Here is a 72,089-nt window from a genome sequence, read left to right on the forward strand (position 1 = left end):
AACCTTCAATCATTTAAACACCTGTCTCAAGCAAGCCACCGACTGGATGTCCGCAAGGAGTTTTAAAGTTAACAGTGATCAAACACAAGTCATGGTAGCAGGAAAGAACTCTTCACAATGGTTGGACCTCAACTAGCCAGAGGAACTTGGTCTGCTTCCTTCACCCTCCTCAGATTATCATTTCCCTCACAGCAAACTCTTTCAGAACCTCCAGTCAATTAAACACCTGTCTCAAGCAAGTGGCCCACTGGATGTCCGCCAGAACTTTAAAACTTATCAGTGACAAAACGGAGGTCCTGGTGGTAGGATACAACCCTTCATGTGGGTTGGACCTCAACTGGCCAGATGGACTTGGTCTGCTTCCTTCACCCTCTTCAACAGTCAAACATCTGGAAGTCTGGATAGATAACAGGCTCACCATGGAAGTCAGGCCAAGAAATTGGCCAATTATTGCTTTGGACTCCTCCGGACTTTGAGGAAACTGCTAAGTTGGCTCTAAATTACACTCCGGAGAGTACTGGTACCCGGATTCATCAACTCACACCTAGGTTATGGGAACTCCCATTATTTAGGAAACCCAAAATATGTCACTAATCGACCACGGATGATGAAGAATGCAGCTGTGTGTATTCTTTACAAAATCCCCAGCCATAAAGCAGCAGGACCAGCATTGGCAGCTTTGTATTGGTTGCCAAAAGAAAAGAGAACCCAATTTAGGACTCTCTGCCTAGTCCATCGTGCCATTAACCAAAAAGGCTCCCCGCTTATACAATGCCTGTTGACTATGTAGAGGCCCATAAGACTTTTTAGGTTAGAAGGACTGAATCTGCTGCAGGTTTCCAGATCAAAAGGGAGAGATATGGATGGATCTCCTTTGCTTACCTAGCCCACAAGCTGTGGAGTGCCCTCCCAATACATCTGAGATTGGATAGACCAAAAGCAATTTCAGGAAGAACTTGAAAAGTCCTTTATTTTAGTCTTAGCTTAATTCTTTTCGGTGCTGGGGCTAAGGTTGTTACCAGCACTGGGGGGCCCATTGTGTAGCCATGAGCCATATAAATCTCAGTTAACAGAATAGAATAGAATTGCTAATTTACAAGTATGTAAGAATTATGACAGATTTATTGCTAGAAGATAATCACAGAGACACCAAAACATCTTGTAAAGGGTGTCATTTATATACTTGGTTAGTTGCAGCCTTCTGGTTTGCCTTTCAACAGCTGGACTACTCATTGATTTTTTTCTCCTCTCTGTCTGTTTTTAGATCCATCAAGAGTGCCCAGGTAGTAAGTGGAAGTCCTAGGGTTAAACTGGAACCCCTGGCACCATTGCCTGGATATAAATTGTGGCTACAATGTTTTAAGACTTTGTTTCATAAAATAAGCTGTATGAGACAATAAAAAGGCATATGCTGAAAACAATTTATAAAAGATGTAAATGACTAAGATAGCTGGATCCAATTCACAAAACAGCCCATTGCTATAAAACACTTAGGTGTAAGATCTATGTATTTGCAATTTTCAGTTGCCAAGAAACTCTACCGCTATACCACATACATTCTCCACAGATAGATAAGATGCTTAGTCAGTTTTCAGTTATAGAGATTTTTGTATTTTTTATTTTTCATCTAGTTTTTCTACAGAAAGGCAATTAGGTTCCCCCTGTGGAGACGTCTGTTCCTCTTCATGAAATGTGGGGATAAACCTTGTCCAACTCTGACACTATTTTACTAACTTCTGCTGGAATAATTTTCCCTGTCTTTGCAGGAAGAGAAAACTCCGGAAAATATTTTTGAGTAATGACAAAATTCTATTTTTATTGTTGTTTGTTTGAGTTTGCATGGCCTTCATCAATAAGCTCCTCATTTTTAAATCCTTGCACATCCTCCTCAAGGTTCTGGTGCTGATTTTCTCCCACATGCTCCAGATGGCTCCTTCAGATCATCTTCTCTTTCCCTCCTGGGAGTCCCCAAAATCCACTTTGTTGAGTTGCTAGTGGATTTTTTTCTTATATGGTGCCGTATTCTGGCTTTTGCCCATCCATGCTGCCTCTCTTAAAGATTTAAGACCTTCATATTTTTTGCAAAACTTTGCCACCAGATAAAGTTGTGAGCTGTGCTTTTCTAGCAACTGGAGACCTGTAGAAATGCTACAGTCACAATAAGTATACAAAACAGTGATGGATGAAATGTGTGAAATTAATATCAGCTACTGGTAATCACTGGGGCCGCATCCCAGTCCATGGTTATTTTGCACACAATGACACCTCAATTTGAACCCAGCTATATGCAAACCAGTCTTGATCCTGCTCCAATAAGGCAAGTTCTCACTGAACCAGAACATAAGCAACTCAGGACCAGTTTTGCCCTAGTTATGGGCTAATCAGTAAGGTACAACTTGATTCCAGTGTCAGTGTGTGCTAGGGCAATGCTAGAGTGACTCATTCATTTTATTTGTGTGATGTATCAAATCCATAAACAACATGCAACAAAAGCATATGGCAGGATTCTGTGGACTCCTACAGGCTAATAAGTAACAGTAACTGTGCATGAACAAAAAACAGCACTTTCAGGTTCATTTTTTATAATTTTTTTAATAAATATTTTCATCAGATTCCAAATAAACAGCCCACAATTACATTTTAGATGAAGACTGTGGCAGCAACCTCATGCATGTAAAAATAATAATCACATAGTTATGTTCAAAGGTTGAAAAATGTCAAAGAAATATAGATTGGTGCATTGTGTTGCATGAGACGCAAGAGAATATATTTTGCATGTGATATTTACCAAGTTAAACAACTGAAATAATTAATTGAACAATTAGTTTAAAGTGATTCATTCGTTAGGCTGCCATAACAAAGACTTTTGTATTTACATGTCTTCTTTCTGTTACAAAATGGTAGTTATATTTTCCTAATAGTAACACTGTTTTTGTTCTGAGAGCTGGTGCCGTATGAGTTATTTAAGGATATGCATACATGTATTATGTAAAAGGGCTCCAAAGAATGCTGGTATCAAAAATATTATTGTAATAAACACATTTCATTCCATACAGAATTGACAGTAAATTTAATCTATCTTAAACAATGTAAATAAAGTGACCAGGGCCATCACTGTGGACAGACGATCGGTGGCAAATAAAATATATTTGTATAGTTTTCAAAAAGAGCATACAAAATTATTATTCTGTGTCCTGTATTTCAATATAAGAAGTTCCTTGAAATACAAAGTTTCATAGAGATTTTTAATGGGAATATTTAGATTTGTCCAAAAACATTACTACCCTTTTAAAGGATATTAAACATTCACACACACATTGAAATATTTATGAAAAATAAAATATATACTATGGAAATGTACACATTTCATTATCACTTTCTCTCAAGTTAAGGGAAAAATAATTTGTTTACATCACAATCCAAATATTGATCTGGACCTAGGTATGCCACATATATGCACTGGAAAAGAAGGGCTTTAAACTTACAATTTTTTCTCAACAAATACATAAACAATAAAGAAGCATTCAAAAGAGCATAATTGTCAAAGTATAAAAGATCTTTACAAGCACAGAAAATGTTTTGAATGTAGACTTTGTATGCCATTGGCAAAATATATATATATATATCTATTTTACGTCAAGCACAAACTGAACTTTGGCACTGGCTTCTTGAAGCCCTTTCAAGCAAGAAACAAGCTATAATGAAAATAACTCTAACATTTTTAAATGACATAATCTAAAGGGATAGAATAACTTTTTGTGACATCATTATATTCAAGGGAATCACAAACAAATTCCTGAAGTATAAGTAGGTAATCCAGAGGTTAAACCACCACTCATTTTGCTTTCATTGATATAACAAAGAATTGCCATTTATCCTGAAAAGCACACACCGTTTGGGGGTTGGTCTCTATGTATGTCCCAGCAAACTTAGAATAAAAATATTAAAATTTTCACAGCCTTTAGGCTCTGGTGAAATATAAAGCTATCTAAGTCTAAAAGTCTGAAAAACACCCCAAAACACATACATGGCTATTATTTTTAAGACAATTTGTTATCATTGTGTTTAAGTTCTTACAAAGTCTGTTGTGCTGAAAACAAAATGAGGTGCTGTGATCAGAGAAGTATAGCATGTTCTTGTTACTATGCAATCTTGTGGTTTTCTTATATATGACCAGGCATCAGGACAGTTTGAATTTGTCAGACTCTAACAGTAAGTTTATTGTTTATAGATAGAAGGTCATTTATAATAAGCTTAATTTACACAACTGTTTTGAACTGTCCCTCTGCAAAGGCAAATAATGGGAAAAATGTATATAATCAGACCTGGTAAATTTGGACCCCACAGACTATTGAATTTATGGAATGCTCTGATTAAAACTAATTTCTAGTTTCTACACATTTTGCACCCACAACAAAAGATGTACTTTCCAATAGGAAAATAGCAGTCGTGATTTACTATACCATAACTTTATAAATATGGGGGATTTGGCACATACACTTTGAAGACGGAGTGCAGCGAACTGCAAGCCTGTCATAAGTTTAGTGTGTGTTGTATTTTATGTATAAATGTCAATTTTTCCCATTATTTGTGAAAATATAAATATCTGGATTTAAACATTTTAATTTGTATAGAATTGAAAGCAAACATTTTTACTTGTAAATCAGCACAAACCTTTTTGTGTCCTGCAACCTCGTTAACTCAAATTTTCAAAGCAATGTAAAACTATTTTCACTTGTAAGATATGTAGTGCTGGCCTTGTCCCTGATAAATGGATTAAAGGGATGCTTCAAAGTTCAGTGCCTGATGCCACCAGTTACCCACAGACTTGCATGCTACGCTGATGACACCTTAGCCGCTTACTCCCAAGAGATGCTGAACCACAGGGATTTAAAAAACCCACATCACAAGGTGCCACCCACAAGTAGCAACCAGCCAGTCACTTTCACTGTCATTGTAGCCAGTATTGAAGTTAACTGCCACTCATTTGACAGGTCATCGAGCTGTCATGTTGTGTGTTTGGTTTACTCACCTCCCTCCAAACAACTACTATGGACTACACACAGTTGCCAACAACTTTACAGATCTATACTTTATGTAAATCAAACAATTACTCAACAAAAAAGCAGCCATTTCAGCACTATGGAATTGAATTCGGCAAGGGTTTGTCAATGCATTTATGGATTAATTTTGCCTATTTTTTGAGACCCTTATCCAACATCTGCATAAGCCCAATCAATTTTCTCATGTGTTGGAAGTCCTGCACAGCACACACTTTGTGTACTACAATGCAGTTAAGTGCAGGGATGCAAAACAGTGCTTAGGGGTTTCTTGCAACCCTTTTAACAATCTATGTAAGAGGGCATAGTAGAATTTCTGCTTTAAAAATCAGTTATATGAAGTAGGAGACAAGGACCAAAGCGACCTCCTAAAAGTAATGCAGGTGTCTCATGTTCTCATGAGTAAGCAACAAAACACGCAATGGTCTCAATAATCTTTCTCAAGTTAAAAAAATATTCTAGGGAAATAATGGCATCATGGATTTATGTCTCACAAGAGATTGTCTTAACAGAAATGGGCACTTCAGTGGAAGTCAACCAGAGTTATAAATTGAGCAAACGTTGTTCACATGACTCCCAAGGCCACTTTGTTGCTCCTCCAAACACATCAACATTGTTATCAACCCAGGGAATGATGTTGCCTGGCATGTTAGTAGAGCAGTTGGCAATGTTCATGATCTCCTCCGCCTTCAAAATTCTGTCCCATATGTTAAATTGACTCATTTCTCCAACAAAAGCTTGTGTTGCATCAAATCTTCCACCAACGGTGTCCTTTTAAATAAAGAATAAGTTACTGTGATTATCTTTCAGAAATGATTACAAATATTTACAACGCAATACTGGACACACACAAAGGCTTGTTTCATGTTTGAAAGATCACTATACCTAATTATAAAGTTATAACTTCATGCAGGTAAATATACCTGTTTTCTGCAATATGTTAACATTTCTTAAGGAGGCTAGTGCATTTGAACCATAAGGGATATAAACTCAAATATGTGAATCATATCTATTCCTAGATCGATAATGTAGAGTAGATAAAAAATAACTACTCACTGCTGGTGATGGTGTGCCTTTCTTAGGAACATTGTTCAATATATTGATAAAGTGGCTGAAGATATTGGAATTTTGGAAAGTGGGTTTGGTAGGCCATGAAGCTAATTATTGGAACTGAGGTCTGATGGGGCCCATGGATTGTGATGTAGGAAATAAGTGACTTAGATGGAATGTTCAAGGGCCCAGTCAAATGACAATTGCAGTTAAACGAATGACAGTAACTAAAGTAAAATGATCATCCACTGACTGGGGGGGATCCAACAGCTATCAAACTGTGGTATTCTGGCACTCGAGATTTCAAGCTTCTGGTCTACACTGTCAGTCATACTCAGACTCTTAGGTCATTGTGAAAGAGAACAGATGTGTTCCATTAGTATTAAGACCCTGAACATATTCTTTGATCAGGTCACTTGTTCAGATAAAAGCCATGGATATAGCTATAAAGTAAGAATTTAATGTAACAGAACTGCAATATTCTTATATGTTATAAATCAATGAAAACAACTTCACTTGGGACCAGAGGTACAAAGCAATTATTTGGTGACAAATGCTCTGATTCAGAGCTTGCAATAAGATAACTTTTACTGGCAATGTACTAAGTACATTTTTGGAATGGGTAACATTTTAATGACCCCTAATATAGGTTTAGAAATGGATATGGAATTGCTGTTTGGAAGCAGTGTGTTGTAGGTGTCCCTTACAATTAACAATTTCCAACCTGATGAATCATTAGTTAGGATAGAAAATAGCAGTTTTAAACCGGTAGAACACCTACCAACATCCACATTGGTGTGGTATCTCAGTCACAAAAGGGAAGATGTTCCTAGTGAACCCCCCCTTTCCTTTGTGAATGTTAAAAAAGTGTATTTGAAAGTAAGCAGTGGTCCATGGCACAACTACAAACTCTCAAACAAACCAAAAAAAAAGAATAAACTTTTCCTTTCAAAAGTAGCCTGGTTTCTTTTAAGGAAGACAGACTGCATTTAAAAAAACACTTTATTTAATGACAATAACAAATGTTGTGGTCTCCCAGCCTCAGCAGGCCACCATCAATGGGCTTTTCAGGATTAGCATCACAATTGTTGACGCTAATCCTGCAAAGCTTCGAACTAGTGTCACAAATTTTGACGCTAACTCCCCTAACTACTGCCATGGTGCACTGTATCTTAGATACGGCATACACATGGTGGCGTTCGGGGAGCGCTAAAGGATGCAAGAAAATGGCACTTCATTGGGTACAGCACTATTTTTCTTAAATCAGGCCATGGTTTGCTCAATTCTGTAACTCTTAGTTGCCCAGAAACAGACATAAGGTATAGTTGTAGGAGTTGAGTGGTTGGCAGAGGTGATTTAGTGAAGGGGGTGTTTTTTTAAACATGCCATTTGAAATCCTTCAGTACAATACTTTGTAGACATAGAAATAATACATGAATATTTGTATTAGTGTCATTAAGAATCTTAGCCACCACTTAATGCACTGTTTGCTCACAGAAAGCAGCTTCATATTTGCCTTCTCCTTCACCCTTCATTTCATCCCTAATTTAGCTATGTTGCCGATCTATTCCCCAATTTTTTAGAACATAGTAACACCATCGCTCTGTCAACAGTGTGGTTATCACTGAATGGTTACACTGTCAGTTGATTACTATTGTGAGTGATATTAGTGAATAACATCAACAAAATATAATATTTTATGTAAAGCAACTTTTTGATAGATAACAAAGTTGTTCTGTTGCATTACTATTTATTTATCAGTAAGCTAAATAAACTGTTAAAGTCCCTTCAAATCATGTCCACCCTAAGTCAGAAATCTGGGCAGATAACATCTCACTAGAAGCAACCTGCTCTGGCTTTTATCCATAACAATTAAGATCGCATAATTGATCATTCCCCTTTTAAAAAGCTCTGAAGTTCATGTGTTTATTATGTGCAGGGTCACTTTATGAAGGTGCTTTGCAACACTCATTATACCGGCAGAGATGTTGCAATCTTTAGTTTTTTACTGAGTAGGACACTGGATTAATGGCTCATGGGAAAACCACCATCTCCCGAAACAGACAAATGGTTTGACATGTTTTTACACTTCTGCCTAGTCTCCCTATACTAATCTGAACAAAGGCTGGCGGCAAGTAACGGTGATCTATATTGTAATGTGGGTTCAAGTAAAAAACTCATGACTACAATCGTGTAGGTACAGTTCTGAAATGAAGACTCCGTCTTTCTTTTGCCAAGTTCTTAATTGTGCCTCACTTTTCTCCATACTCTACTCGGTGAAGTAGATGACTATAACAATTGCTGGAAATTACTATTTCCATTTGCGCCCATCCTTGCAGTTTAATGGTAACACATATGTAAAAAAAAATTTTTTAAAGTAAAATGGAAGCTACCAGACATACAACTAGTCTCAGGTGGTGGGAAATCGAATTCTTATATTGAATTACTAAAATCTACAAGAAAGTGCATATTAAAGACTATGGCCCATATTTGAAAGGAAATGACGGAGCGTGATGCTGTGCCAAAATTGGCAGCGTTGCGTTCCCTCATTTTCACAATCCACTGATGCGCCATATTTAATTGAATACGGTGTTGTCTCCTGCGCTGGCGCTAACTTAAGCTTCCTGCACCATCACAGGCATCCTTGCACCATTTTGCAAGGATATCTGCATTGAAGTGTTTGATTATTTATGTGTAGGAAGAGACACCTTCCCATACATAAACAATGATGTCTGGCATTCTGCTCTTTCTATGCGTGCTGCAGAGTGCAGCATTCATAGAAAAAGCAAAAAATGAGGAGGAATATAAGAATTCCTCCTCGTTACACCTTGCTAATGGCACCCTTGGGGTGGCGTTAGATTTTGGTGCTGCCTCAGTTTTACAAAATCTCGTAAATCTGAGGCAGAGTCAAAATGCAATGGGTGTTGTTGTGGCACATCCACAGCAACACCCATTGCATGCCCTCTGACGCAAAGTGCTGCATGTGAAGGGGCTTAACACCACCTTGTAAATACGGCACAGGGCATAGTGCCACCTGAGCATCACTAAATGTGACGCTCCAGTGGCATTAGGGGCTCTTAAATATGCCCCTCAAACTGAGTAATATCATGGTTTTGTGGAAACAAATGTGAAAAGCAATATTTGAGATGAAGGTTGAGCGTAAGGACCTTTGGGAAGTTTACACTACAGCACAACTCCAAAGTAAGTCAGAGGACCTGTAAAGTACTCTGTATGAAAGCTTAATGAATGGGAATAGCTGAGACCTCAATAAACCTCCACACTAAAATGATCCTGTTCTTACTACAGTCAACATTTTGACATAAATCACCTTCAGACAAAAAACAAAGCCACGTCTTTTACCTATAAATGAACTGTGGTCTAGAGGCCCTGGACCTGGTTACACTGGGTTCTTAGTAGGAAGGACAGTAAACTAAAACACATTTGTACGAAGATATCAAGATTTATCAGATATATGCGATACATCAATCTGGAAGGGTATACTTCCAGTACAACATCTGTACTAGAACATTGTGCAAAGATGTGTGTGTGGCACTACGCAGCCTGTTTACGTGACAGCACAGAGGAAGAGAGCAGCAGCAATCCGTTTTTGCAAATGTGGCTATAGACTGCTCTCTTCTCCTTGGGCAACCCAACTTAAACATTATTTTAAATGTATTTAGATTTGAACTATTTTAAACAATTTAATTTTACATTACCTACCATGGGAGTTCATTTTGAGTCCCTACCTCCATTTTTTTCTATGGAAGGGTGTTGCAGTATCAGTATTAGCCATGCATAGTGCTGTATTTTTGACTATGTTGTTTAGTAGTAACTTACATACAATGACTGTGAACACTAAAATGCAGTAAAGGTACTAAAACATGTAAACTTACTCAAACGTGCAAATCACCTTTGTGAATCAGGCACTTGGTGTATTTATTTTTATTTTTTAACTTTTTGGGATTTCCAAGATCAGATGAAATTTGCTTCTGATATTCTTTTTCCTTCTTCTGATGAGAAGTTAGCCTTTTTTTAAAGCATGGTAGGCCTATGTGTAAGGCTTTGTGCACAGTACATGCCATTTTGAAAAGGAATTGTGTCAAGATAGAATCTGTGGAGATCTTTGACAAAATACATGAAACTATCTGTGTTAGCACCATTAATAAGTCAAGCAGCGGCATCTACGATGGGTCACAGAGAGTACAGCCGGAGATCGGAAAGGCCAATTAATAAAAGATCTACAATTGATGCTACATTTTCCAAAAGCTGTAGGTATATCATGGATTGTTCTACAACAAATGTTAAAGTGCGACCCCTGGGAGTTGCAAAATGGAAAATGGGTCATTTAAATAAGTACCAACTTTCTGATGCAAATTCTAATAGAAAATGTTCATATTATGGCATTGGACTGCATAAGTGATGAAAGAGAATGATGAATGTTCTACTGGTTACATAAAAATAGAAATCATAACTAATATATCTATTTGGACTCAAAATTCAGTTTCAAGTTGCAGGTTGAATCAACTGAAATGTTCACAGCTGCTTAATGGAAGCCCAAAATGCAATATGCTGCCATTAGAAGTCAGTAAATTCTGTTTGTAAATGGACAAGTGGGAGGTTCACCCGGAATATTACTATAAGCTTACCACCACTGTGATCAATATTATATATTGAGGGTGGGCAGTTGAACACCAATCAAATGGTCCAAGATACATTCTTGTTAGTAGTATTTTTAACGGAAATGATGTGTCTATTGCATATGATTTGCATTTACTTATAATGCATGCACATTATTTTGCTCTGCTGTATACAAAAGGCAACCTGGTGTTCTGGTGTAAGGAAAATGTAACTGTGTTTGACCTCAGGTCTAGCATGTCAAGATACCACAGTATGTGGATAGTAAGCCTGTCTTCCATTTCAATCCTTTTGGCTCCCCCGCTATGTGGTTTGAACTTTTAATAATCTCCTCTGTAAGTAAGATGTGTAATTGTTCAGGCAATAGCTCTGTCACAAAATAAAATTCTGCCTCTTATTTATCAGGTGTTTGTCTTATCTTTTCTTTATATAATAAATTGCCTTACAAGCTGTTCCTGACTTGACGCTGGCTTCTTTGTCCTTTATATATCAGTCGAGATACTGTTATAATGTGATTTTGGGTGGTGTTGACATCTTAACTCATCACATTGTGTACTTGCTGATGAAAATATTTTCACGGAGTTGAAGTATATATTGACAGAGAATCCAGCTTTATATCTTTAGATGACTAAAAAGGTCCCAGTAAAAATAATGTCTACAATATGTGTATGTAAATGAATTTCGAATTGCACTTATTTGCACTGAGACGTTTCATGAAGCAACAGTTTAGCTGCGTGACAATTTAGCCTCCCACTGCAACTACGAACGAGGTTTTGTGTTTTTCCAAACAGGAAGGCCATACTGTATCATAAAAACTTTGCATAAATTGAGCTCGAACTTGTGCGAGTCGATGGTACATAGTCTCCTATACACAGTGATTTGTCAATAATGTTAAGCCTTCACATGCTGCTCACAATTTTTGGATAACATTTTATCGCCCACAACATCAGTCAAATCTAGAAATGTGTAAACAAATCTAAAATACAATAAAATATGTTTTGAATGAAACACAATGAGTGTACACCCACCTGTTCCTGCCCCAGAATTATAATTCCACCTGATTTAATTGGGTGCCAAGGAGCGAGGTTGTCACCACTGCCGAGCTTCTCACCATCTTGAAACGCCTCCCACATTCCGTCCCTTGTAGTCCAAGTGATACAGATATGATGCCATTTTCCATCACCAATAAACAGAGGAAGCTGGGCAACCTGCAGAGACATGAGACAAATGCGACATTTTCAATATCCTGCATAGAATGGCTGCCAATAAACCTTAAATTGTAAAATTTGTAAGTCTATAATAAATCCCCTCAAACAAAAGTTGTGGTAGCAGATTGCAGTTTCAAATGTTGAGTATAAGCAATATAGACCAACTAACATAAATTGTCAATAATCAATATTTACGTCTGTCCCTGATTTCAGCTTATATGGTGTTGGTTATATCCAACAGTGACAAATCCTTTCTCTTCTATGTTGTACCATGTGGATATGCTCAGGTTGTTTACCTCTAATTAGCATATGCATTATTAACAATTTCTAATTAGCTAGGAATGACTGTGTGCACCTTTAAGAAACTGGAACTTTAAACCACATGAATGTACGACCAGTCACCTAGCAACATGATTACAAAAGTCCCTGGAGAACTGCGTTTACAAGGTTACTCAACATAGAAGAAATACAACAATCAGCAGCAGCTCTATGCTAAGTAAAAAAATATTTTCAATTTCTATTCATGCTTTCATGGGCAGAAATAAAACCTCAAAGATAAAATTCAACTGAGTCGTTTGAATACCTGCAGAGAAAACATGGAAAGTTGAAGGGCTCAATTAATTTATAGAAACGGTCATTGGGCTGAGATACAGAGTATGGAATAAGTAGATGGATAGAATGTTAAACTTGAGTTGAGTTGTCTGCCCTCCTGTAAAGTGTGATTGTTGCGTGGTGGCCGTTTTGAAATGACAAAGAGAGTGGACACAAAGTTATCAGAGAATGTCAAATTACATTTTTAATAGAACTAAGGCCCAGATTTACAAGAATCTGGAGTATCAGTACTGATGCACCTAATTTCTTGAGCACCCCCCAACACCACCTATCAACACCATGGCTGCACTATATTTACAATACGGCACTCCATGGTGCATTTTAGGCCAATATAATTAATGTTTAACGCTATTGTTCCGCTTTAAGGCACTAGAGTCAAAAATGTTGATGCTAGTGCAGCAAAGTATAAGGAAGCCCATTGATTTCAATGAATGTGTCCTGTAAATGCCTGCTTTGAGCAGGTGTTAAAAATGACGCCAAAAATGGCTCAATTAAATTTTGTAGATTTGATTGCGCCATTTTTGCAGGCCTCATAATGCCAGAAAGCCCCCCCTTGCATACATTATGCCTGGCGCAGGCATAATGTGATGCAAGGGGTCACAAAGTGGTGCTATTCATGCATTGCGCTACTTTATAAATATGGCACAGTGATTTTTGCCTCATTGAGCCACATTAACGTAAAAACAATGATGTTAACTTGGCTCAAGGAGGCACTAGGGCCTTGTAAATCTGACCCTAAGGGCCTTATTTATATTTTGGTGATTGCCTGTCGTAAGACTTTTGCCATCTTGAAAATGCCTAAAGTGAGTAGAGTTTGGCCCAAGCAACATTTACCTCATTGGTTAAGGCATGCCAAGTAGATAGTCTGGCCCTCTCATGTCAGGCATAAATGTAGCACCTACAGGCACTGACATCAGAACACCACTGGACCTAAGGAACATCAAGAGAGGACTGAATCTGCTGTCTACCGTCTAAGAAAAACCCTGATGGACTGAACCGGCTCTCTCTTGTACTCAGGACAGAGAAGTAGGCTACAAGAGTAAAAAGGCTCACTTCTTGTTCAAGCTACAGAGCTGCAACCGGCTGTAAAAGGCCTTTGCAGCAACTGCTCAGCTGAGCAGTGGCAAATGCATGTGGACTGGGCCCTGCTGCTGGCCTCTGCCTGACGCCCAGTGAGTTTTTAAGTGCCTCCCCTCAAGTCCTGGGTTTGAAAGTGTACTCCTGTGGGGGATGGGAATTTAAAAACTAAAGTCTGAAGGTAAACTCTTTGACCAGGACAAACCTAGTTTGTGTTTCTGAACCATGTTCTATTGCAGTCAGCATCAAAGTGCGCCTAGGTCCTGGTCTTCAATGAACATTGACTGTCATATGCCGCTTGCCACCATCCTGTGTAAAACTTAAAAAATCCCTGCCCCTGTTCCCCTTATTGGATTATCATTTTGCTGGCATTTTGTTTATTACATGTTACTCCGTTTTTCTATTTAAATTTGGGATTTTTATAGAGTTTCATTTCAACTTTATCATTGTTTTGGTACTGCATAAATAATTTACACATGGACGTAAATTAAGCCTGACCCCAGTTTAATTTAGTGGCTTTGAAGGTTTACCCTGACAAGAGTAACAAACAACTAGCTTTAGTTTTTTTTTTACAATATTGTTTTATAGATAATGAATATTAAGTGATGAATTTTTACACAGTTTAATTATTGAAATTGCGATGATATGTTCCTTTCTTTATTTTTTACGGAAATGTTCAAAAATAGACAATATATATGAGAGTCTTATATCTGTGACTGCACAAAGTACTAAGCTTGAAAATAATGAAGACTATGCAAGACTTTTCAAAACAAGTAGGCATTGATAACCTTTATGCATATTCTGAGCACACCATTGCATACTTGCCTTATCGTTGATCAATAACTCTATTGGATTATTTCCCCATTCGATCAGCACAATCTCATTGGGCTGCCCAGACACAGCATAGGAAAACGGTGTTCCAATTCCAGGGGAAGCACTTGACTTCAACCACAAGCAGATGGTGAATGCGTACAGCTCAGGGAGAGTCTTCTTAATTCGCCCATACAAGTAGTTTGTACGCAGCGGCAGGGAAACCTTAAAGTCATCTGGTGACTTGAATGCACTGTGGCCTGAAACAATATAAAGAACCAGATGATCAGTGAACACTTCTTAAAGTTGTTTTTTGTTGTATTATATAGCGCTAGATAGGCAGCCTAAAAGACACTGCAAAGCATGTAGGCATATTTGAGAGATGATACTGTCAGTGAGATAAGAAATAAACTAAGTAAGTTTGTGGTTGTTAACAGGAGAGCAAACATTATATTGAAGAGTGCCATGTTTAACATTTTACAGAGTACCCAACTCAAACTGAGTTGCCACTTGGAACTTTATTTATAGATATTATAATTGCCCATGTAATTTAGACATTTCTATTGACTTTGAAAAAATGAATGGGCTTTCTCAAATTCCAGCCTACAATAAGTAGATTACAAGAAAACCTCTGAAACAGGCATATTATTCCATGGAGATTCGAACCTGTAATCTGCAGATTTTGGATGCATTTTTTCAACAGGTTTCATCAACGTAATAAGCTCTTTTGCTGTCATTGAGGCCTGATAGTTATAAATTAGACGATTATCTCTACAATTGGTACATTCAACAAAAGAACGACACTAGTCATAGGGTGCGTTTTGAGATGCCAATTACATGTGAATTAGCTATCATCGCAAACAAAAATAAAGTGGAAGAGGTAGGCTGGCATATAAGAATTTCCTAGTGAGAGTCAGGCAGTTTCATTAGTTCAGAAAGATCTGAGTACCACCGTGAAGCTCCGCTAGCATTTCAGAGACAACTTTGCACCACTAAATAATAGATTCAACTATCCGAACTATTGAACGTATCAATTCACCAATCTATATGGAAAATCCCACATTACATACTATAAATCTAAACTAAAAATACATATCCTCAATATCTGGGTATTTCTATTCATGATGGGCCAGAATCGCATGAAATGAAATTTTTTTATGTCTTGCATAACAATGCAGCAGTCACCAGACATTATGGTATTAACAGAAAAAGAGCTTTAAGGAGCTCTACTAAGAGAAGACTTTGGCTTTTCCTAAATGTTGTTTCCTTGAATCCACATTTTAAGTTGTGCGCTTCCTCTGAAAAAGAGTGCTTGTACTGCTCTTGTTGCAAAGGCGTATGTTCAACACAGTAGGACTGAGTTGGTTATGGTGACAAGCCATTGATTAGGGCTACAAGATTGATTTGTTTAATATGAAATGCTAGGACACAGAGAGTAGGTCTCACTTATTTGTTGTGAAAGGCAAGTTAAAACTAACAGGCCTCCAAGTGTGGATTGTCATTACAATGCAATAAAGTTTATATATGGGTATTTTGTTATATTGAATCTCCAAGATTACTTTAATAAGCAATGACTCTGATGTAGGTTACTTCGTATGGCAACTCCTGCTGGTAGATGATTCACTTTATGATACTCCTTTCCAGACCCTCTAAGTAGGCCATGGAAGACATAGGGCCTTCTAATAAAAAAAAGAAATGTATAAGCTATATTTACATACACAGAGGGCCTTTGGGTCAGCTATCTTCTGTCTGTTCGAGTAGCATTCACATTCTGCTTCCCCATGACAGAATACTGCATGATGTAATGGGTTAACCAATTTCTACCATGTGCTCTTTTGCTCTGTATTTAATTGCAGTTCTCCTGATCAAGTAAATCTTCTTGAAAATGAGTGTGCTTCACTGTCTCGGATGTTGGCTAATACTTAACATTTCTTGTTTTCCTTGTTATGGTTTGCCTTTTATTGCTTTCATTCTTTTTCTAGAGTGACCTGCAGCTCCCCAGAGTGCCTTTGTGTGACACTGGCTCGCTACATATTTCATTTGCAGTGTGTTACATTCTCTTTGGCCACTATTTCTGAACTGGGTGTTCACTTTTTTAATAGTATCATCTGTAATGTGCTATTGTTTCACAGTACAAAGATATCTTCCATTTATAGAGGCATTGTTGGCTACCTTGAATCAATACAGCAGTGCTATATTTTGAACATTAGGATTCAGAATTGGCTGCAAAATTGAATATTTACTGTCAAGATATTGTGCATAGATTATCATTGTTTTTTTCTCTCCAAGGGTGCATACAGGTTGCTTTTAAATGTGGCAGCTATTTTGGACTTTGAACCAAGTATAAACTATGTACAATTTTGTCGGGAGAAGGCCACCTGCTATCATGTTTGATTTATTTTTTTGAACCGCGGGCATATGCTCTTTAACTCAGTCTTCATTTTTTCCTAATTTAATTCTATTAATTTATTAACTTAGACTTCATTTTTTCCTAATTTAATTATAGTATTTATCTTCCATACGGGTGTACAGTTTATTTATTTATTGTTGCTGAAGGGTAAGTGGTGAATGCAAGAGTGATACAGTACTTGAATGAATGGGTGTATGAGTGCAAGGACGAATGACAGAGTGTATGTATGTTGACAAGAGTGCCTAAGCTCATCGTGACTAAAAAGGCACTTGCAATTATAAGCCAGACCAACTGACATTGCAGAATTGAGAACATCTTGTGTTTAATCATGCTAAAAAGATAAAATAATTGTGACGTGCTTTCTTCTTACAACTGTGTAATCGGCAATGCACAGACTTGATTCTAACAGGATTCAATCTACTTTCAACCTCACTCCATTGATAAACTGAGCACAGTGACTTGTGTGATAGAACATCTGTGAATGACAGTGGTCAGAAACAGCAAAACTATGGCAACAAGTGCTAAATAAAGACAAGTTAATACCAATATTAAAGCACAATAGAAAACAATTGCTTGGCCTCACTGAAAGGATTTTGGCCCTTGACTCTCTCTCAACTCATCCTTTTCCCAAGACTACCTTTTTCTAGCTCGTTGACTCTTTCTAGAAGTGCGTTCAGGGCAGTTTCTGTCTGGTGTCGGTGAGCTGCTGTCTCATTATGCAGCAGAGATTTCTCATCTTCAAGCTCAGCCACTTTACTTAGGAGTTGGCGCTCCAGATCACCCAGCCTTTTCTGCAGCATCTCTCGCAGGTCATGAGGTAGTGCGGCAAAAGACACATTGGATCTCAACTGGAGCTGTAAGACAAGCCACAAGCAAGACATAACATTGTGTAGTTCTGAGCAATGGCATAATGCATAGGCATGTTCAGTCGGAGCAGTAACTCAGGGAAACAGTGCAATCTTTACAAGTCAAACAGAAAACACACAGGTAATATAGGGATGGTAGAGGTACTAAGAGGAGATTAGGTATAGATTTGCCACTAACGGCCATGTTTACAAGGCCTGTGGCGCAGGGCCACCCATGCAACACCCATGGAAACTCATCCTTGATACAAAGTCAGGGAATGCAGTTACGTTTGCTGTGTTGCCTTACTCCATATCAAAAAGACCATAAAAAGCCATGCAAAGTGACTCTGCGTGGCCTTGTAGATATGGGTGAACAGCCTCCACCGCAGGTGCATCACAAAAAGTGATGCACCAGCCGCACAGGACTCTAGTAAATATTGGCCTAAATGTTTTAGCAACCAGTTTGCTGACAAGACTCAGTTTCACCTGAACATTCATGAGAAACCCAACAATGTTAAGCTCTAGAATGAAATTCTGGGCCTCTCAACATTCTGTAAGTGAATAGGTTCAAGGATGCCAAACAATGTACTTGTTTCACAAAATCACCATGAAGATGAGTTTAGGGGTGATTTTATAGTTCATGTCTTTGAATTCTCTCACTTCAGGTGTTAGGTCGATAGACCACATAGTTGAATCACTTATTTACGAAGTCATATCCTGAGAACCCAGGCAGTACAAGCAAACTGTTAGACTTCCAGTGATTCAAGAACATGCTTTGTGTCCAAAGGATGTACACCCATTATTAGCATTTGGAGGAGTTTACAAGGCTCCTGGGAACATTTGTTATCCTATGTTGTGTTACTTTGTACTTGCAACACCTTCTGTCATTAGAGTGAAAGATCCTAGTGTGGTTAGCCGGGAAGAGCGTATTTCATCCAAAAGTGACCAGAACCATAGAAATAAGATCTTTCAAACACACCATTGAAGAGATATGGCCTAGAGGCAAGGTTGTTCACTTTCGTAGACAGAGACGTAAGACTTCATGCTTGCTTTGGCACCTGACCAGATCTTGTGTGTTTCTGATCAAATAAATTAATGTTCTTGACCCCGCCTTTGTAAATATATGTATAAATGGTTAACATTAAAAGTTAATCTATACAATCTGCTGCCCTTTAGAGTTGCAGGTACATGACCCAAAGATTCAATACCTGTCAAGTCCTGCTTTCTGTAATCTGATCTCCATAGGTTCACTATACAGTTCTATGTACAACCACTCATGGTATTGATGTTCCTGCAGCAATCATGCTATTATGCTGTTTAAAAGATGTCTCCTTGTAGCTAGACACTGTCTTACTAAAGCTAAAGCAGGCCTTCCAGTTTGGAAAAGGGCTAATATGCATTACAGTCTTCTCCTATGTTTTTCAAAGGATATTATTTTAGCCTGAAATGTCATATTTGAAAAAGGACAGAATCAAGTCATAAAGGTCCGCAAAGGTGAGTAAGTTGCCCATATATTTGTTGTTGCTTCAGCTTTCACCACCTTTAACCACGAGATCCTACAAAACACGGAAATAGTAGTTTAGGAAATTCTACAATGGAATAAATCGAATGTGTTAATTTCTCCTACGTCAAATACCCCAGATATGCATGGATTGTTTAAAAGCATCCTCCCACAGCCTTCAGTGTGGTGTACCCCCAGGAAATGCCTTCTTCTTCCTACCCATTAATTGCATAAGCCATTGCTCTCACTTGTTAGTTCAGCACAAGATCTAGTTCTAGATATGGGTGGTCAGACATAAATGTACATCCATTTAGAAGACCAGTCCCAATGCCTTTGTAAAATTGCCCTTTTTCTATAAAAAAGAGAACACTGGATGAGAGAAATGTTCCTCTGACAAAATACAGAAAATTGAGTAATCCTACTTCAGCTGGTACGTCATAGGGACTGTTTTCTTTTAAATTGCCTGTCTCTCTTCTCTATCTGAAAGCTGAACATTTGGGAATCATCTTTGACTCAGACCACGTGACCTTCCCTCAAATCAACACTGTGGTTAAGGTGTAGAACATGCATTGGGGTTTAGATTACTGAAATAGGATTACACGCGGATACCTACAAATTGCTAGGCAAATTTCTGCCTGACCCTATGAAAGTCTGACTACGGTAAGCTTTCCTTGAAAAGCCTACATTGACCCCAAGTTGAGGCTGGTACCGAATTCAAATCGCTTTGCATTAGCCACATAGCCAAGTAGAAAAAAGGACAGCCTGTCTGCAAAAATAGTCTGCACATTATATCCCCACTTGGAACCTCCAATCTGCAGCACTCCATATGATGGCACAATAGCAAATGGCAGTGACCATTCCAAAGGTGTTCTGGGTCCTACACTCTATACTTTCATTGGTCCACTACCCAGAGTTGGACCAGAGTACATCTATGTCAGAAACAACCTTAACACTAAAAATGTAAACCAGTTTAAGCTTCTCCCTGTAGTTAAATTAGAAACATGTTGGATGGTGGTGTGTACCTCACTTTAGTGGCCTCTAAAGATTCTTTGATTTCCATGGTTTACAGTTTTTGCTTTTCTCATACAGGACTTGGCATCTCGAGGTCATCACAAAAGGGTATTCGTTTCTTCTCACAACATTCAAATAAACTATCAAACACTAAAGAAGTGTACCTTCTAGCCACCACAGGTTCCTTCACAGTGGCTTGGCATATCTAAGGGCTACTTTATATCATCTCCACCTAGGTAAAAACAACACAACTACAGTTGTCGTAGTGAAGACGCTTGCCACCAGCATGAGTCCTAGTGAGTTTACGTATGCCTATGTGGGAACTGCTTGTGATGGCAACTATGCATCTGGGGATGAAGAATGAGGTGGGGTCTGTACAGCATGAGCAGCAGGAAAATGGGGTAATTGAGTAGGAGTATGTGGGTAGCAGTGCATGGTTAGTTGGTGGTTTGTGGGTGCTGGTTGTGAAGACTAATCACAAGGGTTATGGTGAGCGCAATGTTAGTGGGCGCTGACACAAGATGTAGAATGTATGTGAGACCTAAATAAGTAAAAATAAATTTAAAAATATTTTGATGGTAGGAAATACAAATCTAACAGAAGACTTTGAAAGGGAGTGAAATAAGATGATTTTCGAAGAAAGTGGTGGAAGGGATAGAATTTGAAGAGTTATAACTTATTGACATGTGAACTGTACTAAGTCAATGGAATTAAACTTGCAGATGGAAAAATAAAGTTAAGAGAAAGTGGTGTATGTCTCAGAAATACTAAAGCTTTGAACGCAACAGACATGAATTGCAACCTTTACTGGCGTTGAACTACATGTTTCCTGTAATTAAGGGCCTGATTTAGAGTTTGCTGGAGTGGTACTTACTCCCTTACAAACATAAGGACTATCCCTTCCACCTTATTGCAAGTGTACTCTATGCTTATGCACTTGAAATAATGGAAACAGGATGTCCATCACATTTAAGAGAGAGTACATGCCCGACAAACTCTAAATCAGGCTATAAATGTGTTGGTCACTTTTTGAGTAGATGTGGGATCTTGAGGACTATAGTTCTCACTTCTCCTATGAGGCGGGCCAATAAAATGAGATGGGACTATCTCTTTTCCTGTAATTGATTTTTTACTAGTTTAGTGAGAGTCCTATGCAAATATGATGCTTTACAAAGCTTAGCTCTTTGATCATGCTAATACTGATTTGAATGTTTCTTTTATACATTCCAGGAATAAAATTAAGGGACACATTTATCAATGGCTTTGGGTCACTCTTGTACTACTCAAGGGGTTGCGAGGGAGATGCAAAACCTAAGTCAGATGTTTCAAGCCACACAAGGCCACCTTGCGTGGCCGTGAGAGGCCTGATAAATCTAGAGTAACACAAGGCAACGCAAATTGCTGCCTTTAATTACTCTGCACTAGGAAGGTATCCCATGGAAGGAGTATGGGTGTTTCCAAGCATCCACCCATGTTAAATCTGTCCCATAATCCTTACAGCATTTCAGTTTTTTGTAAGAGTAAGAGGTTCAGCAAATCTCTTATCTTTTGTACAACATATCACAATTTATTGCGTGACAGATTTTTCATGCCTGCATGTCGGTGTAAATACTGGGTATGGAAAAGTTTAAGATGATCAAAGGAAATGAAAAGAAATACAACTTATTACATAAGACACACTTTTTTGTTAAGAATATGGCCCCACAGAAAGCAAAGACCACATTAAGGTAGCAAATGAAAAGTAATATTTTTGACATCAGCATCATAAAGAGAAAATGTATAGTTGTTTTTTTTTTTTTTTTTTTTTCTGTCTACAGGCATAGCTAATAAGCGGCCGGTGTCCTGTATAGCACCTTCAACCACTTCTAGCTTTTTAGCTATCTGAACTTTGCATCGTTGGACCTGCAGTGTTGCTTTTACCAGACGATATTTATAATATGCAAGAACTGGCAGCTATGAAAGGGTGCATATGTTCCTGTGTGAAAGGTATGCATATCCATGTGTGTTATCAGAGTATGTGCATCTGTACTAAACAAGCATTATCCATATGATATATATTGACACATACATTCCTGCTCCTCTTAACTCATCACTCTAATGCATTAGTAAGATAAACAGAAAATACAATTTTTTATTTTTGAAAATATCAGGTGTGTGAAATGTATTTGGTCCTAATACTTTTTTGTGTTATGGTACATGTAGTCTTAAGAATATATGTCTCGAGTAAGCCATTTTCACGTTACATTTCATGCACAAAGCATCAAGTATTCTAGGAAATGCATCACTCTCCACTCAAGGTTTCTAACAAATTTGAACAACAAATAAGCAGGTTTCTTCCAGTTTTAGAGCACTGCATGTGCATGTATGGCCAGATCCGCTGCTGGTTTTCCTCTGTTCTTAACAATCAACATCAAATACTGAGGATTGGAGAATAGCTCTCTGGAAGGGTATTGATGTCTTGTATTGTTCTTCCTAAATGATCTGTGCTGCTGGACCCATACCTTAAATTAACAATTTCGCTAGTTGAGGGTCTGGGAGGCCACATACGTCAAAATATAGCTGATACATAGCTACATCCAAAAACCTCGTACTTTCATGACATCATTGCCCTTTGCTCTTGCTTCTCAATACTGCAACAGTGGACATCATAAAATCTAGTAATGCTGCCCCTTAGATTGTTGAATTCCTCATCAATACCCGCCTAACACAAAAATAGGTTAAATCATCTTCTCCTCGATGACCTCTAGGTGGATGGGTTCTACCTCTTCAAACCAACTTCAGACTCAGTTCCAACCTTTTCCTAATACCCCACACAAACGGATTATTCAATTTTTCAAATGAAGAAAATGAAATATCCACTAAAATCTAGTTAACTGAAAACAACAAAACAAACTTTAGAGGTCCCCCATTTGGACCTTGGGAGTTGCATTCTTGTGGGTTTCCTGGAGCCTGCTTGTACTGTATTCCATTTAGTGACTCTACAATACTGAATCATTTGCACAGACTTCCTGTTAGTACAAGAATCAAGTACAAAATATGCTTTATTGCCCACGGATGTGCTCATCTAAACAATCAGAACATCTTGAGTGAATTAGAGAGGCTCAGAATTAAAAACTTTAATTGGAAACCACTAAACTCAAATCTTGCAAGTGCTGGATCAGTAATTCACTTGTGCTACAACAAACCTCTTGAACCAGTTACCTAGAGAAACACAAACTCAATCAGTCAGCTTTCAGTAAGTACCTATGAACCTAACTTTTATGACTCTATTTGAATTTACTTTCATCTCTGATATTTCTGAATACTTTACTGTGACCACCTGTAAATTATTCTACTGCATTTGCCTTCTGTTTTGTGGTGATTCATTATTAACTCCACTAGGAAGATATTTTTGTACCTGATGGGATATATTTGTGTGATAATATTCTGACTACAATATACTGATACCACACTTTCACTGAACTTTGATATTGTTGAGCAGTGCACTACTAAAATGATTTTTTGGAACAATATGGCCCTCGTTATGACCGCCAGGGCTAATGTGGCGGTAGTACCGCCAACAGGCTGGCGGTACATATCGCCACATTATGAGATTGGCGGATTGGCTGCAGCCAACCCACCAATTTACAACTCATCCCGCCATGGCGGTATGAGCAGCCGGGCCGGAGATGTCAATCTCCAGCCCGGCGGCCGACATAGTATGGGCCCTGGCATTATGAGCCAGTCTACCGCCATGGTTGTCATGGCATTAGCAACGCCACAAAAACCATGGTGGTAGGACCTACCGGCGACAGGGAATTCCTTACTTTTCACAGGTAGGCAGCTCCCCCACCCGCCTAACGCTCACCTGACACCCCCCACCCCCTCCATCCAAACTCACCCCCTCACCCACTCCCCCAAACACACACTAACTCCCCCACCCCTGACATTCAAATACACCCCCAACACCCGCGATCCAAACACACACACACCCACACCCTGACATTCAAACCCACCCCCTCACCCACCCCATACACACAATAACCCCCCACCCCTCCGATACATTCACACACACTCCCACCCCGATACACAAACGAACACCCCTCCCGTCCACTCACTCACCCCCACCCCATCCGATACATTCACACACACCCCCACCCCATACATGCACACACCGGCAGACACGCACACACCGCACAACTGCCCCATCCCCCACAGCCACACACGCACACATCACCACTCCCTCCACTCGCACTACAGTCACAGCGGCCCTTACCCCACCCTCCTTCCTGCATACACACACACAAACACCCACACGCACCACACATACACCCATTCGCTAACACTGCCATACACACATTCATACACACACTGGCATACACGCATTCATTCACACACTGCCATACATATATTTAAACATGCATACTTCTAGACATACTCACACACATTCTTTCACACATTCACACTTACATGCAGACACACACTCACTTCACCATTCATACATGCATTCACTCACACGCATACAACTGTGTAAACAACACAACACACACAGACGCATTCACACAAGCACCCACACACTCAGACACACACACACAACACCCCCCACCCTCCTACCCCACTCCCCTGTCAGACACCCGACTTACCTTGTCCGGCGAGGAGGTCTTCAGGCAGGGAACAGGAAGGGGCACTGCTACCGCCTGCAGCGTCCAAATAGCAGAACACCGCCAGGCTGTGTTTCTGGCCATAATACGGCTGGCGGAGTTCTACTGGCGGGACAGTGCATGTGATAGCAGGGCCAGCTTACCACCGTCCGCCAGCATGAGCACTGCCGTATTTCTGCCCTTACTGAGGCGGAAGTCATACAGTGCTCATAATCTGGCGGATGGATGGTAGCTGCCACGGTGGTATCTTGGCAGCAGTCACAGCTGCGGTAGGCGGTTTTTACTACCAAAGTCCTAATGACCACCTATATGTCCTTTGTTGCAATTCATCTTGTGTGCTGCTGATACACATCACCTTGTGCCTCCTATTGCGCAGAGTTAAGCGTGACAGTATTCATTGATACTGGCAGGTTTGTTAGACTGTGCGCATATTTGTCATTTTGTCTGCTGGACTTTGTGAAAATGACACCTGCATGTGTGTTGATCTTTCATTTGTGCATTTTTGTGAGGGCATGTATGGGATTTTGTTATCGACATACATTGAAAAGCTAAACGTATAGGTTTATGAATAATTTTTCATAATGTGTTCTGCCCCAGTGATTGAAGGTGCATCATACAGATTCAATACTATAATTTCAAGGCAAGATAGAAATAGAGGGAACCATACTGGGGACCCAGATATGTTCTCCTCAACATACATTGGGCAATGAGAGTGGGCTGTTTCCTTTTGCTACACCATCATGACTCTGTGTGTGTTGTTGATGGATAACGAAGGATACTGATAACCTTTGGCACTGTAGAAGACATATTACAAAGTCTAATTAGCACCGGCTTCTATGGGTTCTGTGACCTTGTCCTAGGCAATAAAATATGTTTGTGGCCCAAGGGTCCAGCCAGCATCTTTCACAATGTTTATCCTACCCTACACAACGATCGGGAAAGTTGCAATACCCCGGTGTACAGTGAACTAAGGAGGAAGGGATGTGATAGATTAGGAAGACACGACAAAACACTTTCATCTCCAGTTTAAAGAACCGTTAGGCACCTACTTTCTGAAAGATCATCTTGGCTAAAGACAACTGCTGTTGGAATCAGAGACATGTTTGTATCTGCAAAGGCAAGCCATCTGAATTTGCAAGGCACCTCTCTTGTCCGAGACTTAGCACAAAACAATATCACTTAAACTCAGATTATGAGCTTTACTCGTTGAAAATGGACCTTGTTACTTTGAGACACTTTTTATTGATATGTACTGCTTAGACTGTAAGAGGAAAATGCAAGTAATAGTAATAGATAAATGAGCCAAGTGGCACCAAAAAATACCTATTTTAGCACAAAGGTCTGGTTGGTATCAAAAACCGTACTCATGTCCCTTCACACACTGTGTTCAGTAATGTACCATTTCTCAACACTTGTAATAACTTGATCAGTGGTACATATAAAGGTCATTGGTAGTGTGAAGTTTCCTAAGGAAACCTTACTAAACTTTAGCTTTTACATGACAGATGTGATTGAAGGTTAATAGATACATGCATTATTCTTCTGTGAAGGCTCATGGGTAGCCTCATTCACTTTGCTACAGTGGCAGGGAGACATATATTTGTTCAAAACACATTTATGTGCACATATAACAAACATATCAAAGTTGGTACTTCAGCTATGACTGCAACATATGGTATGACAAGTGTGTGGAGTCTCTATCTATGATGAAGAAACATCATTACCTAAGTCAATATCCCCCACCTTTTTTTCAAGGGCTTGAGCCCTGATTTCCAGGATCATGGAAGGGCAGTATGTTTGTGTCAGCACTCATTGGTTGATCCTATACAAAATCAATAAATTACTAGTATATCCTTGGGTCAGATGTCGGGGTGTGCCATCATTCTGAGGTCTTTTCCATGGGACTTATAGTATGTGAGTCAGGACACCCCACAGGCCGCGATTGGCCTGTGGATTCAGTAGGGCTGCTCATATATATCCTGGTGCCGTTGCCACCAACCATTTAGTGAACCTAAATCTATGACAAATGTACTTTAAGGCCTTCATACCTTGTGCATGCCAAATAAAATGTAAACGGACAGCCAAGCTTTGCTGAGGAGAGTTTTCAGGAGTAGATGTGGATGAGGAAGGTGGAAACCCTCATTGGTAAGCAGTTTGTGGCTTTCCTCATCTAACATAAAATCACTTCTTGTAGTAGTTTCTGTCTTTTTGGTTGTTTCATTTAACTATGGCAATTAATAGATTGTTGGCAGATCTAAATAGGTAGACCTAAGACATTCCTTCAAGGACATTGGCGGACGCATATAGCAAATAATAACTGCCTGCACAGTAATAAGGCTACTGTTTTATTATTTCAAATAATTGTTCCTTACCCCTTCCCACCAACGGAGTCAAATTAAGATAACTTAATCGAATGCACATATTCACAGGACTCTTGGAGCCATTTCCATGTAACTAACATTTACAACTGTCTGGCAAATTGCATAGTAGTTGTTTCACTTTTCTACTGCTTCAGTGCCTCCAGCTCTGCTGGCAGCATTGAATTGTGTTTTTGCAGATGGTGATCTACTGCATGTTGCGATAGTTGTGCAGAAGGATTCATAAATATCTTCCTCCATGATGGAAACATATATGGAGCCATTTGTAGAGGATGGTCCCAGAGAAGGAGGAAAGTGTGCACTTTATGGTCACATCCGTTGAAGGAGCAGCTGAGTGGCAATGGGGTAAGAAACAAGGCCTGTGATGCAAGGCCAGCTGTGTGCAGAAAGTTGGTGTTACAATTCTAATTAAAGATGTTGCATGAGCATGCAGTCCTGCATAATCGAGACAGGAGAGGTGACAGAGAACAGAACATCTGGGCAGCTGACTTTCTGTGGCTGGGGCATTCTCTATCATATGGCTGTTATTTGGAAGACAGAGCCCAGGTGTTTCTAGGGAAGAACAACCAGAGACAAAGAAGTGCACTCGAAGGCATCTCAGTGGACTGACATTTGTTTTGGATATTCAAAAGGAGGTGAATCTAGGAGAGATCACTCAAAGAACCCTTGCATTTGTTTAGGAGATTGAATAACCAAGATGAAAGTAGCTCAGCAGAAGGAATCTCAATTGTCTGTCGTTTGCGTAGGATAATTTTGGAAAAGCTATTTAAAGTGAAGGTAGCAAACATGAAACAATCTCAATAATCTGACGTGTTCAGGAGATTGAGCAAGATGTAATTTTAGGGCAGACCACCTAACGGGGCAGTAGCACACCCAAAGAAATCACAACTTTTAGATTTTACATGATGTGACTATACGAGAAAACCCTCCATGATGAAATAGCACATCTCAAGCAATTTCAATAGTCTACCATTTACCTGGGAAATTAAAGAGGAGGTGATGTTAGGAGAGGACACAAACAAACAACAAACACACCCGAATCAACATCAGTAGTCTGGCATTTGTTAAGATGATTAAACAGGAGGCAATTCTAGGAGAGAAGATCCAACACTGCAGCAGCACGACTGAGGCATTGTCAATAGTCTGACTTCTGCTTCAAAGCCCCAACAGGGGTTTAACATTCAACAGTTGTGATTTACTTGCTCTGGAAAGACTTGTAGGATAGGATCTTGAGTATTTTGGGTGTATCTAAATAAATATACATTTAACTGATATGTCTTGGAAATTGTATCAGCAGTCATCCAATTCTCATTTAAAGTAATGTGGCATGTAGTACAGATGTGGATTTCCAGTATTAACTGTAAGGTTTGACTCTAAAATCAACCGGCAGAAGTAAAATAAAGCATTTTCAACTGTGCCATTCCCAGGTATGCCATACCGTCCATCTATTACTTGATGCTAGAAGAGGAGGAATTTGGGTAAACGAAACAAGATATCAGTGGTGTACACTCGATTTCCTGTGTACTGTGGAAGTGGCCAGAGCATATTTGCTAACAAGTCTCAGTTGGATAATGAACCCGCTCCCAGAGCAACACAAGTCACATATTCAGATACTGTCAATCTGCGTCTTTCATGTTTTGATGGGTAATTAAATCTGTACCCTACTAAACTGAAACGTTAAACTGTAAGATGGTGTGTAATTAAATGATCAAAATATCATTCTGATATGAGTCACCTGGAAAAGACTGTCACCCAAAAAAGCAGCTGGTGTGTGAATTATGGCTTGCACGGCGTTTGACTGAACTATGGACTGTAGTCCCTGCCATACCTGCGGAGCTCAGTTGTTTTTACTGTTAATTTGAACCAGTAACTGAACTTTAATTATTTTAATAGATAGATAGATAGATAGATAGATAGATAGATAGATAGATAGATAGATAGAGAGATAGATCGATAGATCACATAAAACAAATATTGTAAAAGTTAATAAAACAATTAAAAATACATTTTACTTTTAAAGTTGTACTTAAAAGTTAGTTTACATTCATTAACTACATAATTTATATCACACTTTACTACATATCAAATACAACTAAAAATATAAACATTAGTGTGGGTGGAATCGTTTTTAATTATTGTTTAAAATGTATTATTCATGAATTACGTTAAATATCGAAGCTAATTATCTCATTTAAATTTAATTTGATGAGTTAATGTACTGTAACATTCTATCGAATTAGCGCTATGTTGAAAATAAATGTATAAAAATAATTTACATTGTGCAATGGATTTGTTAATTAAAGAATAATAAACCTTACTAATTGCCTTGTTCTTTCTCATAGGGAGATGTCTCCCAAAGTGATATAGATTTCCACCTATGTGTGCAAGTAACTTTATATTTGTGAATCCTGTTGTAGGAACACACCTCGTTTTGAGAGAACGTAGACATGTAAGTCTCGTCCTATGTGTAAACCTACACTCTTAAAATATGCACATGAGCAAAAATACATGTGTAAATGTAACGTTGAGATAGGGCCCATTGTGCCAAGAACATATTAATGCTTATTTGCCGTTTTCTTTAGAGACCATTTGTGAAGTACTCTGGGCCCTTATCCAGACTGGACTGTTTGCTACCAGATCTTAGACTACAAACAACACATCTACGATAACCATTCCTAACTCAATTTCAAAAGGAGCAATGGCTAATTAAAACTATTATCCCAAAGCAAGTGGTCTTGCCATTCCTGGAATGGCACAGTAGTAATAGTCACTCAGAAGAAATGGGACAGGTGGGGAATGTTTCAGATGCACTTTCACAAGTAGGGGCAGGAAGGCACAGTCTTGCAGGGGTCTTACTGCTTTGCTTGAAGTACTGACATTTACACTATGGACAGAGTGAGGTACCCATGGCCCTCAAGAGAGCATCAGCAACAGTGAAGCTCAAAAATCACCACTTGGGTTTCTTGCAATGTATTTGTTTGCAATGTGCTTGTTTGCCCTGTACTCATTCACTGGATGACCTCCACCCTTTTGCAGGAGACTGTCGGAGATGAGTTCCTTTAATTGCTTAACAGAGGACTGAGGCTACTCTTGGACTTTTCCGTCTATATATCTGTGCCTAGATATGTGTTTTTGTGCACACAATATTTATTTGAGGAGATGTTTGTCGGGACTCATCCTGGAACTCATTTTAGAGTAGTTTGAGCTGATCTACTTGTACTACGAGTGCCTTGATTGTGCACTCACCAGATAGCTGTACATTTTGCATGACCACATTAATTGTTGTGAAACATACACATAGTTTTATTTCTAGATCACCACTGTCATCACAGAAGGGGCTGTAATACAGGATGCCTCTCCCTGACTCACCCACCAAGCAAGCAGAGCCAGATAGGGGCCTACCATTAGTTGATCTGAGTAAAGATGGAAGAGGCAAGTGCCAGTGCTATCTTTCACTTTGCTATCTGATAAACCATTCTGTATATGGTCTAGCATTGGTTTGGGCAGAGTTAGATTTAGATTTAAATTTAGATTCACAGTCAAAGTTAGGAGTCCTTTCATGGTCTTTCATTGAATTATTTTTCTTGTTTATTTTCTGTTATAAAATGTGGACTATAAAAAACAGAATCCAAAGGAAATTCAACATTAGATAAGTTATTTAAGCCAAGAATGGAACAACTGAGGATCAAATCTTCTCTGCATAAACGTAGAAAACTGTTTCTTTGAAATAAATAGAAAAATGTAAGGTGTTGATTGATGATTGTATAATGCTGTGGCCATTTTGGATCAATTGAGCTCACACATAGTACTTTGACAGACATCAGGGGGATGTTAGAGAAAGGAACAGAACCACATAAGCAGACCCGGTGATTACAATTGGAGCACCAGCAGTATGTGGTTGGGGCTTCCTGAGTAAAGCTGTGGACCTTCCCTTTTTCACAAATGACGATATCTTCTGTGTTTACACATGCACACACACACATAAATAAATACAGTGTGTGTTTATTTGTGTTTGTAGGGTGCATAATAGGTAAAGTTATGGTATGGCCTCAACATATCTCAAAGTTTCTGGTTAAGGACGTTAAGTATATGGTTCATTTGCTTGTAAATGTCATCAGATGGGTCCATAAATGTGCCCAGAACTCTCAAGTGTCTAATTGAACCCTAATACGTGTAAACCATTACATTGCTCCTATATTCTAAATTTTCTTGGCATTAAAATTGTGTGTTTTTTGCATTTCCACCAGAAAAAAATGTTTTCCTAAAGTTGTAAACTGGGTACGTTAATACATTTATGTTCATTTGTAGGCAAAGGAATTGTAAAAAAAAAAAAAAAAGAATTACGCTAGTAATCAAAGTTTCAGGGAAGTTGTTTTTGCTGCATTACAATCATATTTTATCTGCAGACGTGAGAATATTGCAGTAGCCCTTACCAGTGTTCAGCTAAGTATGGACTGCTGGTTGCACTGAATATTAGATTTGGCTGAACTTTCAAAGAATGCTGCTTGAGCAAAGTGCGTTGATTTAGCTGAACTATCTTTTGGTTATTCGAAAGCATTACCGTGGGGTGGGATTTATAACTGGTAAGAAAGAAATACGGCATAGAGCATTGCTTTCTATCATACGTGTCACGAAGTTCCTGTAAACTTCGGAAAATTCACCACTGTGAGGTAATTTCCTTAAATTGTGCCGCTTGATAGCACTGTTGTGTGTTCAGTAACACGTGGATTATGGTCTCCGAGTGTTGCAACTCTTGTCCTTGTAGTTAATAATCTCCTCTTTCACCTGAATTCTCTAGTGATTGCAACAATGAATGACATTTTCCACTGTCACAAGTACCAGAAAAAATAAATACTCCAACATACGTTGAATACCGTAAAGCGAGATTGTTATATTTTTTAAATATTAATCACTGAGCTAAAATTGTCAGCGTTTCCTCGGGAACATTTGAATGTCCACGGCGCTTGATTTTTTCTTGATTTTGGGTTGAAATCCTTCAATCAGGGTCTCCATAATGAGACTTCCGTAAATTGCCTCCAGAAGTTTATGGGTCGCAATGTGTGCAAGAAGACGTTTCAGGATTTGTTTAGATGCGCTCAGTGTAAATGGTTGCCTTATTCTACTTTCAGTTAAGAGGAATTTCTCCCTGCCGTATTGAATCAAAACACCGAGGAAGTAGAGGGGAGTGGTCACGGCGTGCATTAGTAAAAGTGAAAGTGCTGTCGGCGTCGAGCTGGGTCGCTGCTGCCTCGCACCGCACCCATGCTGAGGTCCTGGAACAGAACACTGCCTGGGCTGGGCGCGAGGATCTGCGGCGTCAGCGTCACGTGCCTAATCATTGCTAATACCACTGACTGGGAAAGGTGGGGGTGGAGTGGGTACATTAAGCCGCTTCATTTGATGATTTCCAAAGCCTGGCATGCAGTGACTTTTTACGGATTTTTGGGGCCCCGGGCACGACGTATTTTGGGCCTCTTCATATATTTACTGCCCATTTTGTCAATTGAAGCTTACATGGTGCCAAACAAATCTTAAACAACAGTTGAAATATGCCTTTCCAGGGCCCCCAAAAATCTTCAAGGTGAAAGATGTTGGTATGTGGATTGAGAATGGGGTAAGCTAGATAAAGGTGGGGACCAAATTTGCCCATGACTTAAAAAGCTTTCGATGGTCTCTCGTTTTCTACTGTGTAGTGAAAGGATCTTTAGATATAACTTGAAACAATCCCGCCCATTACAAGAGCAAAATAAGGCAGTCCGTCCCAGAGTGCCTTGCGTCACAGGCCCTGCCTCAGCAGAAAGCAATTGCATCAATACCTGGCAACTGTACGGTACTGCGATTGCTTTTTCTATACCATGTTTGCTTGTTTCTTTTGTTACTTTTACTATACGTTACCTTCCGTTATTGTGCAGTACATTGTCCTGTGAGGTGGCGTAGGGTGCTATAGAGTGTTATACCATGGTATGAAGTTCATCCATGCAGTGTCACATTGTGTCATGACGCGGTAAGTTATAACACGGTACGCCGTTATAACACGTGGGGTGCTATATTACAGTAGGTCATGGCTACTAATTGAATTCGTTTTATATTTACGCTGCCTGTTATGTTACAATATGTTATGGTATATTGTAACGTGTGTAGACTGTTGTGCTATATTTCCCTATGTTGCGGCACTTGTTGTGCTGTGTTGTATTGTGTCTTGTGGTATTCTGTCGCACCACGTTCTATCTATGCCGTGTTAACTTGTGTAGGCTAGTTAGCGTGTGTACTTATGTTAATTGTACCGATGTTATCTTATGTAACTTAGGCAAAGTTGGTGTAGCCCTGTTGGCATTGCCTTCAGGTGTTGAAATGGCCACTGCATAATAACTAGCGTGCAAATAATTCAAAAATATACTGTACACATACTTGTACGTATCCGTTAGCATAAGAGATACGTCTGTTTTACTAAAATCCACAGATTTAAACCAGAGCAATAGGCGGCTTTAAATCATTGAAAAAAATGTAAGTGCTTCTTAGCTCCGTAAAGCCGCCTCTCTGTAAATCGGAAATAAGGCCTCTTAACCAGCAGTGCCACCCAGGCACATTGCTGAAGAAATTAAGTGTCCCTTTTTGTCTGTCAACAGTGTCTTTTGAAGCTCTGTGTCGGGGGGGAAGACATGAGAACTGCCGACTTCTGGTTAAACTCTGCATTGCATGATTGGGTCAAAAGCTGGAGCCACAAACTGGTATTAAGGCGCTTTTAACCCGTGACGTCGCGCTGTAGAAAATGCCACGGTCTCGGGATGCTGGGAGTGTTTAAATGTGTGTGTCTCAAGACTCGCGCTTTTAACAACATATGAAGTTGTCCCGCCTTGAGAAAATGGGGTGCCTCGCCTTTACCTTAGGTCGGGGATTTCTCGTTCCTAAAGCCCGTCTCCAAAGTGCTTCCAAATCTGAAGTGAGGGCTTGTAATTAACGGAGTCACGTGAGTGGGAGGAGTTCAATCACGTTGCTCTATGACGTCATTGATGAGCTTATGGGAAACGAAGCGTATGTTCTTGATTTTTAGTAAAAACTTGCCTCCTCCTTTCTAGGGGTTAAGACTTTGAGCTGGCTCTTAGGCGTTTTGCGCACTTATATTAAGTCGTTTTCTTTGTGCCCATCTAGGTCTATGGAGACTGACACATAAAGCAAAAAACAGACGAGAAAGCGAGAAAGAGAAGTAAAGAGAGCAGTAGGAAGAAAAAAACGTAGAAAGGGTGTTAGAAAGTAAGAACGTTAAGCTGGGAAGCGCGAAAGAGAGACAAACAAAGAGGAGGAAGAGAACGAAGAAAGGAGACCACAAGAGGAAGCGAAAGAGCCTGGCAGAGAAAGAGATTGAGAAAGGGAGAAGTGAAGAGAGAAATTAGAAAAAAACCGAGCGTAGAAGCGCGCGAGAGACAGAGAGATGGAGCATTGAGATGGAAAGGGAGGAAAGAGAAATCTAGCGAGAGACCAGGAGGAAGTGGGTGAATACGTTGCGAATGAGACCGAGGGATACAAAAGGACAGGAGCGCCAAGTTAGGATGAAAGAAAGTGGTGAAATGGAGGGAGAGGTTATGGAGAAATGCCGACAAATGGGGTGGGAGGGGGAGAGAAAGAGCATGAGGTTTACAGACAAATAGGAAGAACGAGGTAGAGGCACAGGGGCAGACAGGGTGGCAATATTATATAAATATACAAAGATAGAGATGAACCAAGAGAGCAAAAGAGACAGATAAAATGAGGTAAAAGTAGCTAGTGCAGAGACTAGAGATATGAAAGGAGAGAGAGCCAGCGCCATTCTTAAATACAATGATGCATTGACACATAAGCGAGTTACACAAATTGAAAGGGAAGTGGAGAATGGAAGAGTGAAAACCCAGAATCAAGAGAGGAAATGTGGGAGAGAAAGAAGGCTCATTACACATAATAAAACCGAGAAAGAAAAAGCAGGTCAACTTATTTTGTGTGTTTGTTTGGGATCGACATCTTTGAGTGTGAATTTGTGAGTGCATGGTGGTTAATGACAGGTACCAGGGTATGTGCAGATGTATGTAGGGGATGCTTCTTGGTGTGTGTACGTGCATGTCTGTGTACATGTATGTGTTTGTACGTGTACTAAATATGCCTTGTCCATGTTTGTGGGTTTTCCTTCTGCCAGAGAGCGTGCGCTTTTCTCAGTGCATGTGTGTCATGTCCAGCATGTTGATGTGAGTATGTGACTGTGTTCTCACGTCAGTGAGTGCTCGTATGGTGAGGGCATAAGTATATCCCTGACTGGTGTAAAAGAGCTGATCGCCGCCTTTGTCATATTTTTAAACAATTTAACATTAATAACCTACCTGGCAGTTTTCCAATTGATTCTTGTTGATTAATTAGGAAATGTTTTATTTGAGGATCCCCGTCACATCATTGAAGATAAAAAGGATGTCTAACTATCCACTGGTGTAACACACACACGCATATATAAGTGCACGCACGCACACACACACACAATATATAGAATACATTATCACCTTCTGTACATTACATGGCTATTGCAAATCACCTAGGAGCTTCATTACTAATTAGAGGACAAAGCCCACGTTGGTGTTCCTTTATAAAATCATGAAATCCCAAGGCGTCTTTCAATATCCCTATAATGTACTGCAGGGTGTACTTTATTCCTTACAGTACATGGTCACACCATAATCCTTCCCACAAACCATTTGATGTGGTGCTCTTTCATATGAAAAAGCACGTTTGTATACATGAAAATAAAACTATACTCTCTAGGATAGAGTCAAACACAAAACAACAGATTTTTGTTTCAAAAAGATACAATCAGTTTAATGCGTCAGAAATAAACAAAAACTGCAGATCAGAATGTGTAAAAAACTTGCAGAGATGCTCTTTTTTCTGTAATCATGTAAATGATGAAAAAAACATGTAGCCTAGATAGCTTGCTTTGAACATGTTGCTTATCCCTGTTCATCTAGAAAAACAGAATAGACGATAAAGCCACATTTTGTTTTCCTTTTTGGCAGCAGGCATTGTGGTGTCAGAACTCAACACTCATACTTTATTATAGTTGATATATATATATTTATATATGTGTGTGAATGTATGTGTGTGTGTATATATATATATATATATATATATATATATATATATATATATATATACATACTTATATATGTGTGTATATCTATATATATATATATATAGAGAGAGAGAGAGAGAGAGAGAGAGAGGGAAAGAAAGAGAGAGAGTGAGTGAGCATATGGAATGAGGAAGCAAGGGTACCAAATGCCCTAGTGCAAGCAAAGGGAATGAATTCCCTGCCCCACCCCCCTTTTGGTATTTAACAGCATCTATAATTTCTGTGAAGCAGAACCCCTCACATTGTTTTCCCCAACAAAACAATGAAATGCATGTTGACACAACTCTGCGAGCAATTTACAAAAACAGCAGAAGATTTGTATCACAATTCTCTCCCTCCTGTGTTTGACTGGAAAAGCAGTATGAATAAGGAAGTAAACCTAATGGCATATTACACTGTCTAAGGGTGATTATTTCGTGCATACAGTATGTTGTACAGTCATGTTACCCTTCTATTTGGAAAAGGAGATGTGGTCGTGGTCCACCACTGATAATGCGCCCCTTAACTCCTCGAACAGAATGTATGACACTTACACCTCTTGGGAGTTACACTTGAGTTCTATGTAATACGGATTTTATTGTATTTGAATTGCAAGGGTACGTGCCTATTGCCGCCGATTGCGTGGAGCTTGTAAAATATCAGAGAACAACAGCTTTCGCAATCACCCAGCCCCCTTGCCCCTAGCAAGGATGTGTGTTTCAGTGGCTGTTAAAAGCACTTGAGAAAATGAGCGCACATCGCCGAGCAACAGCCTGAACTCTCAGGGGTAAGAGCCTCGCGGGGCGGCACTGACTGAAGAGTGTTTCAGCACCGCGGACAGCTACAGACTGATTTCTACGGGGTGAGAGCATGGTGAGGAGGGCTCAAGAGCGAGAAGCAGGTTCATAACCGCAGATCCCTGCAGCCTGGGTGTGAGAGCCTCGTGAGGCGTGAAGCTCAGGTGGAAGGAGTTCTTTCAGCACCGCGGACAGCTACAGTCTAAACTCCCGGGAAGAGAGACTCGTGGGGCGGCCTTGAAGTGCCAGGAGTGTCTCAGCACCGCGGACAGCTACAGCAGTGAATGCTCTGGGCCTAGGGCGATCTTCAGCACGACGCTTTCCACTCACGAAGAGGAGCCAATTTACCAGCTCAAATTAGTAGAGAAAAAAATCATGAATTCTAGTATGAGGGGAGAGGAGGCAAGCATTCAGATTGAAGTTAACCTCCCCAGCGGGTACAAGTGAAGGTTTTACGGTTCCTAAACACCGCTCAGGTGAAGTGCTGGTCCTAAAGGCAAAGGGATACACAGTGGAAAACTGAAATGTGCCTACATCACGTCACGTCTGCTTTTAAAGCCCTGGAGTGTGCCGAGTGGTTGCGTCACGTTTTGTAATGTGAGTCGGAGAAACACGATGGTCTTTCAGTAAGCGAAGAGCAAATAAAATCGGGCAAAAAACTTCTCATTTACATTATTTAAGATTTAGCAGCAATGCCACTACATGCATACAAAAAAAACATTCTTCCCAGACATACAAGGCCCTCACATGCACGCGCAGTCTCTGCTTTTACCCGCGCTCCCGCTGCTTCACTATTCAAGAACAGAAACGCCTTCCACAGCACAGACCAGCCTCTTCTGTCAAAGTCAGCGAGAGAGGGGGTGTGCCAATACGGCGACGGAGTCCGTGAGCATGTGGGTCAGTGAGTGAGCAGTGCGAGTTAGAGAGAGACTGAGTACTGTGGGAGAGTGAGTACTCTGAGCTCGTGAGTTTGTGGGTGCCTTACAGGGTCATTAATACGAGTTAGATATATAATGCAGTGAGAGAATACGAGTGTGGTTGAGTGAACAGAGCGAGCAGTGTGAGTTAGTGAGAGAGTGAGCCCCTTTGAGAGAGTGAGCTTGTGAGAAGTGTGAGCTAATAAGCTTGTGGCTGAACTAGTTAGTGGTATCAGTTAAGTGAGGGAGAGTGCGCAGTGTGAGCGAATGAGTATGGATGAGGGAGTAGCACGCTCTAGCGAGGGAGTGCGTTGAGTTCGTCTGAGCGAGAGTGTATTTGTATAGTAACATTTACATGCACACCCAAGAAAGGCGACTCGGTTCCCCCTGTGTCCGCGCTCAGTGGCCCCTAGATCCCTCCAAGGACAGGATGAGTGAGGACTCCAGAACCAGCGTCACCAGAGAGAAAGTCAAGTCGGACATCTCTTACCTCCAGGTTCTCCAGCCGGTCCTTCAAGCTCTGCATGGTGCGGCTCAGGTGGTCGATGACCTGCCCCGGGTCACGGGGCAAGTCGCCCATGGTGTCCTTGGCTGCGCCCTTGCCGTACTCCTTGCGCCAGGTGGCCGGGCTGTTGCGGTCAGCGCTCTCAGACACGCTCTCGCAGCGGGATAGCTTGCTGGTTAGCTCCCGGATGGTCTCTTTCTGGTGCTCGATGGTCTCCTTCTGGTGCAGGATGGTCTCTCGCAGCTGCAGCACGATGGCCCGTAGGTCTTCCTCCTGCGTGCCCTGCATTGCCATGGTCGGGCACTTGGGGTCCGCGTCGATGGGGATGGAAGTGCACAAGAAGCGGCCCTCAGTGGTCCCCTGGCTCTCCGCCCCTGGGCTCCCGCCCAGGGCGATGAAACAGAGAACACCGACTAAAACAACCAGCATGCTGCCCGTTAGGAGGGCGCAGATCTGGGAACGCCTCAGCTTAGACCAGTTGCTTGTCAGGTGCTCTTTAAGTGACTAACCACTGTATAACGTTTTAATGGCAAACTGCAAAATTTTAAACAATAAAACCCTAAATAAGTGCACTAACCAATATCAAATCTGCCAAAAAAGCTCAACGCCACAATAACATAGTTTAGAACACAAAAAGTCAGGCTAAAAATGCAATTCTAGCCCTGCATCGATGGGCTTTGTCCTGTTGTTCAAACAGAGCAAGTTGAAGCTGGTGAAAAGGACGCTCAGCCAGACTTCCCCTGCATGCGCAGTGGGCAGCGCCTGGGTAGCCGCGGAGGCAGAGAGCCTGGCAGCGCACGCAGCAGGTCCGGTCACTTTTCTTCCCTCTGTTGCTTCTGTAGGAGTAGGTGCACTCGTAGGCTCCCGCTCTGAGCCGATGCTCCTTGGCAGCTTGAACGAGAAGTGCAGCCTCTACCCGAGATCCTCCCACTGCCAGGGCTCCTCGCTCGGGCTCGTCTTAAAGGGCCAGGCGGAAGCAGAGCCCCCTCGCGCTGATTGACGTCAGTCCCGTCCCAGATGAATGGACGCCGCGCCAGGAAGTCCGGATCGATTCTCCTGGCGGTGGGTGTGAGGGCAGGCTGCCATGTCATTGGCTGGGCACCGGCAAAGAAGAAGAGCTGGCTGATTTTGAATGCAGTTGACATTATTCTTGAGCTGTGATTCAGAGAGGCCTTTTACTGTCAAAATGTAAGATTGTGAATGAACGGAACTTCTTAAACCTCTTTTACCACCCCCACCTTACCTCCACACATTTACTCAAACACTTCTTTCTTAACTCACCAGAACAACTGACATTTAATTACGGGAAACATCAGTAGTTGCATGAACAGTTATGGTAACGTTTTGAGCACTTCAACCAATTGTAAACATTTTTGGTGACGGTTGCACAGGTGTTAGCCTAGAAAAAGGAGAATTTCTAGAAAGAGAAATATTTTTCCTCACATGGAGCAAAGCATGTTGTGTGAAGAGAATTACATTCAAGTGGCCAGCTCGAGGGCTCTATGCTACCTAAGGAAATGGGCAAGAGGGTGACCAGGCGAGTCATATTTTGTGGAAATTGGGTTTCTGTTTGCGGATGGGGAAACTCCACTCAAGCAGTGACCACATTCTCTGTAGGGGGGAACACAAGCAAACCTCAAAGTAAGCTGTGCTTAACCCTCTGGTAGCTTGGCGCAAAAGCTTCATGGTTAGTGTAGAGCATGGGTACTCACAAACTTTTTCTCGGGGGCCAAAATTGCAGTATGGTTTGCGGCCGAGGGTCGCACTGAAGTGACAGCGGGGGGCGGGGCTTAGAGGGGGCGGGGCTTAGAGGGGGAACAACCACCCCACCCCCTTTTTCAAAACAATGCCCCTACCCCAGTAACACACACAGCGCGTACACATACAGCGCCATCTGCTCTCACCCCTACCCCAGTAACACACACAGCGCGCACACATACAGCGCCATCTGCTCTCACCCCTACCCCAGTAACACACACAGCGCGCACACATACAGCGCCATCTGCTCTCACTCCTACCCCAGTAACACACACAGCGCGCACACACACAGCGCCATCTGCTCTCACCCCTACCCCAGTAACACACACAGCGCCATCTGCTCTCACCCCTACCCCAGTAACACACACTGCGCCATCTGCACACAGCGCCATCTGCTCCCACCCCTACCCCAGTAACACACACAGCGCCATCTGCTCTCACCCCTACCCCAGTAACACACACTGCGCCATCTGCACACAGCGCCATCTGCTCTCACCCCTACCCCAGTAACACACACAGCGCCATCTGCTCTCACCCCTACCCCAGTAACACACACAGCGCCATCTGCATACAGCGCCATCTGCTCTCACCCCTACCCCAGTAACACACACTGCGCCATCTGCACACAGCGCCATCTGCTCTCACCCCTACCCCAGTAACACACACAGCGCCATCTGCACACAGCGCCATCTGCTCTCACCCCTACCCCAGTAACACACACAGCGCCATCTGCTCTCACCCCTACCCCAGTAACAAACACTGCGCCATCTGCACACAGCGCCATCTGCTCCCACCCCTACCACAGTAACACACACAGCGCCATCTGCACACAGCGCCATCTGCTCTCACCCCTACCCCAGTAACACACACAGCGCCATCTGCTCTCACCCCTACCCCAGTAACACACACAGCGCCATCTGCATACAGCGCCATCTGCTCTCACCCCTACCCCAGTAACACACACAGCGCCATCTGCACACAGCGCCATCTGCTCTCACCCCTACCCCAGTAACACACACAGCGCCATCTGCTCTCACCCCTACCCCAGTAACAGACACTGCGCCATCTGCACACAGCGCCATCTGCTCTCACCCCACCCCAGTAACACACACACACACACAGCACACACACAGCGCCATCTGCTCTCACCCCTACCCCAGTAACACACACACACAGCGCACACACACAGCGCAATCTGCTCTCACGCCTACCCCAGTCATACACACTACTTTAAAAACAAATAAATAAATAACCAAAGAGCCTTACCTGACTCAAAGCACTGTAAAGATGCCACAAATGTGGAACAGCAGGCAGGCAGGCGGGCAGCAGACGTGGAGCCGGTGACAGGAAGCAGACGACCAAAGCCCCATAAAAGTTAGCTGCAAGCGCTGACTTTTATGGGGCTTTGGCTTCCAGGATCGTCAGGGCAACGCCATAAACAATGGCCGCCGTATGTAAACATAGAGGAGGGCCGCGGGAGCATGCTCCCGCGGCCCTCTTCTATGTTTACATACTGCTGCCATTATGATGTGTCGTTTGGTGTGCGTCTCGCGGGCTGCCAAGCTAGGTCCGTGGGGTTGCTGGCGGCCCGCGGGCCGTACTTTGAGTACCGTTGATGTAGAGGCAATGAGTAAAGTATTTATGGAGTACTTCAAACAGGAATAAGGGGTAAAAACGACAAAAGAAAATCCCACATTAAGTTAGAAAAATAGAATACAATGAAATAAATTATTTGAGTTAAAAACAACAAAACTCAATAAGTAGAACTGGAGACATGCAGTTTTAAAGATGTAGGTAAGCAGAGAGCCAAACTGCACAAAGTGCCACTCACAGTTATTTGGTCGAGTGAGACCAGGTGAAAGTCACAAGTTCAGACTGAACATGATGGAATGCGTGCTGGTTGGAGGGACCAGGTTAGTCCCACTGAAAGAGTTACCTTTGAGGTCCACCATGAAGGGTTTCATTCACAGTGGTAGTGGCTGGGAGGAGAGTGTCGTGGTTGGTTGTTGAAGTAGCGCAAGGAGTAGGTCAGACATCGTGGACAGTCGCCATGTAGCGCAAAGGTCCTGTTGGGTGTCAGGGACGGGTGTTCCTGGGGCTCTGCATTGGCGGTCACCACATGCTGTTGATACTGTAGCACAAAGTGGGGATTTCGCACTCATAGGCACGGCTGGTGGTCACTGTGTCATGAAAATTTGGATTCTCCGGAACATGACATTGGCAGGAGGCACAGGAGGCAAGATCTTGGCACAAACAGTCGTGTTCACATTCTCAAACATCCTGCAACTTCAGGATTTCTCATTTTCATGAGGAGAGTAATGCCACCTGAGTGGCACTTTTTGGGGATCAGGAATTCACTCCAGCAGAGGACAGTAGGGATTAGGTAGGTCAGTCCAGTTACAGCTCCAGGCAGAAGGTGAGCAAAGCAGTTGCAGGGAACCTGTAGAGCTTGTTATGTCCCTGTAGCTCAGGACAGGAGATCATCTGGCTCACCCTTGGAGTCACTTCCGCCTAGGATGAAGGGTTAAGATCCAGTCTTCTTTATTAGAAAGCAAGGCAGAAAAGTATTGGGGCAGCAGAGTGGGAATCCTTCTGGCAGCAAAGAAGCACAGCAGTCCAATATATATATATATATATATGTGGTGCTTACTTTGAAGTTTTTTAGAACTTCCTTTGAAGTCCTTGCAGTTCCCTGTCTACACTGTTCAGTCTCCAAGTTGCCTGCATAAATCAATCAATCAATCATAGCATTTGTAAAGTGCTGCACTATCACCCCTAAGGTATCATGGCACTGAGGGTGCGGTGTCTCTTTCGAAAAGTCCCATCCTGAGTCTCCTTCTGAAGTCTGCCAGGGTGGGAGCTGTTTGGAGGTGGAGGAGGAGGGTCAGTTACAGGGCCACTGCAGCTGCAATAGATGTGGGGTGTGTGAGTGAGGTTTGCTAAGGTGGAGCAAAGTTGTCTTGCTGGGACGTAGAAGCTCAGTAGATGGTTGATGTAGGATGGTCCTAGGTTGTTGAGAGCCTTGTATGCAAGTGTGAGAAATTTGAATTGCATCTATTCAGTGCTTCTTAAAGGCGTTAGATCACATTTTACAACATTTTGAAAGTTTTTTTTTACAGGAAATGGATTTGGGAAGCACGTTGCCAGGCAACGCGGCACTGACAGGAGCATTATAAATGGAAAACGGCAGTTGAGCCCAAGATGAAGAAAAATTAGTTATGGTAACAGATTGAGCTGTACATTTCTTAAATACTGAAAAAAATAATTCCGTTGTGGTGCCCAAAGAGATATTTTGACACAGGTTACTAACCTGAATATATTGGTTGGAAACAATGAAGGAACAGTAGAAGTAGGAAAATAATGAGGAAAGCTTGATAAGAAAAATATGCACTCAAGAGTTAATTCGTGTTGTACAAGACTCCATTAAGCAAGTATTATTAGAAAAAAATGAGAAAAGCTGTTTTGATGAGGAAGAATATTATACAAATTCAGAAGATGATGAGGGACAAAGAGGTCCAGGGGGTAAACGTATTAAAAAGAGAAAACACATAGAGGTTACAACCAAAAGGAAAGGATTCCTATGCGACTCAGAAGGTGAAGGTGCCCAAAGCGACAGGCAAAAAAAAGGCAGTTAGCTACTGCAAGTGAGGTGCCAACTGTTAAGATGGATTTGAGAGAACAACCATACAGTTTGGATGAACACATACTTGACCTGAATTAAAATGATAGCATTGACAATTAATTTGGAAAACATTTGGATGAGAGACACAAAATATTAAAGAGAGTGACTGATCCCATGGGGGAAAGTTTATTCGATATAAGACATCCTAGGGGAAAAGATTAGTGGCCTATAGAACATGTGCCAGGTTACATACAGCACTGGATTGGGAGACCCCTAGAGAAGGATGAGCATAATATCATGTGGGCAGAGTGTTCACAAAACATAATAGATGATGAAGTAACAATGATGCTAAACGTAGATCTGGAGCTGATCACTTATTTGTATAAGATGGGGAGAGATCCAGGTAAGGACTAGAAAGGTCCCTTAAACAATGTCAAGATAGGCTTGAGCCACTGGCAAGGATGTTTGATCCAGTGGAAGATGCATAGCTTCAAAGTAAAGACACAAATATAAACCTCCTACGGGGTTGGTGTCAATGCGCAATATGTTTTCTGGGCAATGCTAATGCGAGTCTCTTGGCGGACAGATGGAGATCAATAATAATGCTCATGAACACAAAATTGGTTAATTTGGCCAAAAATGAAATGAGTGATGATGCCAAAGGCCTATTATTTGGCAAAGGCATGGTAAAGTCATTGCAAAGTTGTAAAAAATGTTGACAAGGTTAGATACAATATGAATAGAGTCTTCCATAGAAATAGTTTCCTGGACGGGTTGGAAGGAGAGGGCAGCCTTTCAGCTGGGCAAATTGTAAGTCCCAATTTGTTGGGTACCAAACAGGTCAATACTAAGGAGGTACCATAATCAAGCAGCTTTCTAGCCCCAGAAGGGTAAAGAAGGAAGGTATAGAGTGAGTAAAGTTCAAGGGTAACCAACCTTTACAGGACAACGTGAGTTTTAGGACAAATACTGGTTTTATCCCATTAAAGGTAGAAGGAAGATTAAAATTGTTCGAAGATCATTACAAAGAGAGAACAAAAGATGTTTGGGTCATAGAAATGGTAAAAGGATACCAAATATAGTTTACACCGCAGCCTTTCCAAATAAGAGAACTGAACAAATTGGTGTTCAATTAAGATTTGGAAGACATTGTAATGGAAGAGATAAAACAGATGCTGGCAAAGGGAGCCATAAAGTAGGTGACAGAATTGGAGATAAAAGACTTTGTGAGTATAATTTGTCTTGTAGAGAAAAAAGACAAGGGATGGAGACTAGTAATACATTTGAGGAATTTAAATCAGTTTGTTACTTACAGACATTTCAAGATGGAAGAAATTCATCTACTATGAGGCATGCTTCAAGAGAACGATTGGATGGTGAAAATGTGTCTCATGGATACATATTTCACAATCCCAATAGGGAAGTAAAGCCAGAAATATTTACAATTCTTATGGAAGGGAGTGTTATACCAGTTTGTCAATTGGGCTATCTGCAGCTCCCTAGTGTTTTCCAAAGTGTTGAAACCAGTAGTGGGCTTCCTACGGTAAAGAGGTATTTGGTTTATAATTTACTTAGACAATATTCTGTTGATGGGTCAGAATATGGAGGAGTTGATTATGGTGAAGAACTTGCTTGAATATTTGGGCTTCAGAGTGTATGTGGAGAAATCAGTTTTGATACCAACTCAAAGTTTGGAATTTTTAGGATTTATGGTAGACACAAGGGCTTGTCACTTACATTTACTGGAGAAGGTCAAAAAGATAAGACAGGAGGTGAATGCTTTATTAAAAAAAAGAGGAAATGCAGTTGAGAGAGTTGGCTCAAGTGATTGGTCTGTTATCGTCATCAATGCAGGAAAGTTTTCCAGGGCCAATACATTACATTACAGAGCGCTTCAATGATTGAAGAAATTGAGTTTGTCCAAAGGTCTGTGGTAAGGAAACAGGGTAACCTTGATTCAGAAGCAAAAGTGGAATGTAAATGGTGGAAGACAATTTCGAGGCATGGCAGTGGTGACGGTGGACAACGCCTCTCTTCTACCGTCAACCAGGTCGACGATTTTGGATTTCGGCCCGTAAACGTGAAGTCATAATATGGTAGTCTTCTGATGCCCACAACTTCAGCGGTCTATTGAAAAGACTGCCGAAGTCGTAATGAGGGCCTCTGTCTGGTTCAGTTTTTTATCCAAGTTTTGACAATATTCCGAAGCTCTGCGTGGTAAGGTTTTTGAAAGAATATGAGTGTAGAATGTTCGAAAAAAAGGCTTGCTGGAGAAGATCAATCACTAATCCCTGATATTAAACCATGTAAGGGTGTAACTAATGCTACAATCACAAGGTGGGCGACATCAGTAACAAAAGAAGCAGGTGTAGATTTATCTAAATTTGCATCTCATTCAGCCATGGCAATTAAGGTATTTGTGTCAGCGGGACGGTTAGAAGACTTGCTGAAAGCAGCTGATTGGTCTAATGCAGATACTTTTCGAAAGTTCTGTTTTAAAACTGTGCAACATGTTTCAGGTTGTGCCTTGAAAACCTTTGAAGATGCATAAGGCTAGCCTCCTGTCTTGACATAAAATTGTGATTCTTAAAGGTTTATTAAATAAAGAAACAAGATTTTGTTAAAGACAAGTAGGCTACCATTGTCCCACCCACCTTTCCCATATATGAGGGAGTTATGGTGGGTAGGAAAAGTAGAGAGGCAGGAATATTAATAATTATTCAACAAATAGAGGAAATAAATAAAGGAAATTGGTTGTTTAGATTTATCTTGGTGAATAAAGGGTGAATAAACATGGATCATTTTTTCACTGATTTATTTTTTTGCAGATAACTAGGTTGGATAACAGATATGAGGTGGAAGAGTAATAGAGTAACATGTTTTACCAGGAAGATTCAAACAAAAGTGGAAGAAGATGGAGAATAAGCAGCAATTGTGGGCCTGAAAGTTCAAGTGAATTGTGATGTTTCAAAGTTCTATGTTGGAAGCTTTAAAGATGCTGCTCAGAAGCAGTGAATAAAAGATTTATGCATAGTGCTAGCCTTCCTGTCTTTAATCAATTCTTTATTCAATAAACATTTAAGAATCACAATTCTCACTAATAAATCCTTAGCTAAGTTCTAGTACAGTGTGGCAGAGAACAGCCAAGCCTAACTAGAGGAACATGTGTTAAGCATTTCAGAATACCAACATGGACAATAAGTAACTGACACAACTCAATAGAAATCCAACACCAATTTATAAAAATACAGTGTATTTTTATAATAGGCTAGATTCCAAAATGAACAGAATAGCATACATAAACCAGAGTTATAGATTATAGAAGCAAAATCAGTGCAAAATAATACATAAAAAATATAACATTGTAGTCAATGAGAAAACCCACCAGTCGTGGCTCGCCGGGGTTTCAGGGGGCGGGGTGGCTTGTGGGTAGGGGGAATATGAATATACTTTAAAAAATATATTTAAGAACATGTCTCTGCTCCGCTATGTGCCGCGCCACCACACCGCCTCACTGCCGCACCACCACTCCTCTGTCTCCTCAGCATGCAGGCACTGGCTCCCGCCTGCTCTGCGGCCAATCCTGATGCTGGTTAGAGCACCGTTAGGGTTGGCAGGGAGTGCCCAGCCAGGGAGCTCCCAGGCAGATTGGGAGCCTGTGCCTGCTCCGAGACAGCATGGTGCGCATGTGTGTTTGGCTGGCCCAAGACGGCCAGCCGAACATACTTGCTCACTGAGGGGAGTGCTCTGTGCACTCCCCTCCATGGCTGTCATCCCCAATGCCCCAGTCCTTTTACTATAAAACAATAATAAACACAATTTATTATTGTTTTGTAGTAAAAGGTTTGCAGCTGCTGCTGCTGTCGGGGTGGGGGGGTGATGCTCCTCCGCCCTAGTGGAGGAGCCACCACTGAAACCCACTAATGACAATCAGCCACATCAAGGTCGGGTTACGTGGAACCCTTGCAGGAATAAGGTTGTGTGGGTCCTAGGACCTGGCCTTGACAGTCAGTTCAATTTTACCTAGCCCAGTGGAGTCTGGGTGCAGGCTTGCCCTGACTGTCCATGGTACTGAACAGGAGCCGTGGATGGCGTTGATTTTACCACTTACACAGTGCTGAAAAAAAAACAAAATGCAAAAGCATAAAGAGGCTCAGTTGCTGAGGTCCTTTTCTACCCAGAACCCTCTATTCTGCCGGTTGCAAGGTGTTCCATGTAGTTGCACTGTTGAGTATGGGCTGTTACTGGACTGGTGAATAACAAGCCTTGGCAGTGATAAGCACAATGTAAAGATTCTGGACCTTCAATGAGTCCAGGGGAATGACATAGCAGCCTGAAACTTTGGGACAGGTGACACTACAACTCCGCAATGCACCGGACCACCTGGATTTGAGCGATCCCATGGAGGGCCCGAGGGCCAGCAATTCTTTGGATCTGGTGAGTATTTGTACCTGCGGTTTGCAAATCCCTAGTCCCACTATTCCAGGGGAGGCGGAGGGTGCTTTCACATGGCTCCCTCTCATTCGGAATGCCAAGTTTGAGCCAAGGACAAGGGTTGCGTACACAGTTCCAAGCCTGTTGCCACAGAGACAGAGTATCCCCCTTCTGCTTTGATGCTGTGGGCAAAGTCCTGTAGCGTGTGACACAGGGCTCATCTTGGTCCTACCTTGAAGTAAGTTTTTCAGATCTGAGGCTCTGGTATCAGGAGTGTCTCATAAATCCTAGATTTAGGGGAGTTAGGGGTTGGGAAACTAGTAGCTAATGGTCAGCTATCTCCTGCAGATAATTTGCCCCTAAGGTGATCACATTCTGCAGAGTGGACCACCTTTTCTGTTCTCTCACTCCTAAACATGGCAGAAAACTAACTTTGGTGTGCAGACCAAGCTGCTCACCCTGGTCAGCCTTCTGGGAGTATACACCACCGTGAATATCTAATTCCCTGCCTGTCTAGGAGCAAATGGGCCTGGGGCGGTGGGGAGGCTGTTTCCTCCACTGGGAGTCAGCCCTGATGCATATCAGAGGTAGTGCAGCCTTTGAAACTCACCATCTTGATATGCCAATTCACCACCTTGCTTCGGAAGAGGGAGGTGTGACCTCCTTCCTGCCAAAGCCTTTGTTTTTTACTCCTGGGAGTGATCACACTGCCTGGCAGGAGGTCAGAATCTTGTCTTAGTGACAGCAGGCATGAGAAAGCTTGGGCTAGTCAGTCAGTGCACAGTGAAGCTGGGGCAACCAGGTGGGTAGCCTCTAAGGTCACCACCTAAGTGCATGCTGTGTCACCCAGGGCATGAGATTTGTGTCAGGGGTGAGAAGGTGTGTTGTTTGATACCAAACATGACATATTTTAGTGGTACCATAATAGAGCTGCCAATCTGGAGCGTGCCCAGTTGGCAGCCTATGATCCTATGGACCTCTAACACTTATAGTAGTTTTCAATGGGGAATGCCACTATAGACATATAGGCTTGCACTTATATGGCCACACTTTTACTATGGTACACCCTGCCTCCTGGGCTAAGGAGGCCTACCATAGTGGTGCCTGACAAAAATTATAAATGCAAAAGAACAGTTGATGGACAGAATGTTGAACAATGCAAACATTCACCCCCAGTCACAAAGATCTGGGTTTAATCCATTGTTTTTATGCTCACCACACCACCCCAGTTTGGACCCAGCCATATGCAAATCAGTCTTGACCCTGTTCCTTATAGGAACAGTCCAACCCGAACTGCCAAGCCAGGTCCTCTCTGGACCGGAAACAAGCATCCAGATTCAAGCTAGTCTGACTGATGAAGGGTGATACCCTGAAACCGGTCCCAGGATGCTTGTTTCTGGTCAAGGGAAGACCTGGCCTGGCAGTTCGGGCTGGACTGTTTCCATGGGGAACAGAGTCAAGACTGATTTGCATATGGCTGGCTCCAAACTGGAATGGCACGGCATGCTAAAAAACAGGTGAATTAAACACACATCTGTGACTGGGGGTGAATGTTTGATTTGTTCTGCATTCCCTCCATTATCTGTCGTTTTTGACATATATTATAGGCAGTGCATTTGACTGTTCCATACATGGTGAGGGCACAGCGGAGTTCAAGCAGTTTGCACTACTCCTGTAGTCTACAATGGCAGGCCTGCTGTCATTGACTTACTTGGGTTGCCCAGGGGGGCACAAAACTGTGCTGCATCCCTGGGGACTCCTCTTTAATCTATGCCCTGGGCACCCGTGGTACCATATATAGGGACATAATTTGGGATTATGAAGGCAAACATAAAGGTTTTGGGAGAGACCAGAGGCACTGGAGTCTGGGTAGCAAACTGCAGTGTACTATCAGAGTAATAACCGTCAGCTTTATGGCAAAAAGTGGAGAAGGGGGTGTGATCATACAAAAGGAGCACTTTCCTACAGAAGGTAAAGCAAATCGCTTGAGGGTGACCCTGCAGAGAGGGTCAGGTCCAACAATGGCATAGCATTTCAAATTTGACCCTCCCTACTTGTGGAAAAAGCAAGTCTTCTGTAAACCATACTACAAAAATAAAAGCACCTCTACAAAAAGTTGGCTATATAAATGCATGCGGTTGGACAAAAAATACTATAGATAGCCATAATGCTGTTCACCGAGAAAGTTTTGATTTTTTTCTGCATTCCTGAGAGACCCGGCTTATGGAAGGACTAAAAGCTAGTATCGTCCTCCTTAATAAAAATGCATATTCATTTGCCAAATATGACAAATCCTCCTCAAAGCACAGTGTTGGAGCCACTATTATATTTAAAAATGAAATCAAACTGACCAAATTCCAGAATTTTAGCATTGCAGATGCAGTCATTTTGTGACAAATTTTACGATTAAACCTACATTTTTTAATACCTTTTTAGTATATCATCAGTCAATCTTCTTATACATATGAATTTGCATAATTAACTATGGATGTATCCAGTACATGCACAAACTCTCTTGTAATAGGTGATTTTCTTTTTCATTTTGATCATACAAATGACACTGCCTCTTCACTCCTTCCTTATCACAAAAAAGAATTCCCACACCCAACTTGGCTGTCACATTTTAGACCCAATTTGGCCATCTGGTGACCTGATGATTTTTATGGAGTTACTCCCCAGATTTGGTGAGACCATTTTCTTATAGCTGTAGATCTTATCAACAGACCTAATGTCAAACATAAAGGTAACCAACAAAAAATGATTTAGACCATGGAAGAAAACATGCCAACAGACTCTAATAGAATTTTTCTGATCTACCTATGATTTGGGTTCCAGAAATAGGATATTCACATTCTGCTAACTGGCTGAAGAAGTTTCAGAAAAAATTGCCCCAGTTAAATTAATGAAAATTGGGAAACATTGCAAGAACACATTTTCGTTTTCTGAAAGTTTTAAATCTCCCAAACTCAATGCAAGACTGGCAGTCCGAAAATGGAGACTTTATTATGATTGCCATTCAAAATCAATTTACAATGCCAAGGTATTAACATACAAAAAAGACCATCAATGCCACAATAAATTATTGAATCTAATATGAAACAAGAACTCTTCTGGGTTGTTAAGGAACTCATGTATCCTATCTCTTATTTTTCCAACTGAATATGTTTCAAAATCTTTTTGTGATGAGCTAGTGTCATTTTTTTACCCAAACAAATAGTAACATTAGGACTGCTGCGTATCTCAATAAGACACCTGTAGAACTTCCTCAGAGCCCAGACACCTTTTGATGTGCAGACCGTGAGACAATAAATGGAGTATTAGTTGGGATGAATGTAAGCTCAACCCCTGTTAGTTATGGGACACAAGGCTTGACTTAAGAACATCTGTAAAGCATTTAGAAGTAACACAACTGTAAAAAAAGTTGCAAACACAACACAATAAATATCCCTCATCTATTTATAAAAAAGAGAATATTTTGTGAACAAAATGACTGGAAAACAACCAAGAAAATAAAAAGAGAAACCAGAGATGGAATTTTTATAAATTCAAATTCAATTTCAACAAACGTGCACAGTACCAGCTGTAGGCAACTGGTCACCCCTGACTGAGATACAAAGACCAGGTTGGTCCAAGTCAAAGAGTTACCTTCTGACTGAGAGAAAGATTCTGAGAAAGTAAAGTACTCATGAGGGCAAGGCAGTAGGCTGGACCTGAGGGTCATCGACAAAGCAGTCCTGAAGGACAAGGTTTCGGTGAAGCTGTCGACGGAGGTGGAAAAAGGTTCAAAAGAGAATAGTCTAGAGTTCACACTATGGCAGACATTCACATTGATCAGATGCCTCTCGTGTTGGGTCCAGTGAAGATTTCTACATTCAGACTCTTTTCTGGAAGTCTGATTCCTTTAGCAGACCAAGGCTGAAGGCTGGGAGGGTTCAATATTGTTGGATGCTGGTCAGCGTTTGGCCTGCTGAAATGGGTTTGCTTATGCAGAGAAGAATCTAGTCAGAGCTGCGCCGAAGTAGTCTCACTACGTGTCCACTCTTGGCAGATCTGCCGAGGAGGTTGGCCTTAGTCTTCTCTAGGTTTTCCCGGCACAAATCCTTGAAAAAGTTTATAAGCCTCAGGTGTCATGATTAGGCAGACAAAGTACGCCCTGACACTTATATAAGGCCACGACCTTAGGGGCACCACTAAGGAATCAGGACTCACTCTACAAGACGCCACCTGCAGGGACCAGGGCAGGTCCAATTGGAACTGGTCTTGCACCTTGATAGCCTCTGTAGCTTAACAGGGGATCAGTCAACTGACCCTTACAGTCCACTTATTTATCCTGGGTACACAGGAAAACAGTTCTATCCATTGGGTTCTCCTCAGTGGGTCACAACTGCAGAGGCAGTCTTTCTAATCTCTTCCATAGGCCCAGAGGTGTTCTGACGAGGGTAATGTGACTGCCATGTTTATGTTCAGTGCCCGCCTGTGGGTGGGGGAAACATCTAGCCACTCCCTAACCAATGTGGTCAGGGAGGGGGACTACACCCATTTTTACAAACCTTCCTGTGTGATTTACTGTAAACTACTCCAAAGTGCCTCTCTCTGCCTAAACCCACCACAGCAGAAATGTCTTTCCCCTTTGCAGAGCTCCCTGTTGCTATGGTAATTGGCAAGCCCTGCCTTGCGGTCACTCCAAACCAGTTCTGAGGTAGCTTCTTCTTCCACTAGGTTTAGAGACACGCTGGTTGTGAAGACAAAAAGAGGACAAGCAAACGTGTGAGCCCCAACTGCCAGTGAAAAGGTAGGCAGTATGTCACCCTGGTACATAAATTGAAACCCATGTCCCAGGTACAGCATTCCATGCACTCTAGTTGGAGCCTCTAGAATTCTGAAATTCTGCAACTGCAGCTTTTTCTGCATAGTTATGAATTTGCAGCATTGCCACATATTCCATCATTGGCTGCATAATCTGCAGATTTTAACAAACCAAATTGTTTCTACTTCAAACGGATCAAAGGTTGTTAAAAATGTGGAGGCCTGTTTGTGTGGAGTGGTAGACCACTCTCAAAGGTTTACTTATCATTTTCAGTCGCTTATTTCTGCATTTGATTGTTAAATTGGTACTAAAGAGGTGAAATATTTGCCCACTATTGCCATGTGTTAAAATACAAAATATTGAAGCAATGCTGTTAATATTGTGACACATTATGCCACAAAATTTGCCATTTCTTGCTGCACAATGTTGTCTTGGTCACAGAATGTGGTGCTTCCTCTCGTATAATTCCAGTGGCCCTGACATTAATTATAAGCACAGCTGCTCGTTTGACATACAGCAGTGAATTAATATACGCTTCCACGCTGAGCGAGTATAATAAATGGATATCTATCACATTACAAAAAGTGCAGCATGCATAACTGTCAAAAGCAGAGAGGAAGAAAACAAGGTTTCTCGCAAACCATGCAGCAAATATCATAATTGTTATTAAATCTGCTTGCACTGGGTTCAAACTTGCAGCTGGTTTGATTAAATAATATTTTCGAGACGATTTATTCTGACATTGAAGCTGGGCCTGTCTTGTACCATGAGTTACTAGGAACTTGGAGCTGCATACCTTACGGTAAATTATGTTTTCCATCATGTGGTATGAAATAGTTAATTGAAGAAGTGCCCGCTGCGCAGTTTTAATCACGAACAGCCCAACCGCACGTCCTTAGGGCTGTCTTAACAGCTTCGAGATTAGTTCAGACCCAGCACGACTGGCCTTTAATGTTTAATGATGTATTGGCAAATTATACGCATTTTAAAGGCGCTTGTTCTCGGATTCATTCATCCTATTTACCGTCACTCCAAGCCGTCTATAGCCAGAACTAATGGACCCAGGATGCAACACGAGAGCATGAGCTCTCAGTGGTGTTGAAAAGAGGGGCTGCAAGCAGGGTTGTACTGACCTATGGGGCAATCAGGCAGCGGCCGATGGGCTGGTCTCACAGATCATTGTGTGGACTTGTTTAGCAGTTTGTGGGCCTGTTTTATGGCCTGCTTGGTCGGTTTTTACTATTGATTCCTTGATATTACCACAAACATTGCCTGCAGCAAACAAAAGTGTATGTGGTTTCTCACACCTTGCACAAATCTCACACCTTGGAAATTCTCATATAAGCTCACAACTGACTTGGAAGCATGGGCCACTTTTACACTATCTGGTTCCTTAATGGGGGACACTTTTATTTTGATGCCCGGGCCTATTTTTTGTCTATGTCCGACTCCGGCTGCAGAGACAGAGGACCGTATTTATAGGCCCCTAGCGCCACAGGAGCATCACTTCATGTGACACTCCTGTGGCGCTAAGCACTGCGCCATATTTCTGCAGCACAAATGGAAAGAGCAAAATGCCAGAAATTATTGTTAATGTGCAGGAAGGTGTCCGACAGTCCAGTGGCCCTTCTGTCCAAATTTGGTGGAGGTAAGTCCTTGCCTCCCCACGCCAGACAGTAATCCTGTGTACTACGTGAACTGCAGCTGCTAGGGCTTCTGTGCACTCTTGCGAAGACTTCCTTTGTACACAACCTAGCCGAGGTCCCAGCACTCCGTCCTGCATTGCTCAACTCACTGAGTTGGACTCCGACTTCGTGGGACCACCTTTTGTTGTGCTGCATTGACTGCCATCCTAAGATCTTCTGAGCACCTGTTCAGGTGCTTCTGCGGGTGCTGTCTGCTTCTGCATGGGCTCTCCAGGTTGCTGAGCGCCCCCTCTGTCTTCTCTTCCAAGGGGCAACCTCCTGGTCCTTCCTGAGCCCTGGCAGCACCCAAAACCTTCAATCGTGACTCTTGCAGCTAGCAAGGCTTGTTTGCAGTCTTTCTGCGTGGAAACAACTCTGCATCCTCCAGCACGCCGTGAGACATCTTCTGATTAAAGGAAAAGTTCCTGGCACCTTCCGTTGTTGCAGAATTTTTGGCTTCTTCCACCTGGAGGTAGCCCTTTTGCACCTTCATCTGGGGTTTAGTGGGCTCCTGCCCCCCCTGGACACTTGCGTGACTCTTGGACTTGGTTCCCTTCCTTTACAGGTCCTCAGGTCCAGGAATCCGTCTTCAATGCTTTGCAGTCAGTTGTTGTCCTTGCAGAATCCCCTATCTTTATCTTATCTTTACTGTCTTCCTGGGGTAGTAGGGTAACTTTACTCCTACTTTTCAGGGTCTTGGGGTGGGGTGTCTTGGACACCCTTAGAGTTTTCCTACACTCCCAGTGATCCTCTACACGCTACACTAGGCCTGGGGTCCAGTTGTGGTTCGCATTCCACTTTTGGAGTATATGGTTTGTGTTGCCCCTAGGCCTATTGTCCCCTTTTGCATTCTATTGTGTTCTACAGTGTTTGCATTACTTTTCTAACTGTTTACTTACGTCATTTGGTTTGTGTGTGTATATTTTGTGTATATTACTTACCTCCTAAGGGAGTATATCCTCTGAGATACTTTTGGCATATAGGTGGTCATTACAGCCCTGGCGGACGGTGTTAAAGCTGCGGAAATACCGCAAACAGGCCGGCGAAAAAAAAAAGGGGAATTATGACCGTGGCGGAAACCGCCAACATAGACAGCCACTTTAACACTCCGACCGCCACGGTGGTTCAGACAAGCAGCGCGGCGGTCACCGCCAAATGACAGGCGGAAGACAAAGTACCGCCCACAGTATTACAACAGGCCAATCCGCCACCTTTTCCGGGGCGGATTCACCGTGGATAAAAACACGGCGGAAACAGCTTTTGCAATGGGAAAACGCTCACCTTAACACACTCCACGAGGAAGGAGGCCACCATGGAGCCGGAACTACAAATACTCCCTGCGCTTGTCTTCCTGCTCCTCTACGAACACCAGCAACGGCGGCGCTGAAGACAACGGTGAGTACTGCACCTACGACATAGGGGAGGGGCGAGGCAAAAGTCAGGGGGGGACACACGCAACACCCCTACCCCCAACCTGACCCTCGCACACTACAACACACACACCAATGCATTTCCAAACATCACAGTAACAACACCCAACCCCCCGGAAGAATGCAAAGACAAAACCAAGTTAGTTGAACCATTGTGATGTATCCAAATACAGTAAGCTCATATATACAGAAATATATACACATTCCAAATATATACATCATGATTTGTAGTGCAGGTATGCACAATTCAATGTCCGTGGACCACTGGGCCCACAAAGCATGGGCGAGGCCCACACTAGATACCTGTCCACAAACGGAGAGAACACTGCAGGGGCATCAGGTAGAAATACAACAGGCACCTCAGGGGAAAGGGAAGGGGAGGCACCTCAGCTGGTTACAGCACCACGCCAGATGCATGACGGGCTCCATGCCCATGGATGTATCCTGGGGAGTGCAAAGCCACAGTCTCTCAAGTCTCTACAGTGGGTGGCTTGGCCACTGTTCAATCCTGGGGAGTGCAAAGCCACAGTCTGTCAAGTCTTTACAGTGGGTGGCTTGGCCACTGTTCAATCCTGGGGAGTGCAAAGCCACAGTCTCTCAAGTCTCTACAGTAGGTGGCTTGCCCACTGTTCAATCCTGGGGAGTGCAAAGCCACAGTCTCTCAAGCCTTTACAGTGGTTGGCTTGGCCACTGTTCAATCCTGGGGAGTGCAAAGCCACAGTTTCTCAAGTCTCTACAGTGGTTGGCTTGCCCACTGTTCAATCCTGGGGAGTGCAAAGCCACAGTCTCTCAAGTCTCTACAGTGACTGGCTTGCACACTGTTCAATCCTGGGGAGTGCAAAGCCACAGTCTCTCAAGTCTCTACAGTGGGTGGCTTGCCCACTGTTCAATCCTGGGGAGTGCAAAGCCACAGTCTCTGAAGTCTCTACAGTTGGTGGCTTGCCCACTGTTCAATCCTGGGGAGTGCAAAGCCACAGTCTCTCAAGTCTCTACAGTGGTTGGCTTGGCCACTGTTCAATCCTGGGGAGTGCAAAGCCACAGTCTCTCAAGTCTCTACAGTGGGTGGCTTGCCCACTGTTCAATCCTGGGGAGTGCAAAGCCACAGTCTCTCAAGTCTCTACAGTGGGTGGTTTGCCCACTGTTCAATCCTAGGGAGTGCAAAGCCACAGTCTCTCAAGTCTCTACAGTGGGTGGCTTGCCCACTGTTCAATCCTGGGGAGTGCAAAGCCACAGTCTCTAAAGTGGATAAGAGTCTCCACTGGTTCTGGAGGAGGACTGGTGCCCAGAGTGCTTCATCCTGTGAAGGACAGAGGTAGTGGATGCAGTTCTCCACTGGTTCTGGAGGGGGACTGGTGCCCAGAGTGCTTCATCCTGTGAAGGACAGAGGGAGTGGATGCAGTTCTCCACTGGTTCTGGAGGGGGGACTGGTGCCCACAGTGCATCACGCTCCCCGTGACGGTCCCAGTTCCGTCACTGTCCCAGCTGCACATGGGCTAACGATGCTTGCCATGGCGGTCTTTGCCCTGTTCAGCGGTGCCTGACTTTGCAGTTTCTGACCCATTCAGCGTGCTTGCCATGGCGGTCTTTGCCCTGTTCAGCGGTGCTTTGCCATGGCGGTCTTTGCCCTGTTCAGCGGGGCTTGACTTTGCTGTCGCTGACCTGTGCAGCGGTGTGTGGCATGACGGTCCCTCAGTGCCCAGCGGGGCTGTGGCTTTGCAGTTTCTGACCTGTTCAGCGGTGCTTCCCATGGCGGTCTTTGCCCTGTTCAGCGGTGCTTTGCCATGGCGGTCTTTGCCCTGTTCAGCGGGGCATGACTTTGCTGTCTCTGACCTGTGCAGCGGTGTGTGGCATGACGGTCCCTCAGTGCCCAGCGGGGCTGTGGCTGCCGGGGCCCTCCAGGGCACTGACGCTGGTGGTGGTCTCCGACCAGTGACGATAGTGCTGCCCTCCTGGGCACTGACTCTGGCGGTGGTCTCCGGACCAGTGACGATAGTGCTGCCCTCCTGGTCACTGACTCTGGCGGTGGTTTCCGGACCAGTGACAAGAGTGCTGCCCTCCAGGGCACTGACGCTGGCGGTGGTCTCCGGACCAGTGACGAGAGTGCTGGCGGTGGCGTCCTGGCCGGCGCGGAGGATGGCGGCCTTCTCCACCGTGCTGCTCTTACTAGACTTTGGAGACTTCTTCTGCCCCTTCACCACCTTGGGAGGGGTCACAGCTGACTCGACACTCCGCCGGGACCCTTGTGAGCGGCTTTGCTGGCAGGAGTCTTCACCCTCTCCCGTCGGGCACTGTCCAACTTCTGGTGCTTTACAGGGGGTGGACTGGCAGTGCTTTGGCTCCGTGTCACACTGGCTGCCCTGGTGGCCGGTGCACTCCACAGACCTCTAACACGCACCTCTGGTACCGGACTTTTTTTGGCTGAGGCGCTAGTACGGGACCTATGAATTGGAGGGGTGGGGGTGGTGGGACAGAGGTCAAGGTTGAACAGGAACAGTTTCTGACGAACACTGGGATGGGTAGCTGGAGGGGGTCTGGGAGTGGAGGAAGAGGAGGTGGTTGTAGGAGGTGTAACTTTAGATGATTTGGGTGCAGGTGCAGGTTCTGGAGGCTGTTGTGAGGTGGATGGATGTTGGGTGTGTGGGTGCCCGCATTTGTGTACTTTGGGAGGTGGCCCACATGGCTTCATTTACATCTGCGTCACACATACCTAGGCCTACACTCAACACACATACAGGAAGGATATTGTATTTGGTGTCGTGTTCTGTGTAGCTGTGGGTACATACCTCAGAATTTGTTGACTCTGTGGTCGCTGTTGTCCTTCCTAGGCACCGTCAGCTGGGACACGTGAGGAGATGGCTGAATCCTCAGGTGTACCGACCGCTTGTGGACCTGTTAACAATGGAGGAGCGACATTTAATCATCACCTACAGGTTTGACCGTGCCACAATCCAGGAACTGTGCACCCAGTTGGAGCCAGACCTGATGTCACCAACCCGCCATCCCACAGGAATCCCCCCTCAAGTGCTGGTGCTATCAGTGCTCCATTTCCTAGCAAGTGGGTCATTTCAGACAACAGTGGCCATGGCATCAGGGATGTCCCAGCCTATGTTTTCCAACGTGTTGTCCAGAGTGTTGTCTGCCCTGCTGAAACACGTGAGGAGCTACATCGTTTTCCCTCAGGTGGAGGATTTGGCTACAGTTAAAGGTGACTTCTATGCCCTGGGATATATCCCTAACATCATAGGTGCCATTGATGGGACCCATGTGGCTTTGGTCCCCCCCCACAGGAGTGAACAGGTGTACAGGAACCGGAAGAGTTCTCATTCGATGAATGTACAGATGGCATGTTTGGCAGACCAGTACATCTCGCAGGTAAATGCTGTGTTCCCTGGCTGCTGAATAGCAGCATCCCTTATGTGATGGGTCAACTCCAGAGGCACTGGGTGTGGCTATTAGGGGACTCTGGTTACCCCAACCTGTCATGGCTATTGACCCCAGGGAGGAATCCCAGGACCAGGGCACAGGAACGCTACAATGAGGCCCATGGGCGGACTAGGAGGGTGATCGAACACACCTTCGGCCTCCTTAAGGCCAGGTTCAGGTGCCTCCATATGACATGTGGTTCCCTATTCTACTCACCAAGGAAGGTGTGCCAGATCATCATCGCCTGCTCGGTGCTTCACAATCTTGCTTTGCGACGCCAGATGCCTTTTCTGCAGGAGGTTGGTCCAGAAGACAGTGTTGTGGCAGCTGTGGAGCCTGTGGACAGTGATGAGGCGGAAGCAGAGGAAGAAGACATTGATAACAGGGGCTCTGTCATACAGCAATATTTCCAGTGACACACAGGTGAGAACAATTTTTTTACTATTACATTCACTTCCACACTTCTACCTCTAACCTTTCTGTCAATTTGAAGTAGAATCTGCTAACTGAGTGATACATTTCCATTACGGTTTCACAGGTGTGGTTACCAACGTGTGTCATCTGCTTGCATCCTTTATGGACTTGTGATGTGTGACATAGGTATGTTGGTATTACTATTGAGAACGGATTTTGTCACTGTCATGGCTAATACACATTTTCAAAATCACAGGCTGACTCCAGATTGTTTTGTGGTTCAAGGGTGTTTATTGAAGTGCTAATTATTGGAGGGGGTGTTAAAATGGTGATGGGTGATGGTGGAGGAATGTCTATGGCAGAGTCCAGTCTATTAGTCTCACAGGTGCATTGCCCATATGGGCATAGGAAGTGGAGCTGGGGCAGTTCCAATCTGGACGGGGTAACAAAGTGGGACAGTGGGAGGACAATCAGGGTGGTCTCATTTCCTGGCGGGGGTCTTGCCATCTTGCTCTGTCCTGTTCCTGGATCTCAGGGATCGCTTGCGGGGTGGTTCTCCGTCTGCAGGGGGTGGGGTGCTGGTGTGGTGGTCCTGTGGCGGGGCGTCCTGTCCACTAGCGCTGGCACAGGTGGTGGGCAGTTCATCATCCATGCTAGTGTCAGGGGCCCGTTGGAGTGCCACGGTGTCCTTCATGGTCTTTTGTATGTCCTTCAGCACCCCTATGATGGTGCCCAGGGCGGAGCTGATGGTTCTGAGCTCAACCCTGAAGTCCAAATACTATTCGTCCTGCATGCGCTGGGTCTCCTGAAACTTGGCCAGGACCGTTGCCATCGTCTCCTGGGAGTGGTGGTATGCTCCCATGATGGAGGAGAGGGCCTCGTGGAGAGTGGGTTCCCTTGGCCTGTCCGCCCCCTGACGCACGGCAGCCCTCCCAGTTCCCCTGTGTTCCTGGGCCTCAGTCCCCTGGACCGTGTGCCCACTACCACTGCCTCCAGGTCCCTGTTGTTGTTGGGGTGGTGGGTTATCCTGGGTTCCCTGTAGTGGTGGACACACAGCTGACTGACGTGTCCTGGGTACGGAGGTATGGACCCGCTGGGTGGGTGCTGTGCTGGTGTTGCCAGAGGGTGGAAGGTCAGTGTTGGGCTGTGCCTGTGCGAGGGGAACCGACTGTCCCGAGGCCCACGATGGTCCGGGCTGGTCATCTGGATCCAGTTGGCCAGAGCTGCTGTCATCACTGTGGGCCTCTTCTGGGGGTGGAGTGGACATGTCTGGACCCTCCTGTCTGGTGACGTTAGGTAGTGGTCCTGCAGGGGTATAAAAGCATGATTATTGCATCTGTGTGTGTCATGGTGTGCAATGGGTGGGTGTGCGTGTACCCCAGTGTGGGGGCTTGTGTGATGATGGTTCGGGGGGTGTTATGGGTATGTGCAGTGGGCATGCTTTAGTGATGGGTGTCCATGCTTAGTTGTGTCATGCAGGGGTTGGGGTTGGGATGGGTGGTTTGTGTTATAAGTACATTAGTGAGGAGTTGGAGTGATAGGGGAGGGGGTGAGGGTGGGGGTGAGTGATAGCATGCAGGTAGGGTGGGGGATATGATAGTTAAGATTTGACATACCAGTGTCCATTCCTCCACCGACTCCTCCGAGGCCCTCTGGTGCATAATGGTAAAAACCTGCTCCTCCCATGTTGTTAGTTGTGGGGGAGGAGGTGCGGGTCCTCCGCCAGTCCGCTGAATCGCGATGTTGTGCCTGTAGACCACTGAACTCACCTTCCCCCGTAGGTCGTTCCACCTCTTCCTGATGTCCTCCCGATTTCTTGGGTGCTGTCCCACTACGTTGACCCTGTCCACTATTATTCGCCATAGCTCCATCTTCCTTGCTATAGAGGTGTGCTGCACCTGTGATCCAAATATCTGTGGCTCTACCAGTACGATTTGACCCTGAGCTCCTCCTCCGAGAACCTGGGGTGTCTTTGGCGTAGGGTGGTGTAGGTGATGTGTGAGGTGGTGTATGTGGTGATGAGTGTGGTGATGTGTAGTGGTGTGTGGAGTTTTGTGCGTGGATGTGGTGTGGGTGATGGTGTTTTGTGCCTCTGTGTGGTGGGGTTCTCTATTGCTGTGCTCTCTCTCTGTCGCCTTCGTCTCTGATTTTAGGTCGTAGGGGTTTGTGGGTGATGTGGGTGTGTGTTTTATATTGAGTTGGGTGTGTGGGAGTGTTGTTTGTATGTGTATCAGCAGTGTGTATTTTGAATTGTCCAATGTGGCGGTGTTTTGGAAATGTGTGTGTATTTTTAGTGCGGCGGTGTGTACCGCCAATGGAATACCGCGGTTGAAAGACCGCTGCGTGGATTCGTGGGTCATAATAGCATGGGCGTGTTTCTGTTAACGTGACGGTGGAGGTTTTGTTTTCACCAGTTTATCACTGACCTTTGGTGTGGCGGACTTGTGTTGGTGTCTGAATTTCGGCAGATTCCGAGATGTGGGTCATAATAGCTGTAGTGTAATTCCGCGGCCGCGGCGGTGTATTGGGGGTCTTCTGCGGTAAGCGGCTTTTACCGCCAATGTTGTAATGACCCGCATAGTCACTAAAATAAAGTACCTTTATTTTTTAGTAACTCTGAGTATTGTGTTTGCTTATGATATAGTGCTGAGTGATATAAGTGGTATAGTAGGAGCTTTGCATGTCTCCTAGTTCAGCCTAAGCTGCTCTGCTATAGCTACCTCTATCAGCCTAAGCTGCTAGAACACCTCTAATCTACTAATAAGGGATAACTGGACCTGGCACAAGGTGTAAGTACCACAAGGTACCCACTATAAGCCAGGCCAGCCTCCTACAACAAGTGCAATATTATCATCAGAAACCTTAAAATTCGGGATCAGGGGTCAAGAACAATATTAGCACAAAATCATCCTACAGTTATCACAGTAAGATGTCAGCCTTGTGCTAAGACATTAGGCTGCTTTAAAGTGAGTTGAGGAATGAAAGGAGTAATAAATAAATGGTGTGGCTCATCACACTACAATTCAACCATCTACCAATTTAACAAGTGTGGCAAGATTTACAAATCTTTGAATGCCGTTGACATGGGTGACTGTACAAAACAGAAGACCAACGGAAATGGAGACAAAGAAGTTATGAAGCTTCTACTAACTGCTTTTAACTGGAATCGACTTGACTTGGGTGACTATAAAAAAAAGACCAAATGAAAAGGAGACAAAGAAGTTATAAGACTTCTATTTACTGTTTTTACCCGTTTATCCAAAGGCTCCTGGGCCTCAAAACTATTCAAAGCTCTCCTACATTGCAGAAAGTGTGCTTTTCCCCGGCACTTGTTGGGGTGGGTCTGGGCTGCTAGCAACCAAACGTCAGCATGCAAACTGAACTGGGGATGGTGGTAAGATGGCCCTGTGTCTATAACTCTCCTAGTGTTCACATTTTCTGGTGTACCATGCGGCCAACTGAGTTGGGTGCATGAACCCCATCTATCAATGAGTGGGTCCCTTCTGGTTATCAGGGTTCTTGGGATGCTCAAAACCTGGTATGTAAGGAGCCATGAGTGACCAAGAGCTTCAAGCATCCCAAGCGACAAGATGCACCATTTAGAATCCTGCCTACAGATAGAAACAGGTACTCTAAGTGTTCACAACCATCATCAAGGCATTCCCCTCCTTTCAGCCAGTAGTATATTTGCATTCTACTCACTTTGATTGGCAATATGGTAGGACTTTTGTTAGGCCTGGCAGCCTTAAGGGGGTCATCCCCCAACATTTTGCCTGCCTCCCTGCACTTTCCTGACACTGTGTTGCTGGTTTTAGGACTCTGCACACTTTACCCTGCTAATCAGTGCTAAAGTGCATATGCTCTCTACCTTAAATATGGCAGCATTGGTTCACTCCCAATTGGCATATTTGATTTACTTGTAGGTCCCTAGTAAAATGCACTACATGTGCCAAGGGCCTGTAAATTGAATGCTACTAGTGGGCCTGGAGCACTGGTTGTGTCACTCACATAAGTACCCCCTTAACCATGTCTCAAGCCTCCCATTGCAAAGCCTGTCTGTGCAGTTTCATTGCCACTTGGACTTGGCATTTAAAAGTACTTGCCAAGCACTTAACTCCCCTTTTTCTACACATAAGTCACCCCTAAGGAAGGCCCTAGTTAACCCATAGGGCAGGGTGCAGTGTAGGCCAAATGCAAGACATGAACATATGTGTTTTATATGTCCTGGTAGTGGAAATCTCCTAACTTTGTTTTCCACTACTGTTAGGCCTGCTCCTTCCACAGGATAGAAAAAGGACTGCCCTCATATACTGTTTGAGTGGTAGATTCTGATCAGAAAGGAGTAACCAGGTCATAGTTAGTATGGCCAGAGTGGTAATAGAAAATCCTGTTTATTGGTGAGGTTGGGTTTTATATTACAATTTTAGAAATGCCACTTTTAGAATGTGCAAAAAGGACAGTTGATGGATGGAACATAGAACAAATCAAACATTCACCCTCAGTCATAGATCTGAGTTTAATCCATCAGTTTTTGCTAAAGTTGCCCTAAGTGGGAAGGGTATGCCAAGACGTGGGTCCCTTGCTCACTGTGCCACTCAATTCAAGCTAGCCTGGCTGATGAAGGGTGATACCCTGAAACCCGTCCCAGGATGCTTGTTTTGGGTCCAGGTGGGACCTGGCCTGGCAGATCGAGCTAGAATGTCTCCACAGGGAACAGGGTCAAGACTGATTTGCATATGGCTGGGTCCACACTGGGGTGGCATGGTGAGCAAAATAATGATGGATTAAACCCAGATCTGTGACTGGGGGTGAGTGCTTAAAAAGTTTCAGCACTCTGTCCATCATCCTTTTGTGTTACTTTTAGAAAGTGAGCATTTCTCTGCACTTACAATCCATCTGTGCCTTACAGCCTGTCTCCAATCTGGGGAGCTTCCCTGTGCATTCTACCCAGACAAACACAGGAAACTCAGTCACACCTGCACTCATCTGCATACTGAATGGGTCTTCTTGGGCTGGAAAGGTGGAGGGCCTGACACTTACATTTCAAAGGCTAGTGGCCTGCCCACACACAATGGACTGGCAAACCCCCTACTGGAATCCTGGCAGAAATGTCTGTACTCCAAAACCACTCTTTGAAGTCTCCCACACTTCAAAGGCAGTTTTTGGTATATCATCTGGGCCTCTGATCCCACCAACTCAGACATTTCCGGACCTGAACCTGTAATCTGTCAAGAGGAACTACCTGGCTGCCGAAATGATTCATCTGGACTGCTTTGCTGAGAAGGACTGCTGCCCTGCTGCTGCCCCGCAGCCCTGCTGCCCTCTGACGTTGCTGAGCAGGGCTCTCTAAGGGCTTGGAAATGAGCTTGCCTCCTGTTTTCTGAAGTCTCAGGGCCAAATAGACTTCATCTCTTCTGGAAACTCCTTGTGTGCCAAAACTCGAAGCACAGCCTGCCAGAAACGATGTACAGCCATTTTGCGACTGAGAAATTGCCGCACAGCTGAGCCAGAATGACGAAGCCCGGCTTCCTGAGTGAAGAATCGACGTAGCACCTGCCTTGCGACTGGAAATTTGACTCACAGTCTACCGGATCAACGCACAGCCAAACCGGAACGATGCAGCCTGACGTTTCGAGTGAAGAGTCAACGCAGCGCCTGCTGTGCGACAGAAAATTCAACTAATCGCCATTCCGGGTGACACAATGTCTGTGACTTCTTCCCACACCTCTAAGATTTCCCCACATCATCCCTGGACGTCAAAAAAGAACCCCGCATTGCAGTGAGGAACCAAGAAAATCTGACGCACACCATTCTTTTTCCACACATCTCCTCCTCTGCGTCTCCGTGCATGTTTATTTTATTCAAACCAGGTACTTTGTGTAAACAAGAGACAACTGTTGATTTCTAAGATTTAAGACTCTTTTTAATCTTGCAAAAGTGATATCTCAACTTGTGTTTATTGGATCTTTATCGTTTTGAGCTTAATTTACCCAGATAAATATCATATATTTTTCTAAACTTGTGTGTTATATTTTTGTGTTTTTGTCACTGTGTTACTGTATGATTTATTGCACAAATACTTTACACATTGCCTTCTAAGTTAAGCCTGACAGCTCAGTGCCAAGCTACCAGAGGGTGAGTACAGGATAATTTGGATTGTGTGTGACTTATTCTGAGAAGGATTGTGCCTATTTGGACAAGGGTGTATTCCTCTGCCAACTAGAGACCCCATTTCTAACAACTTTCAACATTAATGTGGACCAAATCCCTTACAGTTTTTCAGACTACTGTGATTTCTAGTGCTAGTTCTAGAGCTAGTCTAAGCAACACTGAAAACCCCCCTCTTTTGCTACACTTCCCCCATTTTAAATCATAACATTTGATCTCCACACCCCATGCTTCATCCTGCGCTTCTTCTTCAAACACACACAGACACACACACACGCGCACACACGCAAACGCCCCCACACACATACACAAAGATGTATATTTGTTACGATTGAGTCTACAATTGGCACCTGTATTTTTGAATATAGAGAGCCCAGTTCACAAAGAAAAGTAGTAAAGCTGTGTACACAGTACCACTCCTACGATGAGTTTCAGGTTTACTACTTTTTTAAATTCACAAATGTTTCCATAGTACACCTGAAAAGCTGTATCTGTTGCAGAATTCCAGACATTCTACTAGGAATGTCATATGATGTGCCTCATGCTCTCATGGTTTGCAGTTACTCATTGGAAAGTATATTCACAAATGCATATTTCTTTTCTTCTCTTGCTTTTTTCTTGACAGGAAAAACATTATTCTCCACAAAGAAACCCCTTCCCTGACACACTTTATATAGCTGGATATGATTCATTGCTCTTCCTATCTGGGAAGCAGGGGTGTAGCTTAGTCAGTGAGACTCAGGGGTGTGAATTTCAAATTCCCCAGCTAAAAGAACAGTGGGCTTCAGGGAGAATTGGTGAGAGGGCCAAGGTTCAGGACAGACTGTTTCCATGAGGAACAGGGTTGGTACCTATTCAAATTAGGTGGCCTGTGTCTAGAAAAAATGGGTTGAAATGCTACAGCAATTGCTACTGGTTGGTCTATTTGTGGGCATTTGTCCCATCACCTGTTAGATCCTTGATTGCCAGTAGTATGCCTGGTAACTTGAGACTGGTGCCACTTTCCAAGCCTACTAATGCCAATGTTTGTCAGTTCCATAAAGAAGTACATTTACACCCATTCAAGGCGTATTTCTTTGGATTCCAACTAACAACATTTTTGGTAACCCAATAACCATATATGTATTTAAGTTTTAAATTGAAAAAATTAACAAATTAAGTTAAAAACTTTGTGGAATGAGAGCAATGAGGAAAACTGACAGTGCGAACCCAACTAAGGGCTCCATTCCCCAATAAAAAGCCAAACACTCATTTGGTGGGTGTTCTATCCTAAACTCCCTCTAGAAGCTATGCCCCTCCCATTTCACCTGGGCCTAATAGTGCTCCCTGGGAGCACAACTGCCTGGAGTCCCTTCCACGGGACCTCTTATTTGAAATGTATTTTCTCCATATTTTGAGTCCTCCATGTTTCCAGTCTTTGAATTTTACAGATGATTTTACCAGGTAACAATGACTCCATGTACTAAGCCCAAGTCACAAATAGAAATGGGCGCACTAGCACATTAATAAGATGAGCTGAGCCAGAGCCGAGGCAAGGCCTGCACGTGAGACAAGCCATGAAAACGTTTGCATGTATTTTGGGCAACAAATAATATGTGAAACTATTGCAGAGTCTCTTCAAAATTTAAAGAAGTGTATTCCTTTAACATTCAGAAGTTTGTCACCTTAGCACATCAGATTATACTCCTCCATAGACAGACATTTATTAATTCATTAAACATAGTAGTGTTTAAACCATAGCTTAGAAACCTTAATGTCTGCCCCTCCAAAAACAATGCCTTGTCAGACGTCAGGTGAGCCATAAACGTGGCCTAAATTCTTGTTATATATGGAGCAACATTATAATCTATTAGATCAAAGATAAGATGTGCTTGTAAAGATTGCTCATCTCAAACTCAAGTATTTTAAGTGCTCTAATATGTAATAAAAAAGAAACAAGGAGGTGCTATAAAATTAAATGTATGTATAGGCTAGAACAATTTTGTAAAGCAGGGAAGCCATATTGAATCCTTGTTATCTGGTTTAACATTTTGAAATTCAGCCACCCTATGTACATCTCTGTCTTGGTTTCTGCCCACGAGAAAAAAATGACACAGACATAGAAGAACCAACAACATTTGTGTCATCACTTCACATGAAGTGCTAATGGACTTTGTTTCCAAAAAATACCCTTTTCGGAAATAAGGCATTTAAGCATTGACTGTCACAAAATGATGAGAAGAACTAGCAACTTCACTAAAATATATAAAATCTGTAGTTTGCTTATCAGTTTTATTTATCATCACCCCGAAGAGGCTGTGCTGGCCCACCCTTCTCAGCCGTATTCTCTGATATGCAAGTGGACACTGTGGGCCAAATTTAAAAAGATCTTAGCGACAACTTGCGCCACATTACAATCATTTTTTGAAAGCTAACGTGGCATTAGGGTGGCAAAAAACGCTGCAACATAATTACAAAATGGCGCAATGCATGCATTGCACCACTTTGTAAACCCTTGCACCACACTATAACTGTGCCACGCATAATGTATGCAAGGGGGCATTCCAGTGTCAAAGTTTTTGGCGCTAATCCTGCAAAGTGCCATACTAGCATTTTGATGCTAGTTCTCTAACGTTCTGTGGTGAGCCGTATCATAAATACAGCGCACACATGGTTGCGATAGGGGTTGCAATAGGGTGCAAGAAAAGTGGTGCATCATGACATGATGCACCACTTTTCATAAGTTTGCCTCTTGTTTTCTACCGGGCCAGAGTGGCCCAAGAAGGGAATACTGCCTTATTATTTTATTGCCATAAAATCTTATTTGCCCTGAGTGCAGAAATGAAAATCAATATGTTTCACTGAGCAAGGTAGCGGTTTCCTCTAACCTGCTACACTTCCCGAGATGCCTAACTGCCTTTCTTTTTAAACGAATGGCCCGCTTAAGATGGAAAAGAGGAAAATGGCTGATACTTCAAAACACAAGGGGGGGGGGGGAGGAGAATTGGGCGGTCCAGTGTACGTTCTCCCAATAATATGCAAATATAAAGTGGTACACTGTTCCGAATAAGAGGAAAGAAAAGGAGTCCTGAAATTCAGGAGCAATGGTCCTCACACACCTTAGTTGGTGTCATGCTTCATCATCGGACAGCTCCTCGTCAGACCGGCGCTGCAATGTCTGACGGGCACCCCCCGAAGGGGGGCTCTTTGCCGGAGATCTTTTTATATATTCGATGATGCCGTGGGACCTAATATGGATCTGAGAAAAGGACAAATCCACAAGAGAGAGAAAGATAAGGATAAAATTGGCTCAAATCCCTCACTCAATGATTTATTGCTTGCTATTGGGAGATGGTCAAGATTAAAAAAAATGTAGGGAGTGGAAACAGAGGTAATGCTCGGACACTCACACAAAACATTTAAGAAAAGAGGATGGTGGAAATAATCCACTCCTCATTAGTATGCGGTCGACATGTTTCGCGTCTATGATGGTCCCACAGGATCCAGTGACGCTTCTTCAGGACCTACTAAATCAAGAAATCACTCTCAAAATATCAATATACCTATACTCCTGCTGACTATCATACACAGTCAAGGCGTCATCAGTCACTTACTGAGGTCAAACCGGACTGGCTTCTCTTTCCTACTAGTCACCCTAAATCAGGGGGAAAAAAGGGCTCAAATTAGCTCTGTAAAAAATCACTCCATCAGTACTAGAGAGTGATAGATTTGTGATGAAGAAAACAAATTGTGACAAACTGTGCAACACTCAGTGACCAGGTGGGTGCAAAGCAAGCCATGCTAATAACACATAGGGAGGCTTACCCTCTTTACTGAAAGAACAGGTTCCATGGGATCACGCTGGCCTCTTGCCTGGCTTACCGAAAATCTGATTGGTAAGAAAACATATACCGAATGGGGGACCACATGTTATAGTCCAACATTAGTCTAAGGGATATTCCGCAAAGTAGCTGGGTATCAGTAAACCATAGCGTGGAAACAAAATTCAAAAGTAATACTTCACAACTGTGTGTAAGTATCTCATAAACACACACAAATAACAATATCCACACAGCAGAAAAAGATAATGCATAGTTTATTACTGGTACGTCACCCTTAGAAACGAATATGAAGTAGGGTGTTCAGTACAACCATATTTAGGTAGAAAAAAATGATCGTTTACTCTAATAGGTAATGCGATGTGGCACACATCACAAAGTAATTCGCCCATGCGAGGAAAATGAAGTTACGGCACCGATACATCTAAGAATGGTATACACATTCTGAAATTCACCTCTTGAAAGTAAGGCGTCTCATTTGGCCAAAAATAGAGTACATAACAGAACCGGGTACGAGGAAAACAAATTGCTCTTTTTTATATCACTCGCCCAGAAAGAAAACGTCCCATAGACTTGTGGATACAGGCACCGTCTATCAAGATTGAGTACGTCTTCAAAGACACTCGAAAGAATCTATCAAGAGAGGCTGGGTCAGGGCACTTACTTTTCAAGTAGCCGAGGTCCTCCGTAACACCTACCCTGGGGTTCGCGGTCCCGGATGTGATCGTAGCCCAGGGACCGGCGAGTTTAAATATAACGCGTGATAGGCGCGTATGTCTTAATTAGGGGAATCGGTATCCTAGCAACCTCCTAGTGAGTTGCAACCATATCTGAAAATAGACGATGGACTATAAAAACGAGGTGGTGAGAACCCCTCGTTCGTGTCGGCCATCTTAAAATGGTAAATGGCCACAAATAGTGAGCCTAGTCTGCAGTGATTGACCAGACATAGGACAGGTCATTTAGAAATGCCAATGATATCGATCGTGGCATTCATCAAATTACACAGTCTGATAATTTTGTACATCGTATGGTGAAAAACGGGGGTGACAGAGTTGAAGACTGACATGAAAGGTGTCGTCATAGGGAATCTATCCAAACAAAAAAGGGTATATATAGGGGGGTTACGTAGTCAGAATGAACATACTGTCTATTTGGATAGGTGGAACCAAGGGATGTCATCATTGAGTCCCTGACGGTGGGTATTCAAACTATACACCCAGCGTTGTTCCAATTCAAAAAGTGAATGTGTGCCTGTCGAGTTACAAGTCTGTAGCACCACCCACCACATGTCATCTGGTGTATGTTTAAGTTCAATGAAATGGATGCTGAGTTTGGTAGTGGCGCGTCCACATCGGATATTACTCCGATGTTCATTTATCCTGATTTTCACAGGTCGTGTAGTCATCCCTACGTATCGTAGCTCACACGGGCAAGTAATCAAATACACACAATTCCGAGTGTTGCAGTTAGTGTGTTTCCTCAATTGCCAAGTGAGGAAGGGTTCAAGGTCTAGAGTGTCTGTACGTTTGGTGAGTGAACAGGTGTTGCAATTTCCACACGGAAAATGGCCCACGACTGGGGGAAGGTCCCATAAAGTCCTCTGTCTAGGAGGGGTGATGGTAGGTTTTGGTCGAGTATGTACCAACATGTCTTTAATGTTGGTGGTCCTCTTAAACGCAAACACAGGTTTGGGAATGTCTTCACCACCACTGCAGAGGACTGACCATCTCTTATTGATTATCTTCTTCACCGTATTTGAGAAGGGGGTGAACGTTGATACACAGGTGAGTTTATGGTCTGTGGGTTTTGGAGTTAGTTGTAACAATGACTCTCTATCACTGTACTTAGCTCGTTTGTAAGCTGTATTGATAACTCTCTCTGGGTAATGACGGTCATGTAGTTTGATCTGTAGATCAGCAGCTTGGGTGTTGTATAGTCGTAAATTGC

At 42.9% G+C, this 72,089-nt stretch overlaps 1 protein-coding gene across 1 annotated transcript; it reads right to left on the minus strand.

Moving 5' to 3' along the window:
• Positions 1-2,598: 2,598 nt before the first annotated feature.
• NPTX2 (neuronal pentraxin 2) lies at positions 2,599-39,770 on the minus strand. The gene is made up of 5 exons (XM_069210134.1): positions 38,566-39,770; positions 17,500-17,716; positions 14,468-14,712; positions 11,774-11,953; positions 2,599-5,831 (listed from the first exon to the last, which is right to left on the minus strand). Exons 1-5 carry the CDS (start codon positions 39,007-39,009, stop codon positions 5,604-5,606), a joined length of 1,314 nt encoding a protein of 437 aa, XP_069066235.1. The 5' UTR covers positions 39,010-39,770; the 3' UTR covers positions 2,599-5,603.
• Between the last annotated feature and the right edge of the window lie 32,319 nt (positions 39,771-72,089).

The sequence above is a fragment of the Pleurodeles waltl genome, chromosome 10 (genome assembly GCF_031143425.1).
Source record: "Pleurodeles waltl isolate 20211129_DDA chromosome 10, aPleWal1.hap1.20221129, whole genome shotgun sequence".
In the NCBI taxonomy this organism is placed as follows: domain Eukaryota; kingdom Metazoa; phylum Chordata; class Amphibia; order Caudata; family Salamandridae; genus Pleurodeles; species Pleurodeles waltl.

What these genes read in the sequence shown, in the direction of transcription:
- NPTX2 (XM_069210134.1), bottom strand. Translation starts at nt 39,009, where the DNA reads ATGCTGGTTGTTTTAGTCGGTGTTCTCTGTTTCATCGCCCTGGGCGGG. An exon ending in AGTCAACGAGCTAGAAAAAG is followed by an intron (nt 14,713 to 17,499) that starts GTAGTCTTGGGA and finishes ATATTGTTTCAG; the next exon opens with GCCACAGTGCATTCAAGTCA. An exon ending in AGTTATTGATCAACGATAAG is followed by an intron (nt 11,954 to 14,467) that starts GCAAGTATGCAA and finishes ATGTCTCTGCAG; the next exon opens with GTTGCCCAGCTTCCTCTGTT.